Source organism: Salminus brasiliensis, chromosome 3 (genome assembly GCF_030463535.1).
Source record: "Salminus brasiliensis chromosome 3, fSalBra1.hap2, whole genome shotgun sequence".
Classification (NCBI taxonomy): Eukaryota; Metazoa; Chordata; class Actinopteri; order Characiformes; family Bryconidae; genus Salminus; species Salminus brasiliensis.
Window position 1 is genome coordinate 36,774,234 of NC_132880.1, and position 72,089 is coordinate 36,846,322.

Consider the following 72,089-nt stretch of genomic DNA (forward strand, 5'->3'; position numbering starts at 1 on the left):
GATGGATAGATAGGCAGGCTGATTGATGATTGATAGATCAATAGACAGATGAATAGGCCGATGGATGGTCTGATGGATTATAGATAGATAGATACACTGATGGATAGATGTATGGTAGCAAGCAGGTAGCAAGACGAATAGATATATAAATAGAGATGAAGAAACTGTGGATGTATGGGCCAATGAATGGACAGGCAGGGAGGCAGATGGATGGGTGGCCTGACGGATGGATGGAAAGACAGAAGCTTGAGTAGGTAGAATAACACATGAAAAGAAGAATGGAGAGATAGATGGACAGACAGCGGGTCAGATGGATAGAAAGATGGATGATGGAGGTGAAAATCTGCAACATTGCTGAGAATTATAAATCATTACATTCAGAAGGATTCATGTGTAGATTCCCAGCATATTGAACTTTGACACACACACACACACACACACACAGAGGGAGAGAAACACAGAAGCTGTTTTTGACAACCAGTAAGATCATTCTGGACGACCAGGGAAATACACTGGCCCTTCTCTGGTGGTGTTTACAAGCTGAAGGCATTATTCCTACTCTCTGCCTCCAGCTATATTTCCACGGAGAAGCTAATCACTGTAGTGCTTGAATAGAGGTGAAGTGTTAAAAGTATCTGAGTGAGATGATGTGTACCACAACTGCCCTCACCAACATTACTGGCTTGTTTGGTGTATAAACACACCTGCTCTTATAAAGCATGCTCAGTGTGTGGGTGTGGGTCTGGGTGTGGGTGTGGTGGGAGTAAGGTACAGTGCAGCTGTTGGTAATCTAACTACAGGTGCTGCCAAAATAATACTTCTGTCACACGTCCCTGGTTAGTGTGTGTCGCTCTGGGTTGTAACTGATAAAAGAGGCTTATCCTGCGCTGTTAAACGACATAATTGTGCACACTTAACACTCCAACTGCTCCAAAAACACTGAGCTGCTGTCCTGAAACAGAAACAGATTAGCAGGCAAATGAGCCTCTAACCGTCCTTTGTGCTGGACCAACCTCCTTTGGATTCCCATTAACCCAGTGTAAGTACTTCCCTCTCGTGCTTCCTCCCTCTGTGGGGGTGCCAACGGCTCACGTTCACGTCGGCTTGTGTGTTTACTTTGCCCTGCACCTGTCAACGGACCCACGCTCCTCAGCCTACCTGGAAACTTCCCAAAAGTGTGCCTGGCAGAACACAGTCAAACATGAGCCACCAGTAACTCAGGAGCTTCATTCCCTTTAGTGGTGGGCAGCTGCAGCTCGTCGTCACTCTCCCTCTCCCTTCTGTATTACTTTCATCTTAGCTGGACCGGTCTGGACTTGTCCACCCAGGCTTGTTATGGAGTAATTGATCCTAAAGAACACAGCCCGGAGAGCCGAACTGTCCTCACTGTGTTCAAGTAAAAGATCTGGTTAGAGATGTGCCGTTCAAAGCAAGCTGCAGAAACGCTCTGTTTAGAAGGTTATGCTGAAGGTATAAAGTGCACAATATGGCCAAACGTTTGCAGACGTCATCATCTCCAGAGTTGCTTTTGAAATCAAGGAGAATCAATAATAGGGAATTTGTTTCCCCTTGGCTGCAGTAACAGCTTCTACTCTTCTGCAAAGGCCTTACTCTAGATTTAGGATCATCGCTATGGGTGTTTGATGGCATTTGGCCATGAAAGCCTTGGTGAGTTCCGGTACTGCTAATGAATGGTTAGTTATAAATGAGAATATACTAAATTTCATCTCATTACTGTATTGGCTGGAGCTCCAGCACTCTAGAGAAGTCAGTTTCACTGCTCCACAGCCCAATGTGTGTGGGTGCACTGTAAAAAGTAGCTGGATTACGTATTTTATTAGCATCTGGATACTTTTGTGTATGTTCAAGCCTTGACTACAAAGCCCAGTACAGGGCAGCCAATCAGAATCAACTTCATTTACATGCAAAACCCTTTTTTTAAAATTATTTTTTATTTATTTTTTGTGCATTTTTATTTATTATTTTTGGAATGGGAGGGATTGGGCAGTTGTGATGATGAATGGACTAATAGACGTTTCACATTGGCGTCCATTGAAAGTCTTTTGTGAAGTTGCCGTTTTGGAGGTACAGTGTTTTTGCATTACAGCAAGAACCAAAACAAGAGAAATGCACCACATTAAATATCACTAATAAAACTACTATAAAACAAACGTCTAAGTTATGTAGAGGAATTGAAGAGTGGGCCCATCTTCAGACCTTTGCAGTTTAATGGTATTGCAGTTTATTGGTAACGCTAATTGGTGGTGTACATTTTTTTTATTAGCTGTTAACAATATTAGCATTTTGAACTGAACTCTTTTAAGGAGGTAAAGCACAAGAACGTGCTCTGACTGTATGACTGTAAGTAATGCAGAGTCAGAAACACTGTTAATGTGTAGGGGAACAGTGTTGCAGCTACACACTGTCTCTCTCATGTATCAGCCTGTGGGTCAAGAGCCTGAAAGACTTTATTTATGTCCCGTCCACCATGACAGACATGACGCGCATGACCTGCCCACCAGAACTGTCCAAAGCAGAACTTCCTCCTTAACCAGTACTGATTGCACTTTTAGGAATTCAGCCTCCAAGGAGGTGGTGTTAGTTCAGAAAACCGCCTCATTTTTGGGTCCTTTTTTATGCTCCCATGATGGTATTCCAGTAATAGACACACACATTCCATATCTCATCTCCAGTGTCCTCCTGCCCTAGTTTACTGGAGCAGAGTACTTGCCCCTCAAACCCTCAGTATAAGCTGCTCTCTGATGTGGAGGACATGATGTTCCAACTTCTGCTTGATTCAATACACTTGATTTTAAAGTGATTTTAATGAATGTTTAACAAACACCATGAAAGCTGAATAGACCTTCATAAACCACTTAATGTTTGGCCTGCTTGTGCATTCTGCTGGTTTCTTAGCACTCTGCTGCCCCCTTGTGGATTCATCCATTCATTAAAGACACCTATTCCACCAGATGTTTTTTTTTTTTTTTTTTCTTTTCTTTTTTTTTTTTTGGTCTGTGCTGCAGACAAAGGAATGGAATGCCATTTATAATAGGTCACATTTCTCCTACTTCTTTATCCTCTTATTCAATGTGATATGGAATAAAGGATTGCAAGGGTTTGATAACTGTTTATAATGAGGAATCATGCTATAATTAAATTTAGCAGTTTGCTCAAACAGATGAGAAACACATAGGGAGGGATAGTGCTTGCAGAACTGAAAATGAATAAAAACCACCGTATTTACACACTCTTGTCTGAAGTTGTACAGCATGCCATCTATAGATTTATACAGAATATGTCTGTGAACATACCCCTGTATAAAAAATATACTGTAAGATCAAATTAAGGTAGACTAAGGGCTATAGACATCGAAAGTACAACACTGCATTTTGCTGTTTTAATCTTTTCTTCTTCTTTTTTTAAATAATTTATTTTTTTAAATACCCACTCATTGTATGATGTGATCTCTTTTCTTTTAAACTTTTTAAAAATGTACTAAAAGAAACATCCTCTAGCTGAATTTAAGCACATTTGTTTTTCGCAGGCCTCTTAGACGCCTGGAGGAAAGTCTTATTCACGTATTTACACCGAGACATTCTGAGTTTTCTGCTCAGACAAAGGAATGGAATGCCATTTATAATAGGTCACATTTCTCCTACTTCTTTATCCTTTTATTCAATGTGATATGGAATAAAGGATTGCAAGGGTTTGATAACTGTTTATAATGAGGAATCATGCTGTAATTAAATTTAGCAGTTTGCTCAAACAGATGAGAAACACATAGGGAGGGATAGTGCTTGCAGAACTGACACTGTGAAAAGCCATCGCCTCTAGTGGTGCATCTGGTTAACCATGGAAGACTGTGTAGTTACTTCTAAATTTACCCTGATTTAATATTTATGTTTTCATCCACTTCTTTCTGGTCAGCCTCGCAGTGGGTCCAGAGCCTACCCAGAATCATTGGGCCCAATGCAGGAATACCTTCTGCAGGCGACAGGGTGCCAGTCCATCACAGGGTACCCCACACCCCACATCCGTTCACTCACACCTAGAGGCAAGTAATCACAGCCAATTCACAGACCATGGGTGTTTTTGGAAGGTGGGACGAAACCCTGAGAAAATCCAGCTGGGCACAAAGAAAAAGCTCTTCACAGACAGAGACTGGAGCGAGGATCCAGGCCCCTGGAGCTGTGCAATACCTGCAGTGTCGGCACGCCACCCTGATTAAGTATTATAATGTAAAAGAGAACATCTTGTAAATGTACAGGATCTTTACTGTTGTTTAAACACAATATTTGCTGCAATCTAAATAGATCCCCCCAGTCAGTCAGTGTGTAATGCTGCATATGGAGTTCTGATTGACTCCTTTAGCTTCAATTAGCCACACAGATTCGAACAAATAGATATTCAATGTGCATTAGTTCCACTCAAAATGCTGTAGGACATTAGTGTCCATTCCATGGACCACATCATGCTGACACTGCGTTTCCTGTCCCAGTCCAGATTTGTATTACAGTTGACCTTTTGTGACCTGAGTAGTAATTTAGTCACTCTTAAATATAACGGTGCTACAAATGGTTCTTTGAGTGATAGATTCAGAACCATAAGAACCATTAAAATCTGTTCTTCACAAATCCTGTTACAAACATGGTTCTTCATGGAATAAGAGGTGGGGCTGCTTTGGCATATGTAAGGGCCAGTAATATGTGTACTATCACTTTAAGAGACCCTCAGTAGCAACGGAGAGCGTTATGCTGAACTAGAGGCAGGATTACTGGACCCAGATCATTTTACTCTGGCATTTCTTTTATTTCTTTGCTTCTTAAGTTCATGGATGAACTCTCAGAAAAGCTATAAGAGCAAGTTTAGCATGGTCGTTGCCAACGTGTGTGCACATCTCCATCTGTTCCACATGCTCATGTTTTTACCTGCTAAAGCTCTCTGCTGTCTGAAGCCTAAAGAGGAGACGACTCCACGCTTTACACATGGAAGAGTGTAATGTGGGAATTCAGACATAATCTCTGGGTGCTTCCCAATTGTGTACTACAAGTCAATACTAACATACCAGTGACTGTTGAAAACACAGACACTGTGGTACCACTGTCTTCTGTTCTCTAGAACCGTCCGCCATATTGTTACACTTACAACCCAGGTTTGTGTAGTAGGGCCCAGAGCCAGAGCCAGAGCCAGACTCCCCTACTCATTTGGTGGTCCAGCATGATGCAGACCCTGCCAACTGTTTTCTATGGTCATTGGGTCCGGCAGACGGTTTCTTCCAGTCAAGGCTGTCAATCACTTCAGTCCTAAGTGTGACCCCGCCTTCTAAGGATATATCAGAATGAGGTTTTAAGAATGGACTAATGGACTTCTGGAGGAAAACAAAAATGTATCCGTTTTAGCAAAGGGAAACCTACCTGTTGGAATTAAGACAGTAAAGGAGAAAAATGTGCTGAATCTTTTTTTATTATTCTTAAAATATATGGGGAGGGGCGGAGCTACACATCATACTGCAGCCAGTCAGTAGAAGTGCTAGACCTGTGGTTCTTTGAGAGAAATTGTGCTGTCCATGCTTTTCTACAGTCATTGCGGTGTTGTGATCCTAACAGTGTGGGTTTGGCAGCTCAGTACACAAAATATAAATGTATTGATCCTTTTTGTACAAACAGGAAGTGGCCACATTCAATGTTCTCTGTCTGCTGTACGTTGCAACATTGTCTGCCATTTTTCCAAACATGAGTAGCAGTAGCTCCTCCTGCTCCGTTTCACATTGTATTGTGTGCTAATGGTGTTCATTAAAAACACTCAAAAACTAGTATGCGTTGTGGATATTTGAGTATACTCCACTTTTATCTGTATGACATACTTCCCACTCAAAAACTTGCAATTGCGCGGCCAGAAAAAGTGAAGTGAAGATCACGAACAAAACTGAACGTAATAAATGACAAGTTTATTGTTGCACAAAATGTACAAAATAACAAGCAAATGGACAGTCCCCCCCTCCCCCATCCAAGCTGCCCTTTCTCTTTACCCACCAATATGAAGTTGGAGATCTTGAACCTATGACTACAGCAAGTCCAATAGTCCGAGCCAAATGCATGGTTTCTTACAGACAACACACACCCAATTCAGATTCACTGAACAATTGAAAATGAATAAAAACACCGTATTTACACACTCTTGTCTGAAGTTGTACAGCATGCCATCTATAGATTTATACAGAATATGTCTGTGAACATACCCCTGTATAAAAAATATACTGTAAGATCAAATTAAGGTAGACTAAGGGCTATAGACATCGAAAGTACAACACTGCATTTTGCTGTTTTAATCTTTTCTTCTTTTTTTAAATAATTTATTTTTTTAAATACCCACTCATTGTATGATGTGATCTCTTTTCTTTTAAGCTTTTTAAAAATGTACTAAAAGAAACATCCTCTAGCTGAATTTAAGCACATTTGTTTTTCGCAGGCCTCTTAGACGCCTGGAGGAAAGTCTTATTCACGTATTTACACCGAGACATTCTGAGTTTTCTGCTCTACGCCTTTTGTATATATGTGTGTGTTTGTATTTTTGTGTGTGTGTGTGTGTGTGTGTGTGTATTCAGTAAGTGTAAATAAACAGTATGATCTCCAGTGTTTCGGGAGACTCGACCTGCCTGTCAGTTGATTGTGTGTTGTAAAAAGGCAATGCCGTGGTCACGTTTGGCAATCATGTGTAATCAGTCCTTCGCTGTGTGTTGTTACTGCGGGCTGCTAAGAAGTTGGCGTTAAGTGGCTCATTGGGTCATGGGCCTAAGAACCACACCCCTTAGTCCACTGTACTCGCCCTGTACAGGACTCGGTTTGACTCCTAGCAGGCCACAAATGAAAAGCAGTGGTACGGAAGCAGCTATGGCGCTGAGCAAAATGTGAGTGGCTTTTGAAGGACGGTTTCATGGCTTACTCAGAGTTCCAAGAATGCCCTTTTCTCACATAATTCACTAGAGCTGGAAATCCAAAAACCCTAACACACGATCTCTTATGTACAGGCTTCCTTTTTGTCATTCATCCTGTATTGGCACAAACAGCTTATTTGAGACAGATCACCTGCCTTTGCAGTTGGTACCTCAGTTGAGTATTGCTGTACAGCACTAGTGAATAAGTCTAACAAAATGCTTAACTTCTTTACAAAACTATCCTGTGCTTTTTTTTTTTTAAGTTTATTTATATACAGCAACGTAAATCAATCTCACTTTATAATCACTGGTGGGTTTCTGTCGGGAAATGCAGAAATAGCATGGCATGATTGATGTTTTTGAGTCACAAACGGATCCCAGGAAGAAATAGAGTGTTAAATTGCACCAGGAGAACTGCAATGGAAGAAGCATGTCAACGATGAAGAGTCGAATGTGTTTAAAAATCCAATGGAGTCTCAATACGTGGAAACGGAGCTGAACTGTACACATCATTTAAGCCATTTCAAAGTCTTATATAATGAAGAAGGGAGTTGGCATCGTTTTCTGTGTGCAAAAATAATCTCCAGAAGTATACGAACCCATTCCTGTTGATTTTATGGCGGTTTTAATATATGTCTGCTTTCTTTTAAGCTCGAAGTGTTCTCGTCTGGTAGGCCATGGTTGTGTTCCAGGTTGTACTTTTATATATATCTATATTCTTTTTTTTCTAAATCATGTTTTTACAAAATCAGAGACATGATGAACAATTGACAATATATATTTATATATCTATATACTTTCTCATATTCCTTTCTCTCTTTTTAGGTTATTGAAATTGAGATAATTTTGCATTTCATTCTTGTAAACAAACAGGTTTCTGAGGTTGGTTCACCCAAGACTGCCAGCCATCATCTTTCCTTCTCTGTCAGTCGCATCCACTTTTCCCTCTCTTCTGTCCTCGCTTGCTTTCCTTCCTCCCTCCGAGCATCGCCGCTTCTCATTGAAGCAGAGCGCGGATTTGTTTAGAGGTGCTGTCGTCATTTAGATGTCTTGTTGTATACCTGCCAGTGAGAAGCAGCACAGCACACTGTTAGGTTACGGTCTCTAGAGTTTCTCAGAGTGGTGCAATAAAGAACAATCATCCAGTGAGGATGAGAGAGGTCAATGGAGAGGGAATTGTCAGACTAGTTTGCACTTATCTTCTGTGTGCAACGGTCCCTTCATGGCCACAATTTACCCATCTTCTAACGGCTACCTCAGCTTGACAGTGCATCATGTCGCAAAGCTAAACTTCTCAAACTGGTTTCTATAGCTGCTCTGTACACTGTGTACATAATTCTGGATGAATAGACCAATAGAAATGCTCTGTATGACTTGGTATAAGCTCTAATTTAACATCGACTTTCATTCAAAGACAATTGTGCCTTCTCCTGTAAAGTCACCATTTTGGAGATACATGTTTTAGTTCATACACACTCCTTACACTTCTACTCACCTCAGTGCATTCAGCAGTCCCTCCACACTATTTGAAGGTTGCTCTTTCAACACCTTGATGCAGCCCTTCATCTGCACAACACACACACACACACACAGCTTTAGAGAAAGGTCAACCCTTTCTGATCCTCACCCCTGCTGTGGCAGTGAACACACCCACAGACACCTTAATAAGCAATTCTGTTGCATAGTTCAGACACACAGTGCAGTGTAGTGTAGCGTGATGCTCCACATTGCTAAAGGGGATTTAGGTGAATGGTACGGTGGTATTTTGGGGATGACTGGACATTGGAAACAGAAGCATAAGCTCTGTGAATGACTCGAAATTAAGGCTGTGTTCACATTACATGGCTGAAGTGGCACAATTGCTTTGTTTTTGGTATATGACATAAACCGTATTGTATGGAATAAAATATAGAGGATTCAAATCCTCTATAAATTAGATCATTTTAAAGCTTTCATTTGAGATTAATTCACTATTGACAATTTACTAGTATAATTAACTTTCACATTTGGTGTCTATCATAAATATGTACAAAATATAATCTTTGCAGGACATGAGGTTAACAATTTTGAAAATGTATGCATGTGGGCCTTTCAGTGAGGTGTGTTCACACTGATGACAAATCACTTATAAACACAAATTAGCAATTGTCAGACAGAAATTAATCAAAATGTCTTTGACAGGATTGAGAACTTTAAGTGTCTTACATCAATCTTGGAGGTTTTAGCGAAGGCACCCACGGGGTGAACGTGGTCATAGAGGATGATGACGCCCACCATCACACGCATGCAGAACAGCATAGTGTCTGTGTTGGTGAAACGGCACCGGTACTCCCTGCACAAATGAAACAGCACCAGATCAGCTCAGACTTCGACACCATTTATAAAGCAGATACTCTTTGGAATGACGACACAACACAAAACAAGACCTGGGCCGACAACTTTGGGCAAGCAAGAAAAACTCACGGAGTCTCCAACATGACCCGGCACACACAGGCCATAGTGCTCAGGCAATCTGTGGTGTCCTCGATGGGCAAAGTCTTATTCTACAATAACAACAACAACGAAACAGGGTTAATGCAATACCAGTGACAGCCCCTAGAGGGCAGCCAAATGTAGGATTTATTTTAAATATATGTTTTTATACATACACATATACACACACACACACACACACACATATATATACACACAAAAGGATTTTTTTACTTGCCTCTGACACAAACTTAGTCGTGGCATTACTTAAGGTTTTCAGCATAGGTGTGGCTTCCGCATAAAAGAGTGACATCCGATTGGCCATCTCATTATTGACTTCATTCTCTGCCTCCAACTGCAGTAGGTACAGATATCGGTTAGTTTGCAGGTTCTAAAGCACTACACACGGTCGATTTACATAAGCATGTCCAGCTCGGCAGAAACATCCACTCCAGCTTTTTTTACCACCTAATTTTTGCAACTTTACTGTGTGCAACCCTGCTGAATCAGGTTAGATGTATACTCTGTTTACCCTGTCGAAAAATAAGAAGACAAGGTTGAAATAACCCAAATAATAACTTAATTTAAGCTACAAGACTTCCATCTGCTTTAGCACACAGCTAATAAAAACCGATTTGTTTCTATTGATTTAAAGGCTCTTCACACTCACACATCTTTATTAAAACAGGGTTCTTTATGGAACCAAAAGTGGTTCCTCTATGGCATCGCTGGTTACATTGCCGCCCTACTGAATACAAGACCAGCCATTAATATGCTGACAAATGTAGGACACGCCCCCTTCATTCTTTCCAGTTAAAGGAGTCTGGAACTGGGGCTGGTTGACCCAAAGTAAGTTACCTGCTGATTGTTCAGCCGATTCCTGCTTATGGTCCTCCTGTAGTAACTGAAGTCATTCTGGATGGCGGGATTTGTCATCTAGGAGAGACAGTACAACTCATTCAATACAACGCAAGTCATGTTTAAAACATCTACTAAGAAGACAGAGCAAGAGAAAAATCCTTTTCCTAATAGCAGGTTATGCTTTAACCTCACCTTGAGCTCATCAAAACTGAGGGTAAAGTGCAGGATCTCTGCAAACTGCTTAGCCAGAGCCTGCTCTCTCTCCAGATGCTGCATGGGGGCATATGGAGGGCTCGTCAGTGCCTCCAACAGGCTGCGCAAGGCATTCTCTGCAAAAATGGACATTGCACAGAACTGTCTCACTCAAAGGTTGAGGTAAACTTGCTGGTAGCTTCTTTTAAAACCAGGTTCAAAGTCCTTTGAGTGCCATCATCTGCAGGAGGTTTTTAATAGTACAGTAAATTGTGAAATTCCAGATATTTATGCATGTTTATTTTACATGCTAAATCGTTTGGTTAATGCCGCCTTAATGTTCTGACAAAATGCAATCTCTGTAATGCAACTGTAAGGTAACAAATGACGCAAAGGCTGTTAATGGTTTCTTTTGCTGTGCCGTCTGTAATGAAGGGTCTCGAGCCCAGCCGTTGAAGCTGAGCTGTCTATTAATGTCATTAGTATGCTTTAGCATGTCTCCAGAGGAGCTATCCCTTCAGCTCATGAAATATGCAGCAGCGCTTCCATAAATAACAAGCTGATATGTTTTATCTAGAGGCCTGCTGCTGAGAAACTCGACTCTCCAGAGCCTTTAGCCAGGGACCGGATATGCGGCGATAAAGGGAAGGATACCAGGATGTGTTGAGAAGGGCGTGGGTGTGTGTATTTTTTTTTTTTTTCTTCTGCAGTCATCATTTAACTGACTTGGTGTGTGTTAAGTTTCTCCTGAGTCAGGTGCTCGCCCGTGGCCCGTCGGGAAAGGCTGTAGTGCGGCATTACTGGCTGTAACTGCATACTGCCTCCAAGTCAGCACAGCCACGGGAGAAGTGTCAGGCTAGCAGTTATCACCCCCCTGGATCTGCTGCATACTCAGCGCGCGTGGAGGGCGCAAGCTCTGCCTAGTCTACGCTTTGCCCGCTGCAGTAACCATGGCGACGCCGCTGCGAGGTCAGTCGCAGAGGAGGGGGAAGCAGCTGCCTGCTCTCTTTCATCTGCACCGCTGCAGCCATGTTGCCTCAAGCCCTAGGCACGCACACCTCACTTATTCTTTCACCCAATCCAAAGAAGGTAACTGTAAATGTTTCAAAAAAGAAAAAAAAGCTGACCACCCACTCACCTAACCTGAGTGAAAATTCATAGAAGCGCTTCAGCTTGGCCACTAGGGGGCACACAGCGTTCCAGGCTTTCTCCTGTAGCTGGAGGTCATTGGGGTTCTGAATAGCCTGGAGAAAAGAAAGAAAAAAAACAACATGTACAATTTAGGACTAGCGGTTGATACCAGTGGTGCTGAAGCTAGGTGTAGGTAAACAGGCTGCAATACCCCATCAGCATTTGTTGGCTCTCCTTCTCTAATTGAGCTTCCACTGCCTGCTTCCTTTGATCTGAGGGATCTGAGAAAACTTCCGCAGCTGAGTAAACCCCCAAGTACCTGCTCGTGCTACACCCAAGCATTCCAAGCATATGCCACTGGGCCTATAAAACCAGCCCATTAGTGAGTATTTATTCATAAAGTAGAACTGAACTGTAGATTTTTCCAACCATGTTAGCAAGAGGCATTTATACCTCAGGGACGTGTCCTCACCTCTCTTATCTCTTGCCCCGCTCCGTTGTAGGACTGTAACTCTGCTAAGATCCCGTGAGCCTCCTCCAGCACGGCGCTGACCTGGTTCCACACAGCCGTCTCCGCCTCCGTGGGCTGGGCATCTGGAGGAGCAGAGTGCAGGGTGGAACAGGGTCGGAGTGTCAGAATTTATGGAAGACCAAAGGAACAATGAATTAAAGTCAAAGACATTAAAGACAACCAACGTCCTTTCCGGTTAAGGTTCCTCTGGCCATCTGGATTATTTATCACCTCTGTCAGGCACAGGCTCGCATTCGTTCCTTTCTCACTGGTAGCCAATAGGCCAATAGCTTTAACTGGCTTTGTAGTTACATTAGCATTGATTCATGTCGATGGCAGTAAACCAAATAACACACCCAGTTTCTGGCGCCGATCAGAAACGGAGGGCTACTTTTAAAGGCCGATCTGAGCAAAGAGGGAGTTAGAGGCTCCTTGCTGTGAGCTAATTTTGATGTTAATATTGGATTATCATCTTGGGCTTTGGCACCCAATGAGAAAGAGAGTGAGAGCTTTGTCCAAAGGCATTGAGAGATGGGTTTTAGAAATCCGCACAGATTAGTTTGGTAATGACCACGGTGTTATTCTGAGTCTGGAATACATGAGGAGGATTTAGGTTTTGTTGGAGAGTATTGGAGGATTTGTTGTAGTTGAAATAGCTCTTGGGGGTGAATCTGAGGAGATGAGTGGATGAGCAGATACACTTGGGGAGTCTGGGTTGGGCGTGACTAATAAGACCTTGTTTGGGCACATTGTAGAACTACTGTTCATTGTATCTGCAGAGCGTGGTCTTCTTTCTGAGTCCAGAAGGGGCTTAACACAGAATTTCTAGGTTTTGGCTAACGTTGGGTCTCAGGCCTGTAGATGACGTTATTGCTGTGGAGTTACTGGACAAAGAACTTTGGAAGCAACTTTTTTGGATTCCTTGTAACCCAGCTGACTACCAGTGTAGATAGGCATTGTTATCTGGTTAAAAATAGGTCCTGACGTTGGGTGACCCAAATTCATGGTCAGGACAGTGTCAATGCGTTTAAATCTAACGTCAATTTGTTGGAGCTTGATGTCAACCCATTGTTGTATTTTGATTGATGTGACTTTGATTTCCAACCAAAATTCAATGTCTGCACAACATTGATTTTGACATCAACCTGATTTTCATTTTTAACTAAAATGTAATGCATGTCTGACATTAGAGTCCAAGGTCTTTGTGACATTAAAATTAATGCCAAGTGTTGGCTATTGCCAACCCTTCCTGTTCTCGGGTGGGTTCGTTTTTAGCCACCTCAAAACAGAGCAAGCATCCAAATAAGGAGCCTCTTTTCTGTTTTTTTTTTTTTTTTGTCACAATATACACTATATGGGCAAAAGTATTGGGACACCTGCTCATTTATTGTTTCTTCTGAAATCAAATCCTGCTTTTGTAGGAGTAACCATCTCTCCAGGGAAGGCGTTCTACTAGTATTCCAGAGCAATTATTATATGGAGTTGTGTGTGTGTGTGCGCGTGTGTGTGGAAAGTGGTAATATACTCATGAGCTACAGAGAAAATTAATGTGCGGCTCTGCTCTCATTGGACTGTCATAGTGTATGTTCTGTAATACAGCCTGGCATAATTACTTATTAGACTGACCGGCTCTCTTATTCTCTCTCCCTTTTTTCTCCATCTGTGCCTGTTTGGATGGATACACTTGCACATGTTTGTAGCCAACAGCCATGGTGCTATCAGCTGAGCAAACATGCAGCAGTGCTTACCCCAGGCCTATACACACACACACAAAGTGAATTGGAGAATTGTTGCCAATGGGATCCTCAGTCATTCCACCTCAGGCTGTTTCTGTGAAAGTTCTAAAGTGTTCAGGTAGCATCGCCGTCTTTTGCTCCACTCTGTTTCTGTAGTTTACTGCCGTCACAAGATCAGCATAAAATGTTTTTAGGATGGAAACTGGTAAAACTGAAGCAAAGCTTTCGTATTATGCACTGATCTATATTATTCATTAAATGTAGCACATTGTATATATTATTATGTATATATTATTTAAGATCTAAAGAATAAGGATCCATTAGATGAGGGCCAACTCTCAGTTTTGTGTGCATGAATCGTTCTAAAAACCTTGAGAAAGGAAATGAGAGCCATGACAGAGGTGACCATTAAAGACCAGACCAGTTAAGAGCAGTGAAGGCTGCTGTCCGTTTACTTCAAACTGCCTTTGGATTTACTTTTACTCACAGCTTTTTTTTTATTTTATTTTTTTTTTTAACTCCGCTTTTCACAATTGAAAGGCACTGGTGAACACTGAGGCTCTAACGTTCAATAAACTCTAAAAAGCTGTGAAGAAAGCGTAAGGTGACCTCTTTACAATTTCATTAACCATTGCTGTCACAATGAACGGACCAATAGAAATTCTCCAAAAATAACTTCAAATAAGATGTTTTTACATTTACTTCCATTAAAAGTTTTTTTTTTTTTTTTTCTCCTTCATCTGCAAAATTGCTATTTTGGAGATGCAATGTTTTTGCATGACAGGCACGATATTCACTGTTCAGCCATAACAGTAATGCTATCTCCTTGTTTCTACATTCACTGTCCATTTTATCAGCTCAATTTACTAGAAAGGAGCACCTTTTGTAGTTCTATAAGTACAGACTGTAGTCTATCTGTTGCTCTGCATACTCTGCATGTAAGCCTCCTTTCACCCTGTTTTTTCTTTTTCTAAATGGTCAGGACCCCACAGGACCACCACAGGGCAGGTTTTATTTGGTGGGTCATTCTCAGCACTGCAGTAACACTGACATGGTGGTCTTTTATCAGAGGTTACAGGACGCTGCCCACAGGATGCTGCTGGCCAGATATTTCTGTCTGGTAGACTATTCTCAGTCCAGCAGTGATGCGGAGTTGTTTAAAAACTCCAGCAGCACTGGTGTGTCTAATCCACTTGTACCAGCGTAACACACACTAACACACCACCACCAAGTCAGTGTCACTGCAGTGCTGAGAATGACCGCAACCAGTACCTGCTCTGTGAAAGGAGGTCAACAAAGTATGCAGAGAAACAGGTGGACTACAGTCTGTAATTATAGAACTACAGAGTGCTCCTGTATGGTAAGAGGAGCTGATAAAATGGACAGCGAGTGTTGTAGGTGATGTTAAGGTTACGATCATGTTGATGCTGATCAGTGTATGTAATAAACATCTACCCCTAAATGGTAATCCCCCATCCACCTAACTAAATGGTAATTGATCTTTGCAACTCTGCCCACTAATGTGCAATTTTGTAGCAAATGTTGCAAGACTGGACAAGCTTTATAGAATGCTGGCAGAAGTCCTACTGAACCTAATGAGAAACTGTAGCTCCCTGTAGCTCAAAATGACAACTGAATGGGTTGAAACTACAACGTTTGTTTAGGTTTCTCATAGAAGATGAACTAACCTGAGCTTACAGGTTAAACAGTGGACTAGCTGGACTTGTTGAAAACAGCTTTGAACACAGCCCAACAATCAGTATTAATTCTACTGATTTATCAAAGCAGTCCACCGATCAGTCTTCCCACAACATACAGCGCATCCTTAAAACAGGAACAAGGAATTTTCAGCCTGAATTTAAATGGTGTAAAAGTTACAGGACTCGCTCTGGGTGACTCATTACAGGTAGCCAGAGCTTAATGGCGAAAGGGGTTGTAACACAGGCTGTATTTTAATATTTTGACAAAGTACAGTTGTTTAAGTTGTGTGCTAAAATTTCTCATCAGGTATCATCATGCTTGTCCAACCTTGCAACCAGTGGTCGAATTTCACTTTACTTACTTTTTAAGCTTATTATTTCTCATTATGTATCTCCTTATAACATCATTAGAATTTGTATTTGTTTATACAGGACAACAAGACATTTCTGACAATGTTCCCATTACTTTACTCCAAAAGGGATGGGTAGGATTGGCCATACCTCCCAAAATCAAGCCCTGGGTTACGAAGTTATGACTGAACCATGAAAATACAGATGCGATAGATGTTTATTAGAATTTAAAGGTCCGTTTGTAGCATAATCAGTGCTAATAGTTGAGCAGAACGCATTAGCTTGTGCAGTCGTACATTACTTCATTACAGCTAATGAATTGAGTCTTGTCCAGACAGCGTTAATGACTGAGTGGACAGCAGCCTGTCTGAGCTCACTGGTTCCCCATGCAGGTTTTAGGTGGTGTAGCACCAGAGAGGAGGTGTTAGAGTTGGAGCTGGCAGAGGAATGTAGGTATTGGAAAACGAGTGGTTACTTGGGAAGGAGAGAAACGTTAAGGAGTTAAGGAGGCTTAAAAACAAAAACAGAGAACCGAGCGAAATGGAGATCCTTGCTCTCCATTCTCACTTCCTCAGTTCATACACAAGCTCATATTCAGCATGCTCTCTCCTCACAGTCGCTCGCTCACACCCGCACGCACACGCTACACACCCTTGTGGTAAGAACAGATGGCATTAGCATTTGCAGAAGGCACACAGACGAAAGGTGAGGAGAAATAAAGTTAGATGGAGGTTATTGTGCATGTGTTTAGCTCTCAGTCTAACAGCCTAAATAAGCATGGCATTCTGGAGATACTGTTTAACGCTTAGACGCTGGAAAATAACGAACAAGCAAACAGTTGCCACAGTTGAGGACACTGCAAGGATCTTGAATGCCAGCGATTTATGCACAAATAGAGGAATAGAGGCGGGAGGGAAAAGGAAATGAAACTTGAGATGACAGTGAATGGGAAGGAACAGTGATTAAGAAAAAAAAACGAAATCAAACAGAAAGCATCAAAACTCAAAAATAAGAAGCTGATGATCTCACGTTCAAAGTCAAGGAAAACTATTGGGCCATGCTCAAGTTCGGCGCAAGCCAGCACTTTCAGGAGATTCCCCATGAGCCCCCTGGAAGAGAGAGAAGGGAGAGGTGTGTGGGTGATGGAGGGGACAGGGAGATATGTGCGTGAGTGTGTGTGGTGTGGATGTGTGCGTGTGTGCCTGTGTGCGTGTGCAGAATGTGTGTGGAATCAGGGGGACGTACAGGGTGTAGGGTGTGGATGGAATGGTCTAGATAGTGTTGGTGAGAGCAGGAGAGCAGGGGCTTTTGGGGTGATGTCATGGTCAAACATTGACATCATGGTCACTCTTCTTCTTCTTCTTCTTCTTCTCCTCCTTCATCTCCTTCTTCTTGTGTCTTTCTGCTCCCTTCTGGTTCTAAATGAGCTTTTCTCCAAAAACACGTTTCTCCAAAACCACCCACAGAACCATCTCCAATCCATCACACTGCCAGTCACCATCCTCGTATCTGTGCTTTCCACACCGTCTCCAACCTCAGCACATCCACCCTGATCTCTTACACACACACACACAAATACACACACAGTGACGCACCACAAACACACCACACAGCAGCAGACACTTACTTTCGAAGTCCAGAAAAAAATGTGGACAGTTCTCTAAATCCTTGCCAAGGACCTTAATGAGGTTCCCCATGGCCGGCAAACCTGGGCAAGGGAGACAACAGATGCATACAGTACAAAATGCAACATAACCCAGGTGGTTAATCTGTCTGTATCTGGACATAAGCAGAGGAGACAAAAGACAGGCATAGTACATCCCAGGTGGTTCTGTAGATTCTCAAAAAGAATGGTGCCACTATTTGGAGCGATGCTACACATTAATGTTGACTAGGAAAACTTTGGATGGGTGGTTTTTGCAGCATCACTGTTCCGAAAAACCTTTTTAACTGTACATCCAAGCAAAGAATATTTAGTTTTTTGTGCATTGGTGCAGCTTTGAGCGGCTTTTGTCATGGAAAAATTCAATTCAAAAAGCTAAATCTGAACTAGAATGGAAGTTAAGTTTTAAACACTTAGTCTTTCAGTTTGTTTAGTCATATCTTGATTTTAGTGCCTAGTCCCATCAGATTCCAAAACAGCAGATCTAATTAAGAATAACAGATGAAGTTCATCTAGCACCCATCTAATATGCACTGATGTCTTTAGCTAAACAGTTGCAATTGAACTTATTCAACCCCCAGTTGGGCTTATAAGCAAAAATCTAAACAATTTAAGTATCTCAACACAACTAATATAAGTAGTACTTCAACACAAAATCACCAGCTGCAAACATGATGCATGGCAGCCTTCCCGGGGAATCTTCATTCATCTTCATACGCAATGGCCTAGAGGCCGAAGATCACTGATGATCTTGGGTTTGTGTGCTGCAACCGCCTTCTTTAAATCCCCCTTCAAATTTTCTAAAACCAAACCTTGGTGGACTTTAAGGTATGTTTGGGATAATTATTCTGTTGGAAGGTCCAATGATGCCCAAGCGTCAGGTTCCTTACAGAAGCGTAAGCCACAGTGGAAGCCACTGCACCTGAGGAATGGGCTACGATTGTGTAGGATCGCTGCCAGAAGCTGGGGCCTGGATATGCTTCAGGTTTACAGCTGGTCATAACAGCAAAAGGGTGATCTACTAAGTACTGAAGACGCTTGTCATGAAGGGGTTGAATAATTCAGACACTGCAGAAAGTATTTAAAGTGGCATTCTGTGTTGAATGTGGAGAAACCACTTGTTATGTAAATTGTGTTGAGCTATTTAAATACTTATACAGTACAACAAAATTCTTCTCCTCGCATAATAATCAAGTTATGGAGACCTGCTGTTTAAACACTATGAGAAAACCTTTTGTTAAAACATGTGCATCTTTGTGCTGCATTTAGTTCTGTTTTAGCTGTTACGCTGTTTCTTGGGAAATTTGAGCTTCAAATTTGAGGTGTTACTAACTGCTGCTGGTAAATTTCCCTGTAAAAAGCCACGATAGTGCATATATTCAGCTGATGAAAGCGGTATACTTAGAAGGCTGATTTTGATATGTTTGGATTGAGCGTTAAGTCAAACATTTCAAGCGAAGATGAACTGGTCTCTCTTGAGAGGAGCTTCAGAGTACATTCATGCAAATTTCAACACTGAGTATTTTAAAGCAGCTTTGACTTTGGCTTGACCAGTCACAGAGTACAAAACAGTTACAGATTGAGGAGAGATGCAGCTCTGCTTTGTCATCTTGCCCTTGCTTTTGACCGTGGTTTAGAGTTATTGCTACATTTGATACCACTTTTATATTGAGTTTCTACCAGTTTTCCCCCATTGTTTATTGGTTGCTGTATCTAAGCAAACAATACTTCTGCTTCTTTAGTTAGACTCTGGGGCTCCGTTTCAGAGATTTGTGGTGCATCCTGACACCTGTACAGGTGCTGAGCATTGGTCATTAATATGCATAAACTCATTAACATGTGAATTTTGATTGGTCATTATTGAGGTTATGCCAAAATACTGCAGTGTTTAAGAGAGAGCAGCACACTGAGAACCGTCACCATAAATTTATGCACAGAACTCCATTATTGTGCCATACATTTTGTACAGTGTAGTGCCATAACCACTGCATTTCACTGTCCACCTTGGAGGGCACTTCAAAATAAGGATGGAGCACAAGATTATGATTAAAATGGAATGAAAATGAAATACTTGCTTACTGAAACTTCAGAATTTATGTACAGCTGAATTCACAGCCTGCAAAAAGGCCATTTTCCCAGAAATTTCCCTGAGTTTTACTGATTTTCTTTCAGTAGATTATTAAAATTAAATGTGCTTCATATGGTTCTTTGAATGATGCCATAGAAGAACCACTTTTGGTTTCATCATTTTTTTAAAGCATGGTTCCTCTATGGCATCACACAAAGAACCATTTGTAATGTGAGGAAAATGAATAGGTAATAATCTGGACCTGGACCTATAACCGACTAACAGTATTTATTTTGTCCTTTTCTAGCATTTAGGTACAGGTTTAGTGTCCCAAGAAACTCAAAGACCAATGTCATGCATGGTACATATCACATGTGGCACTACTCAGCCAATCAGATCTGTGCATTATGATGAGTGCTGTAAAGAGATGAGAAACAACGTCTGGAAAAGAAATCTCAATTTGCTAAAATTCAAGCTTTTAATGAAGAATAGGCTTACACCAGCAGCTTGAAACCAGTCTCCCATGTTCAAGGCTGTGACGATTATTAAAAGATGATTTATTTATAATCAGTTCAGTTCAGTGTAAAAAAATGACTAAATATTGTAAAATTATATAGAATTGTAATTGTACTCATATATTTAATTGCTAATTACATAAAGTGTTAATATAGCTACTAGGCTACCTTAATTTACAGGATATGGCACGGAATCATAATGCTGTAATCTTTAGGCTGTACAATTTTCTTCCATCATAGTAACAATTAAAATGCAATTAAAGAAATACTTTTGTCACTGACTGCAGTGTTTGTTACTATGCATTAGTTTCTATGTAAATTTGAAATTAATTGCTTTTTTTGTTGGTTTAGGCAGGAAAATCATGGTACATTTAGCCACCAAAACACATTTTACTTTTCACCTTGTGTAAGAAAGCAGGCCTTTCAGCACATGGAAACCTCAGGGGACTCGAGATGATGGCAGATATCAGCCAGTGTTCCCAGTTGACTTTGTTAATGTAATCAAAACCTATTACGCTCTTTCTCAAGAGACAGGGAGTGTACATATTAGCATTAGCATAATGCATGTACAGTAATAGTGTTTATAGGCTTCAGTAGCGCAGGGGATTTAACGCTTTATCCTCCTGCTGCAGAGTAACCAAAGGAAAGACATCAATGCTGAAAATAAGCATTAAACATCTATGTAAAACAGACAGTAGTCTTTTATCAAATGTGATCTGAAATGGTTGTTAGCCTCATGCTAGCATCAAATGGTGTTGCAGTGTGTGTGGTTAAGCTCTAGTTCTCACACACACACACACACTCACATATAAATGAACAGTGCAGAGATGGCTCGCCCCAGCCTGTTTATCACAGCCTGTCTCCTGGCAACTACCAGTAGAGCTCTGTTTCCATGGCTGGGCCGCTCAGCTATCCCTCCCTCATCCCTCCTCCCTCCATCTCTGGATGGCTTGGACTTTCATCAGCTATAAGCCTCTTCGTCTTTCCGTACACTTATTAGAGCTGGTCAGAGTGCACCTGCTAAGAGCTGCGGTCCACCTTCCTGCTGCCAAATGACTTCCATGCCTATTAAATTACAGACCTGGTGTTTTGGACGGCAAAGCAATTGTTTTGCTTCCTGTATAAAAAAAGCAGCATGTCCTTCACCACAGCAGAAGAAGCAGATGTTAAAACTGCTGTCAGTGTCCCTACACTTTTACAAACAGAAGTGCCAAAATAAATTGGAATTTGAATTCTCTTTTTTGGGGGGGGGGGACTACAAGAACCACTTTTAGTCCCCTAAAGAACCCTTCAGTGGATGGTTCTGTGGAAGACAGTTAAAAGAATGAAGAAGCTAAGGCTTCTTCAGGCCCCTTTAAGGACAGATCAGTGGCTAGTCCTTTGAAAGACAGTTAAGGTCCCCTAAAGAAAATGTTAATAGTGCATTAAAGGCAGTTAAATAACTGAAGAACCTTCCTAAGCTAAGGCCTCTTCAGGCTCTCAGGTCCCTTGAAGAACCTTGAAAAGCTTTCAGTGGATGGATCTTTGAAAAAACAACAGTTGAAGAGAATGAAAAAGCTAAAGTTTCTTTAGGGCCCCCCCCCCCAAGAACCTTTTAGTGGACGGTTCATTGCAAGACAGTTGAAAGCCTGACGTAAGGTAGAAGTTCTATAGCAATATTTTTTAGTCCTTGATCCATCCATTCAAGCCAGGAGCCTACATTTACAGTATAGCTCTAACTGTGTGCAACCCCCCCCCCCCATGCCCCCACATACACACATTCCCCTGTTTCTTAACAGATATCAGTGCACATATCAATATGCGTTATGCATGTACAGTATTAGTCTTTAGTAGCACATGGGACAATGCCATCTGTGGTCATTTGCTTTTACCTACCAGCCAAATATTCTGATTTCCTTCTCCCACCTTTCTTTGTTGTCCTTCCTCTCCCCTCTCTAGTTTATGGCAGTGATGAGCCTCTTCCTCCTCTGGAGGTATTCCTCAGTTCAGCAGTGCTAATGCAGTCTGCAGCATTCAGGCTTGCACTGCGCAGTTCTACACACACTGCAAGCCTCTCCGCACCCAACATCTCACTGTTCTTTTCGCACTTCTCGTTTTCTGACTGCTATTTAGAGCCACATTGTGTGAGTGCGTGTGTGTGTGTGTGCGTGTGTGCATGTGCAAGTGTGCATGAGTTAATGTGTGCATGAGAATGTGCTTTTGTTTTTCATAAAATTTTAGGTTATAACTGTACTGACAGGGCTGTCAAAAAGGTTATTTTCAAACAGAGGTTATTATTAATGTTCTCTAATAATGGTGGAGAACACTGATGGGCTTTAGTGCAAACTAGTCATACAGATGTTGTTATTGTCATCTTGATTTTTTTTTCTTTGAACAGAATTTGAATGTTCACATTGGGTTAAAATGTCATGAGGAATGGCCCAATAGAAATGCTGACTTCTCTTTTATATAAGAGAATAAATTCTCTTTTACATTGAGCTCATGTTTTTCATTGGAAGTCACTTTGATTTTTTCCTTCTCCTGTAAAATTGGCCTTTTAGAGCTGCAAAGTTTTTAAGCAAAAGCAATTTAAAATATATAAAATATAACCTATTTGCACACACATACACTTTATGGACAAAAGTAATGGGACACCTGCTCAATCGTTGTCTCTTTCAAAACATCTACTGTATTGTGCTGTAAGGATTTGTTTGCATTAAGCGACAAGAGCAGTAGTGAGGTCAGGAGGTCTGATGAACACCACCCCACCCCATCCCTAATTCCTTAACTCATCCCAAAAGTATTGGATGGAGCACCATCATTCCAGAGAACACATTTTCACTCCTCCACAGATCAGTGCTGGGGAGGCTTTATACCCCTCCAACCCACACCTGGCATTAGGCATGGTGCCAACAGGTTTAGGTTTATCTGCTTCAGAGAGTCCTATTCTATTGGCAATTGGCCTGTTTGAGCTATTCAGTACATTTCAGTTGTAGTTTCACAACAAATAAATATAAATATAAGAAATAAATATAAATGATGTCTAAAATGTGCAGAATGTGTTTATCTGTAGATTTTGCTAACTTATTTTCAACAATAAAATAAGACACGGACATAAAAATGACATAAAAGTCTAGCGTTTACATGACTGTATAAAGTGGGGTCCAAATGTCTAAGATAGTACTGAAGATTTGTTTTTATCTGGAAAGCCACCAAATGTTTGTTTTTAAATAATTTTTAACATTTAAAACATAAAATTAGGGGAAAATGCAAGGGTTAAATGCAAGCAAATGTACGACACTGACCAAGTTAAAGCTCTTAGGACAGAAAGGTCAGATGCAGAAGAAGGTAGTTTGCAGAAACTTGAGCAAGGGGACACACTCCATTCACAGCAAAATATCAAACTTCCTACTGAGGTTGCTGTGCCAATAATAACAGTTGTAATGTAATGCAAAATAGCAGTAAATGCAAATTATCAGCTTTTTTATTAGCCGTTTCTGGCTGTTAGATCCTAAATCATATAGGATGTATGCAGGTGCCCACATCCTGTAATAATGTATCCGTGTAGGTGTGTGTTTGTTTCTGCCTGTGACATCTCTGTGGTCCTGTGTGAGAGGAAGGGGGTATACGTTTTAAACTAGGCTGGGTTAACTGTGTGAACTCTAACTGCAGCTTCCTGTGGATTAAAAAAAAGGCTTCCGAGCTGAATTTGGTGTTACATGGCCATCGATTCTGCTTCCGCAAAGAAAAACCCTGCTGAAAAGCCCCTGACTTTTTGTTCCTTTTTTGTCTTTAGTGGCTGCTGTTTTTTTTTTCTTGTCCTTCATAGATTTCTTTTATGTCCTCAGGTGCAAACAAAAAGCTAGGACAGAAAAATCGTTAATTGCGATCATGTAGCACAAAGTAATGCAGTCTGAGGTCTGCGTGGTGAGGTGAAGTGCAAAGCTAAAAGAAGGCTGTTGATCGTAATGAGGAAGTCAGGCTGGCAGGCACGGCTTTGCCTCGCCACTGAGGGTTTGGAGACTTACTGCCTTCCTACTGTCTGGGTCTGAAACTAGAGCAAAGGCCTGCCTTTGCACAACCCCTTCACTCTCAGCTAGGCTGGCTGGGGTTTGCACACTGGTGCGTTGCATAACTTTAAATATTTTGTGAATAAATAGCAAGGAATATGCTCTGTATTGGGCTGTGTTACTGCAGTGTTGTGTCTTGTGCAACTGTATAGCATTTTTCCATAGAAAGTCACATTGCTGCCATGTTAACACCTTGGAACTTTTACAGAATGTGGAAGAATGGGTAAATAGAAATGGTCCAAAAATGCCTTTACTTAATGGCCAAGAATGTGAAGCACACCTCTACAATCTCTTATTCAGAGAGACTTGTAGTCGAATAATTTAATGTCTTTTATTTTTAAAATACAAAACCGCACAAACCCTTTAATTCAGCACGTAACAATTAGCTGCTGTGAGGATAGAGAATAGAGTGTATTCACTGTTATATTTATTTGTAATGAGCCATGAGTTTATTAGTCACTACCTGTGTTAGAGGTGTTGAAATCAATGGCTGCAGCTGACCAATATTACTGAAGTTTTACTTTACTCAGATCTCTAAATGACAATACCTTATCTTCTTAATTTCGTATGTAAAGTATGTCATGCAAACAGTTCAGTGCGTTATACAGATTTACAGTGTTTACATAACATCTTCCCCTTTACGTATAAGAATTTTCTCCATTTTGGAAAAGCACTTCCAGCATTAGCTTAGGCAGCACAGCGTTTTTTGTTACCCACAGTAACACAGAGCACTGACCAGCTTTGTCCATGTTGCGTGATGGAGATAGGGGTGGACTAATGGGGCCCTGAAGAGTGTCTCATACAGACTGACGAGGTTAGTGTAAACACAGAAAAGGTTTCCTCCCCTAACACACATGTGCTGATGCCTTTGTTAAAATATCTCAAATCTGACCTCTTTTTTTTATTACTGTTCTAGTTTTGAATTGGTAATAAAATTGACTAATGCCTAAACACCTTTCTTTTTCTTCTCTATTTTACTATTTATGACATACAAGCAATAATAAGCTAAACTGGTCAGTAAATCTACTTGATCATACAACGCCCTACCTGAATATAAACTGTTCTATTTATCTGAGCAAAACTGTTTCTTTCTATTTTGTTCTAAAGGCCTCCAGTCATTTTGTCCCCTCACTTCTTGTGCCATATGGCAGCATTACAGAAGGGTGCAGAGGCCACAGCTGGGCCGTTTGGAGCTCATACCTTTGCTTGCACTTTTCCTCAAAGAGCACTTCACTGCATCCACTGGGGGCCCGTCTGCTCCTCTGCCACTATCACAGCATCAGCATCCACCACCTGAGAAAGAAAAAGAATCAGGTGTTAAGCTTGTGCTTTTCAGAGGTGATTGGAAAAAGACAGTGAGTGCACAAAAAAGAAAGCTCAGTTTAGTGGCAGCTCTCTCTGTGACTGTGTCTGCCGTAGTAAAGACCGTTGTTGACCAGTTTGAAAAGTTTGTCTTGTGTTAGACTGGAGCAGGTTAGACACACTTACACACAAACACACACAGATGTAGAGGTTTATTGTAAGCAGAGTATCTTTAAGGTGGTATTCAGTGGATTTTAAGGGTTCTGTAGTGAAGGGTTTTTAAGGGTTCTTTGGGAAAGACAGTGGTTTTAAATAGAACCATCACTACGCAAAAAGCCCATCCTCCTCCTCCTCCCAATCTAATGTTCTAGAAACTTCATCCCTACCTTGTTTGTGTGTTTACTGTGGCATTTTCACAACACACTACCACCCAGTGACCTCTCTTTAGATCTAGTCATCAGAGAGGCCTCAAAGCAGAAGCCACCTGAACTCCAGCCCAGCACTCTGAGCTCGGAGTCCTGCCCACCTCTTGTATTCCTGTAATGTAAAATGCTGATGGCATGATGTTACGAGACAAAGTGCCCTTGTTGACACTACAGAGAACTCTTATTTAGACTATACTTCTCAAAATCATTTCATTTTTAATACAAGAACGTTTGATTATGAACGGACCAGTAGAAACACCCCAATTTTACTGCTTTAGTGTATATTCATATATTCACGTCCTCATAAATATAAAAAATGAAAGTGAAAAAACGTTTTATCATTGGGCACTTTAGAGGAAAGTTACACTATGCTATATATAGTGAGACGCAGTGTTGAATAAGTGGTAACAAGTGAAAGCTTTTAGTTCTTATTTGTGAAGTGCCAGTCATTGCATTTGCTGTAAAATTGAAAGGCCACTTGGTGACTTCTCAATTAACCAAATTATACTGGACTGGAGCCCAGCATGACTTTGAATAATAGAGAAACAGAGTCGGTGGGAAGTAGTTTAGAGGTTTTAAGTTTGCTGGCTCTTTCTATAAGGATAACACTTAAAACTTTGTGGACAGTATGCCATTGTAATTATTGACACTGTTCATCTTGCTTTTGCATCATGCAGAATCACACAAAAGCATAGGGCCTCCAATGAGTTTCCTATGAGCCCTGTAGACTGTCTGCAGTTCCTGTTGATTATCATCTATAATTCCAGCAGGGAATTAATTATACAATGAAGGAACAGAAAAAAACTCCAGACTCGTTCCAAGCAGATTCTTTCCATTTATGGCATTAGATTGACGCTCCTACCCAGAGTACAGAGTATAGAGACTTCACCTTACTATAGGGAACTTAAGGAACTGGGAGCTGAATGATCGGGATGGTAAATTAGACTGAATTATAAGAAATCAATCACACTATAAAACAATCATTTTGAAAAAAAAAGGTCAGATTGTAATTCAGTAATAACTAGCAGCACAAATATCTTATATCATATTGACTGATACTTAGTATTAAGTGACTCTGATTGGCTTGGGGAGGGGACTAAATAACTGGATTGGGACATTTCTACTGATATTCTGATATAATATGATGGGCTTACCCAGTTTGTAGCATTGCATTAGATCACAGTGTGCAGTAAATATGGCGGAAGTTTCAAACTGCTCCATATATGGAAGCAATACTGCAAAACATCCTGTTTTGGAAGAACTGTGTTTATGATGTTACTAAAACCAACACATTTACAGCTGTCCGTCTCTTCAGCTGTTTAGCTCCACCCATTCACACTGAATTAATGAGGCTGATCGTTTCAGCCTGGGCTGCTTTTTTGAATGAGGCACAATACAGGGCGACCAATCAGAGCAGAGGGCATTTTAAAGGCGCAGTAAAACAAACAGCCTGTTTAATATAGGGATAAAGAGAGAGAAAGGCTATTAAAAAATTAATTACTGTTCAATATCTGGTTTGGTACATAAAACCACTCTAAGATTACAGGGATAACAAAATCAAGAAAAATATAAGATGGTGGCCAAATTGGTATCATCTTTATGGTACACAATGCCAAGTCTGTTTATTGTTTCTTGCAAATATCTGCACATATGTACACTTCTATTTATGTTGTCCCAGTAATAGAAAAACTGTATTACTCTATTTCTATTTTTTGTTTTGATTTACATCGGCTGTCCTTCATATTTGGAATGGAAATGATCCAACAGATTTGGTCTGATCTATTAGTGTTGATATGACAGTGATGCAATTCTGACTTTGTGTCATCAGGGAAATGAATGAATCATAATGTCTTTTCTAAGACTTCAGACATTCATAGAATCATTAACTTGTGAGAGACTTTTATTGTCCAGCAGTGTTTTAAAACACACAACTCCCCCAACTACAAGACAAAGAGGCGATTAACCCCTAGTAGGGCACTGGGGTGTATTTCATGGAGAGGTCACAGGTCGATTCATCTCATGAGTGCATGTGCCACCAGAGTCTATAAATCAGCTGTCACATTCAATAAAAACACACACACACACACACACACACACACACACACACACACACACACACACACACACACACACACACACACACACACACACACACACACCCTCTAAATAAGCAGGAGCAGCAGCCAGTGAGCTCTATACATAATACAGCAGTGTCCAGCCCATAAATCTAATACGTAAATCTAATACAAATACGTGCACCTTTATCCTTTATCCTAAGGCTAGGCTTGCTGCTGTGGCTTCTGACCTGCCTGTTGGCCTGATGATCTGCACTGCTTGGGCCCACAGCATTCACACCACAGCTCTACATGAGCTGTAGCACTGACATGATCCATTGTAACTACAGCAGGAGTGACAGAACCAGAGCAATGTGTTTTGAGGCGACAGGGGTGGGAGGGAGTGGGGTGCTCCTATTAATGTTTCTCCATACACATACCCGTCACAGGCGTTTTTCAGATGCCAGGGCATAGGGAGTTCAAGTCAGATGCATTGAAGTGTATTGACGGCTCGTATCGTTAACAGATTTCAAGGGTCAAACAGGGACATCAGAGGTCACAAGGGATGTTTTTGCGGATGTGTGTAGGGCACAGATCAAATGCTGTGGGACTTGCCTAACCCTTTAATGCCAGAGCCATTTCTGCCTATTGATATTCTATGCATTTTTTTAATAACATGGTTTCTTAATGCAGTTGTCAAGTATTTTGGTGTGTAAAGAAAATATTTATACAGGAAATATATATTTTTATATGTTGTTTGTCCTGTACCTATTGTTTGTCCTACACACCTATTAATAAAAGTTCTGGCCTTTCTTTCAGTCCCATTTCCACAGGTACATTAAAATTAAGCACCTAGCCATGCAGCCTTTACACACAGTAGTGAAAGAATGGGTCGTTCTTAAGAGCTCACTGAATTCTAGTGTAAGCTATTTACACTAGCTATTTCACCATCAACTATTAAGTGGTATTTTTGACCAATGGAATGGAATGTTACATATAGAGGCCCACAGTGCAGAAAAGTCACCAACGCTCTGCTGACTCAATATCTACAGAGAAAAAGCTCCTGCAGATGTCGCAATACATTTGTCTGTATAGCGTATGGTTTAGTTGTGCCAATAATGCGTCCCTTAAGAATTATTCCTATAAAAGTCCTTACTAGAACCTTTACATTATGAGTTTCTTGGGCATCTACACTTGCCAACTACTTGAGTGCAGGTCTCTGATCTGCCAATGGTACATTAGGTAAGATTAGGTTCATAGAACCAAAAATGATTTCATTAAATTTCATGGTAGAGATGTGAACAGATTGATGATCATGACACAGCAAGGCCGACAACTCCTCAGTGAACTATCGTCTCTGATATTGATACTCCAACCACACTCTTCATGTGGTCGTTCCAATAATGTTGAATCAAAGAGGGAATGCACTATTTCTGACTATACTGACCGACTCTCTAAAACATGCTGCTCTGGGCATTTATTCTTGCTGCCAGAGCTGCTATCTCCTTGTCTTTGATTTAAACACCATAATGTCATGGTCAGAACAGTCCAGCCTGGATAGAGACTTGGATAGAGGTTATATAAACCTCATGATGACGATGTTTATGTCTTAACTAAAAGAAGTCCAGGGTCTGTGGATGACTATTTGTGGAAAGGTGCTCATCACAGTGGCAGCAGTGAGGCTAGGGCTAATTCTCTAAAGCACACTTTAGTGCTGAGCAATATATAATTGCCTTCCAGTCTAGGCTTGTTCAGTGTACTATTACTGCAGCACAAGTCTCTATTTCAGTCGCCGTGAGTTCCGCAGTGTCTGGATTAGCTACAAGCTCAGTATAAAATTCAGTGCAGCGAGTCTGGTGGCCTGCACCAGCAAGGCCAACAACCAATCAAAAGAAAAAAAAGCATGACCAAAGTAAAGCCCCTGCATTATGTGGTTGGTCTGTGGTTACTTGATTATTTGACTGGTTTGAATTTAAATGAGATCCTCCCACCACTTACTTATAGAGTCTCATAATGGAATATATGACCTATAAAGGTCTGATCTATCTATCTTTCTTTCGGCGTCTCTTTGTCTCTCTTTCTTTCTGTGTGTCTGTTTGCTCTGTAACAGCAGTTATTCATATAAACTGTTATATATCACTGTTGTGCAGTTGTCAGTATCTCTCATTGACTGGATCAGAATGAAATCAACTGACCTGACTGAACTTGTTGATCATCACACTGATAGAATATGTGATATTATTGATCAACTGGGTCATTTATTAACCCTTTAATCTCTTGGATTATTAATCTCAGGATTATCAATCAGCATATTTGAATTATTTTAAAGAGATTATGAAAACTGTGCTTGTAGTCATAAACTTACAAACTAACATTTTATTGATATAGTGCTTTTTACGACAAATGTCACAAAGCAGCTTTACAAAGATCAAGGTCCAGGCCTCTTTTGAGCAAGCTAGTGGCAACAGTGGCGAGGAAAAACTCCCTCGGGTCGATAGGAAGAAAGCTTGAGAGGAACAAAGACCCAAAAGAGCAACCCATCCTCCTCAGGTCGACGCTGGGTAATATTAAAAAGCAAAATAGGAATAAAGACAACAATAAAACTAAACTGAATTAAGAAAAATGGTTTATATATACACACATGATGCTGGTCCTGTAGATCCCAGCTTGTCCACAAATGCCTGTTCTTTAGTAGCTCAAGTGACTCAAAGCATAAATCGCACTTCCTGACTATAAGGGGAGCCCAGGAGCAACAACTGCCAATTCTTGCATAATGCTGCTTTAAAGTTCTTTGTGCAGAGTTTGTGGAGTTTCTTTAAATCTAAAGGTTCTCATTTGCAAAGTAACTGAATGTTCCCAAACCTTCAGGGACTTCAGGGACACCAGGACAGTCCAGAACACATGGGGATAGAGCAAAAACGTGGACATGTGGGCATTGTGCAAGGAACCCTGTTTTTAATAGTGTAGAGTTTAAGAACCGGATTGATGTATTAACTAGTTGTAATATTGATTAATTAAAGTACTATTAATATAATGTATCAAACTCAAAAGAAACATCTGATCTTCATCTTGACCTTCATCAATTTTATGTGCAGTCTGACATGCATCCATCAATCCACTTGCCTTCATCAGTTGCATTCCCTTCCAAATTAAAGTAAAGCGTTGATGCAAAGTGTTACCTTAGAACAACATATCAAAGAGAGAATTACAATAATTAAAACGCCCAGAAAATTAGCAAATAGCACAACAGCAAATGCATAAAGCCCACTCTCCTCTTTCTGCAGGACAGGACAATGCTGGTTATTCTTTCTCCTCTATCCATCCTTCTCACTGTCTGCCGTGAGAAGAGCACATCTGCACTGTTGTTATAGTACGGTTGATGGCTCTGTGGACAGAACGTTAGCTTAGCTTAGCATAGAGGGCAGCTGGAAGGAGACTGATACTGACAAAGAGCTTGTCTGTGGAGCTGATGGGAGGTGGCAATGTCAGGGCTAGGCTGATCCAGGCTTTTCAGTCTGACTGGTAATGTGATGCTACAGCTAACGGCGCTGAGACGGCCAGTAATCGACCAGTGCTGTCCTCAGCACCACAGTGCTGTGAGGCATGGCTAAGCGAGAGCTAGTGGTAACGCTGGGGAAGGCTCCTCCTTTACCACCCTTCCCCCCCTTCGCTCACTGTATTCACCACAGGCTGGATGAGAACGGCTGAGAGCAAAGAATGGTGCTGGATAAAAGGGCAGATTGCAAATTAGCATTGTGTGCTGCGGCTCAAGGACTAACAATGGCAGGAGGAGACAGAGACATGGTTCTTTGGCCTTGAGGTTCCTGCCTTGAGCTCATTCATTGAGCTGCAAAAATTGATGATTTTTTAAAATATCATTTCAAATATACAACTTAAAAAAAGCTGACCGGCTTACAGGCTTTTCAGACAAAGAAGGACATCTTATGACAAAAGTATTGGGACACATGCTTGTTTATTCCAAAATCAAGGGTATTAAAAAAAGAGGTTGTCCCGCATTTGTTGGAGTCTTTACTGTCCAGAAAAGGCTTTCTATGGTGGATCACTGCAGTGAGGATAGAGCACCATTATTTCCGAGAACACAGTTCCACTGCTCCACAGCTCAATGCTGGAGGGCTTTATACCCCTCTAGCCCATGCCTGGAATTAGGCATGGTGCCAATAGGTTCTAGAGAGCCCTATTCTTTTGCCAATACTTCTCCACAGGGACTAGCCAACCGCGTGTGCGCATCTGCACATCAGTGTTAGCAGTGGGTCCAACTTAAAGTGGCTGAACGCATTCATTAGAAGAGGTGTCCACAAACATTTGGACACATGTTGCGTATATAGTTTGCAATGAACATTGATTGTGAAATGATTTTTCATAAAGAGATCCTTTGTTTTAGATAAATGGGTTACTGTAACAGTTTCAAGGCCTTCCATGGTTTTCTCTCTGCATGCATTAGTGCATGAGCTACTGAAGGAGTGTGAAGCTATGTGACTGTCGTTAATGGAGCCCCAGGGCTGCTAAAATTCCACATTCATAAAGAACAGACTGCCTCTGAGATCTTCTAGTGAGGAGACCTTTTGTCTATGCAAATGTGAGGAGACTGTCATTAAGCAGAAAGAATGAGCAGAATGCATGCAGTCTGTATGCTCTCATACATTTCCACACACACACACACACACTTACATCTGTATTGTTGTGGTATCCCTCTGTCATGCTCTCCCTCCTTGCGCTCTCTATAAACTAGGGTTCCTAAACGTTAACTACATGGGAGGTCCTTCACTAGGTTACATCTCAATTACAAATGGTTCTTTAAAAAGAACTAAAAGTGGTTCTTTTGTGACCTTGCTCCAAAGAACTCCTCTGTGCCATCTCCTGCTATCTGCTCTCTGCCATTTTCAGAAGAGTAAACAAAAGGTGTTCTCTGCTATCTCCTGACTGAGGCACTTTGGCGGCTCTGGATGGAGCCCTATTCGCTCAGAAGGGTGTGTGTTTGTGTGTGTGTGGTGCATCTCCTCATCTCCCTCAGTCTCTTGCTCCCCCTCTGAGGAACACACCTGCTCAAGGTCAATAGATAGAACATGAAGCTATAAATAGCAGCAGAGGTTGCATATCATTGACAAAAGCTTGCACCCTAACGCCATTGATTAAGGTACTGGTTTAGCTGGAGAAACCTTATCAAAAGGTGAGTGCTGAGTTTGTAAAACAGGAGGAGAGATTTGATAAGGATTGTGTTTGTGATAGTGTGTGTGTACATGTGTGTGTGCATGTCTAGCAGTTGTGAACTGTGACCAAGGCCGTCAGTTCGGGCCATTTATTATGCACACATTTAACATTAACGTATATTTACCTTGAATGAACAGTAGAACTGTGACTTTTTCACTAACGAGTTTAGAAACAGAGCTACCACCACTGCCATCCTGGTTAGACTCCCACTCATATTTACATGTAGTGACATATTTAGGACTTCAAGAAGACCCAGAGAGACTTTTGTTTTCTCTTCATGAAATAGGTTGCACCCACTCTGGTCACTTCCTAATTATGTTGGTGCTTAATCTGACACACAGGGCCTTCAGTTCTGCTCAGGAGATCCCAACAAATGAGAGAATGTGTATCTACTAGCTGTATCTACTAGTTGTCTCAACCCAAATACCACTGGCAGGAAAATCCTGATCCTGGACAATGTTCTGTTAGGTGGTTAAAAAATGAAACGTAAGACACTTTACAAAGCTAAGCTAATGGCAATGCAGTTATGCTTTCTAATGCTACATTTCACACAGCAGGTCAAAATCCAATATTTTCATGATATGTGACAAAGATGTGAACGGCCAAAAAAAACAAAAACAAACAACACTGAATCATTTTCAATTCCGATTTGGGCCACTTTCATACATGGTATTGAAATCCGATACATATGTGAAATGCGGCTCTGTCTGAACAGCCAGATCAGAATTTGCGTGACTTTTACATTGATTCAACTGGACGGTCACTGAGAAGAAGGGAAAATGGACAACAATGGTGAGGGAGGTTTCTTTTTTTTTTTTTTTTTTTTTTTATAGAGGTGGGATAGCAAGGCACCAGACCTCAAATAATTGTGTTGAGGTCTCTGTGTTGCAACACAATTAAAAGACACATATTAGAACCGCTCTGCATTGGAAGAAATTTCAAAAGAAATGGCCAAACGCGACCTCAGGATTACGTGGCCGCAGTGTCAAAAGAAACAATGTTAAAATAAATCAAGGACGCAATGGCTGAAGAACAGCGAGCTTGAATGTATTCTCTGTGCTAAGCCCAGCTGCCAGCCACCGGGACTCCTTGATAGCTCTAGTGATGTTGGTGAAGATGAAACCAAAACCTCATGAGACTGTGCATCAGTTTAGGAGCATGAACAGTTCAATGTTGGATATAGATCACATTTGAAAGATGTGTGAGCAGACAAAAAAAAAAAAAAAAAAACAACAAAACAAAACGAAACACAAAACACAAAAAACAGAAAATCAGATTTGGGCCATTTCCCCTGCTGTGTGAACATAGCCTAAGACTTCTAGAAGGCCATTCAAAGGTTCTTTAGTAAAGCCAATTTAGAGGTGTGACAACAAGAAGTGCTTGGATGCTTAAAAGGTCATTTATCTGGTTAAAGGGTTATTTGGGTTGGTGGTGAACCTCTTGTAGATATATACAGAACCCTTTCTCTAGAATCTTTCACTATAGTTACGAGTAAACAAACTAAAATAGTAAAATAGTATATAGAACCCTTCTGCTTAGAGTGTAAACGCTTCCTGGCGTACAAACACAATTCCATTGAATAAAAATGAACAATAAATTAGACTTGTATTTTTTTATTCTCAGTAATGATCAGACCTTTACTGAAGGCCTAGAAGCTCACGAGTCTTCCCCACTGTGCCTATGTATGTGTCTGTATGAGAATGAGCGTGCTTGGATTTGCACAGGTGGGGATTTGTGCGTGAAATAAATGTGTGCATGTGTGTGAGTGACAGCCAGAAAAACTTTGATATCTGTAACTTTTATTATTAATATGTTGTGCTGACCCACTTTAAAAGTGTGTATGTGTGTGTGTATGTATGTTAATCTCACTGTGTCTGTCTGAGTTTGTTTATCTATCAGAGTGTGCCCGAGTGAGAGTGTGTGCCAGAAGCTTGCTCCTTAATCCACTGCACGCTCATCAGATAGTGAGGTGGCATGACTGCCAGGCTGCCCTCCCATGCGCCCCCTGTGCCCCCCGCTCTGCTGCCCTGGGCCACACAGATAGAGGGATGATGAAAGATGAGAGGAGATGAGAAGCTTTCTCTCTGGGCGTGCGGCCTGCAGTCCTGCTGGGGCAGAACCCTCACGTTCTCTCCAGCACAAACCCTCTCAGCCAAACACAGCACTGCAGATTAGTTTCATCTAATCCTTCAGCGATGTAAGAGATAATAAGTATTTTAATATGAGGAGCTAGCCAGACTCCACAGCTGAGCATTCAAAAGAGCAATGCAAATTGGCTCATGATTCTGCTTTTAGACTGGAGTCTGACCTCAATACCGTCCAAAAAAAAAAAAAAAATAATAATAATAAAAATACCCCCCCCCCTTAAATGGCCCTTTCCAATAATCTTTAATTTAATGGGACTAAATCTAACCCTGTGCTGCATTTTCCCTCTTCTTAAGCCATATTTGGATGGGATTAGTTTTGCATGGAGAGGTGGAGTGATGTAATTTTACTAAAGTACATCTGTTAAATGTATGTCTGATTTACACAAGATAAGAAATGTCTGCATAAACAACTGAAATCAGAGTAGCTACTCAATACATAATATTTTTTATAACCCACTGTATAGTAATAATTACTTTTTAGTTATGTAGGCTATAGGTTACGCTCCACAATGACTTGCCTAAAGCTGCCAGAAGTACCATGCCGCTGAGGAGTCATTTGATTGGTTATCTGAATTTGACTGAGGTTTACCACAGACTTGAACGACTTGAGCTGTCTGTGCCATGCACGACGAAACTACATGCCTCCCTGAGCGCCTCCGTACTTAAGAAAAGCCATGGAAATCTCCTTTTGCACAGGGCTCAGCGGTTAGAGCTTCGCACGATTGATGACAGGATTGTGGGTTTGATACCTGGGTTAGGCAAGCTGCCACTGTTTGGTCCTTGAGCAAGGCCCTTCACCCTCTCTGCTGCCCAGGCCAGGCAGCAATAGCTGCCCACCGCTCCGGGCATGTGTGCTCACTGTCAGCGGAAGCCAAATTCCATCTGTGTCCGTCACAAAATGATATATATGGTTGTCTTGTCCTGTCTTTGATTATGTCAATTCGCACATGATTAATATTACCTACGGTTATTTTTTACAGCTCATTTTACATAAGGGAAAATGTGTCAGAATCTTTACTGACGCAGGAGCGTGCAGCCTGTGCATCCGTATACACCACTAGCCCACCTACTACCAGTAGGTTAATGTTTATCTGCTCTACAAAGTCATATTCTACTGGCAATACTTCTGTACAGGAGTAGAAAAGCTGTGTCAGCAATCGATGCAAATTAGTAGCTGAATACATTTATTAGAAGGGTGTAAAAAGTGTGCAGACTCAAACCTGTCAACACAGAACTGAAATTGTAAATGTACAAATGTAAATGTAATACGTTATGCAACTGCACAATTATCTGCATAATTACATAATTGCAATTAAACAGTATAGAAAAATGACATTAATAACTCTATCCTTCTGACCCACTTACTGACTGAAGTGCCCCATGCTCAATTACACTTTCCAAAACTCTTTAATTAATTCTACTGCATGGCCTTTCTCCTCCTCATGCTGCTGATTTTGATATGAAGCTGCTGCAGTTTGTGGTAGAGGTCATGCTGCGTGTGCTTACTTCTGCATAGATAAATATAGGTAGGATGCTGCTTGATCCGTTACTCGTTCTTTCAGCCTTTAACCCTTAAAATGTAGACTGTAAAAAATTAGTCTGTATATTTTAAGTGGAAACCCTGCAGTCGTCTTTAATTCCAGACAATCGCTTTAACCCCTTAAATGGCCAATGGCCTGCTGGCGGGCCCCATTTGCAGTTTGCACAGATATCCCTGTAGTTACTGAATAATACATACTGGTGTGTAATAAGCCTTAGAGTGTAAAGAGGTTAAAGAATGATGCAGCCTGAGAGATATAAGTCCGGTGTCTTGTCATTGTGGAGTTTAAAATAATTAGCTGTTATTTGCAGAGCATACTGTATAGAGTATTGAGCAGCTTATCCTTGAATATTGTAGTGATGGGGGCGGAGCTAGCCAGGATCCATTTTTTGGTATTCTAACCACGATGGTATTTTGTGTTCAGTACTTCATCCTGTAGTGTTGTATTACTCATTAAAACACACACACACACAGAGACACGCGTGCACACACACAGTGTTACTGCCAGCTTTGCATTCTTAAAGGTGCCCTTGAACAGAAAACTGTATTTATCTTGGCATAAATGAAAAATGGTTCGTTACATGGATGTGACATACTCTTCAGTGTGGTTATCTGGGATAAGCAAAACAGAGCTGTAAAACAGGCCAATTCCAAAACCCCAAAACTGCTGTGTAATGGTCTTGACTCAAGATATTTACTGCCACAAAATGTACATGCACCCAGTCCACTAGCAAAGCCTTTCAACACCTAGTGTTAAAACACGGTACACATCACAGAGGCCAATTCTGGACAATATGGCATTGTTGTTACTTGTAATTAGTACCAATACCACCAGATAATCTTTGCCACGATTGAGTATCAGTAACATTGGACAGCTTGCAGATCGAAAAACACATTGCTATGCAAACCAGGCCTTGTTACTGCAGCTTTGCCCGCGCCAGTGTCTGCATAAAAGGATCCGCCGTGCGATGCCCATCATTAAAGGAATATATTCTTTTATCTCCCTAACCAATCTATTTAGATATCAGCAAACAATTCACTGCTCAGACTACTGAATAAATGCGTTCTATGGCACCTTTAGAGCAATGAGATGCTTGTAACTGCTGTAATGTCTTGTGTATAAGGTGTGTCCAGTTTAACACTGTTGTAACTATTAGCATGATCATTGTTGCCTTTAAATGGCTAAATTTAGTTGAAATTCAATAAAATGCAGTCACTTAAACTTCCTCCAGTCTCTTAAGAATTATATTATGTAATTAATTTCAGTGCAGTGTGTTACCATACTGTAAAACCATAATTCTATGAATAAAAGATTTGAAACATTGAAACATTTTTTAAAAATGTTCTATGTATATTTGGATTACACGACTATGCTGAACTACAGCAGTGTTTTTACAGTGTAGTTTTGCATTTGATTTTTCATTTGATTAACACTCAACCGCACTGACAGGTTTGTTTTTCCACTTCTGACATTTTACTAGTTTCAATGTCAAAAAAGGCAAAATTGCCAATTTCTCCACTTGCTTCAATGAGCTACTAGTAAGAAATTATTAATGCACAGTTGCACCACAGTTTCACATGATCACAGGCAGTAACTGTGGCCTCTGAAGGCTGCAGTTGAGGTGATGTATGTACTAGTGTTCAATGCTAACAGTGTGATTTTAGAAGGTCGATAATGAGCAAAGTGCGTTTGTCAAGCAATCATTAAAAACATACTGTATCTCAAAAAGCTCAGTATCATTAGTCATGGTGCTCTTGAACTGCACAGGGCGAGAGTAATGAGGGATATGTCACCTCACCTGTGTGAGCGGTGCACGCCCACAGTGTGCTGGAGTACAGATTTAGACAGGTCCTCACGGTGTCCTCTCTCTCGGCCATGGCCATTTTAATGTCTTTCCTGCACTAGATCCCCTCACCTGTTCTCTTCTAAAACTTTCTCTCAATGTCTGCAGCCAGTCCAACTGTGGCTGTACATCACTGTGCTAAAACACAGACATCTGCCAAAGACAGACAGCTCAAGGCCTGTGGAGTGGCTGAGATGAGGCCATGACTGCTTAATGTTTCAGTCATATGATGTAAGGAGGATACATTTATTCAGAAAAATGTGTCAAGGCTGTAATCTCTGGAATAGTGCTGAATGAAATACGGCTGCAATTAGTGAGGAGTTCCTGACAACATCAATTACAGAGAGAATCCACACAGTGTGTAGTTTACTTAAAATGCCTACTTATTTGGTAGACCCGCTCACTTCTCCCAAACCAAGCATGTCTCAGACTGCCTTCATTGAGCTTACAGCGCAGACGCAGAGCTGAGGAGGTGTGTAAAATACAGAGGCCAATATTACTGAATGGCTACAGTCATTGGGCCAAGGCCAACATTCTGTGTGGTGAGGTTTTAGATTTATAGAAAAGTGTAGACAAGGTAACAATTTATAATAATTATTATTTAGAAGGATATGGAAAATAAATAACATGGAAATAAATAACAAAAAAGGACATTGGCCAAAATCAATAAAGGGACTTAATTTGTAGGTGATGATTACTGGAGTTAAGAGGGGATAAAATGAGCACTATAGAATATTTTCTCCTCAGTGGACAACGTTCCAACAAGTTAGTTTGTCAAGGAAATATACACTTAATGTCCAAATGTTTGTGGACACCCCTTCTAATAAATGCATTCAGATACTTGCACCAGCAATGCACTCATTGTTGACACAGATGCACTGCAAATGCACACACACACAGCTTGTCTAGTCCCTGTAGAGATGTACCACCAATAGAATCAGACTCTCTGGAGCAGATAAACATGAACGTATTGGCACTATGCCTAATGCCAGGTGTGGGCTAAAGGGGTATAAAGCCCCCCCAGTACTGAGCTGTGGTGTAGTGTAACTGTCTTCTCTGGAGTGATGAATCTTCACCCAATGCATTTGGGATGAGCTAGTGAGTTGGGTGACTTTCCAATATCCTGGCCCCACTAACATTGTTGCAGCTGAATTCTACTGTCCCTGGACAAACAATGAATGAGCAGGTGTCCCAATACTTTTGTCCACATTGTGTATTTTCACTAATTAGCTTATTTAACCATAGCAAAAAAGCCCTGATGTTTCTGCATTCTCATGGCCCTGATAATGCTTGAGTTGAAGCTCTCGTGTTTTGTAATAGCAAAGTATAAAATAAAAAATGTTTTACTGAATTGTAAGCCAGTCTATTTTCTAATTGTCCCATGGTGGTCTGTGGATTGTAAGATGAGAGAAAACAATGCGTGACAGGAGAAGGAGATGAAGTAGAAGAAGGAGAAGCCATTAAAAACATTATGTTTCAATTACTAGATTCATTAAACAGTCAACATTTAATATCTAATTACAAGAATACATAGGAACAGTAGTACAGTATCTTTAACCTTTATTGTAGCACTGCAGTACGATTCAAGCTCAGAGATTTTAGGACCGTTTTCAAAACCTTTCACTTTGATTTCTCTTCTGGCAACAAAATGGAATTTGAAACCCTTACCATTAGGTGAATAGACGAGCCTGCCGTAAAAGCAGTGCTGCTGTGCACACCCACCACAAAAGGCCTGAAATGATTCAGCCATGTATCAGTTTAATAATCACTGAAACTGCCAGTGTGCTGCTTCCTTGCCTTTGTATGGCTTAAGTTTCCACATTAATTGGCCATTTGTGTTAATGTAATTAACTTTAGTGTGGTGTGTAAAATACTTCTGCTACATTTATTCAATAATTTCAGGTAATGAAATATTAATGCTAAGTAAGATATGGAAAACTGCCAGAACCAAAAAAAACTTACAGTATCATTCTGTTTTAAACTTGTCCTAGTTTAAGAGAATTCTATATATAACTGCATTCTCAGATTCCTTTCCAATTTTATGATATAAGTTGGAAAGGAATCTGAGAATGCAGATATATATAGAATATACAGAATATATATAAATAAATTATACATATAAATTAAAAAAGCTTAATGGTCATTAGAGTTAAGAACCACTTTCGATACCCAAAAATATTCATTTCCTCATTCCCAATTTTGCTCTTTTTGGACAGATCTATTATCTGCTACCTTTAGACTCTAGGTCAAACACAGCCTTATAAAGTATTTATTGTTGTGTTGTGTTTAAACCCTGACCACTAAATGGCTGTATTAGAAGTCTTCAGATCTGTGTTTTTTTACACTGTAAAACATTAGAAAGTTGCAATATATTAAATCGTAACCTCTGTATCATGATATGTATCGTATTGCAGGGTTCTTGCCAAAACACAGCCTTTCTAACTTCACCTACATGGTTGTCACCCTTCTTACATGTGAACTAAAATTCACAAATTTATACTCTATTTATGACAAACAAATGATACAACTTTCCAGTTTATTCACAACCAATTCCAACCACTAGCTAGGTTTCCTCGTCACACACAGGGCTACTAAGCAAGAGATTTGAAGGCTAGCATATGCTTCCCTATCTTTTGAACCTAACCAGTGCACAGCACATCATGAGGGGCACAGGAACAAAATGACGATGAGTTTCACTTCTGTCAGCCAAGAACAGAAAGCTGAGGCTGCATTGGGCATAAGCTCACCAGTTGAAGACTGGGAATATGTAAGCAAATTAATTGGCACACTTTGGGTGCATTTTAAGTTTTTACAGTTTAAGTTCTTACAGTTTAAGTTTAGTTGCTGACCATGTGCATCTCTTCATGGTGCATAATGCACCATGTCACAGAGCAGAAATCATCTCCAACTGGTTTCATGAACATGACCGTGAGTTCAGTGTTCCTCCATGGCCTTCCCAGTCACTGGATCTGAATCCAGCACAACATCTTTGGGATGTGGTAGAATGAGAGATTCACAGTAAGAAGGTTCTCCTGCAAGATCTACAGGAACTGGGTGACAATCATTTCGTGACCAGAATCTCAAATTTCTATTGAGTGTTTTTATCCATGCCATGAAGAACTGAGGCTGTTTTCAGAGCAAAATGAATATTAGTATAGTATAACATGCAATGATCAGCCAAAACATTAGCACCACAGACAGGAGAAGTAAAACAATTTGATTTGGCTTCTGATAAGGGATGCCAAGTGAACAGTCAGCGGTGCTGAAGGTGATGTGTTGGAAGAAGGAAAAATGGGTATAAGGATAAGGATCTGAGCCACTTTGACAAGGGCCAAATTGTGATGGCTAGACATCTGAGTCAGAGCATCTCCAAAACATCCGGCCTTGGTCCTTTGGGGTGTTCACAGTAGGTAGTAGTTGGTACCTACCAAAAGTGCTCCAAAAAAGGACAATCGGTGAACCGGCTCAAAAAAGAGAAAAGAATTGAATGTAGAGTCAAGACCGAGTCAAACTGTGAAGATGAGGAACATCATGTCCTGTATGTAGAGGTTATTCTGCAGTCTGGAACAACAAGCTAGCAGTAGCATCACATTTTGGTTATATTCTACACATTTCTAGGTTCTGTACACTGACTGTAGTTCAAATCAGCTTTTTGCTCACTAGGCCACCCAGTAACAGAATATCGTCACACCAGTTAAGGAACAGTGAAAGTAAGTATAAAATACTCTTCCCTTTAGCTGACATTCATGCAACCCTCACTGCAGAAAGCATAGTCCAGCCTTAAATGCCAATTCTCTAATGTCAGCTCATAGACACCCGTGTCTGGGGGAGAGGGACAATTATGCTCCCTTGGTCCTCCAGACACGGATGTCTTTGGATTGAACTTGTGATCTCTTGACGATAGAACCAACGCTCAGATGGTTGTGCCACTTTGGAGTTTTTGAGGAAGTTCTCAAAACTGCAGTGGTGAATGACAGCATGTGGGTTTTCCACAATATGTCTTCATGCGTAAGCTACTTGGATTATGTGACAAAGTTCCTTTTTACAAAATCTAAGTGTATTTTGTCACTTCACAGGACATTGGTGCTATTTTTTAAACCACAGAATAGTACAATAGTTCAATGTTTTTGAAAACTGAGATTCTGCACTTTCCTTTGCATTTCCGTTCACAGTTTGTTGCCTTACCACAGTCCCAGCCCTCAAGCATCCTGCATAGAGTTCCTTCAATACCCCAGTGGAGGATATCCACATTCATACACGCTTGTACACACCCTCACACACAGCCATCCTGCAGTTAAAGCTCATTTCAAGGTTACTACATACGGCTCCGCATCCCCCACTGCATTCTCCCTCTCCTCTACTGTACACATTCTCTACCTGCCAAGCGAGGCTCGGGCTCATGGTCAGACTTTTTAAGTCACTGCCCACTCTGCACACACTCAGACATGGCAAACTGTACAAAAGTATCCAGACACACCTTTTAATTAGTAACTTGAGCCATGTTAAGTTGCATTGTGGCTAAGACACACATTCAGAAGTAAGCACTGCCAACAGAATGGGATGCTCTGGAACAGCCACACAAGAGCCAGAGCCTAAGATAATGCTCAATCCCAGGCTTCGTCCAGAGGGGCGTAAAGCCCCCAGCACTGGGCTGTGAAGCGGTGTAACTGCTGATGGAGCTCCATCCAGTACCTATGGAATGAGTTGGAGTGGCGTTTGAGATCCAGAACTAATCAGCCAGCATCAGTTCCTGACCTCACTAATGTTCTTGTGGCTGAATGCAATCAAATCCTTACTGCAATCACACAGTGAGAAAGTCTAGAAATACTGACTGCATTCTATTTTTTATTTTGACATACTGAAGGAACCACCAGCAGAAAGTGGCATACAGAAGGTGGATGTCTACCATTATTAAGTCAGCAATCACTGCTCAGCAAAAAGACCTCATACAAAAAAAGCCCAGCCCACATAGTCCTGTTCTTCTGAGTCATCAGTAAAACTCATATCAGATGTCTGACTCATGTCAGATCTTCCCTTAGTCTGGTTTGGCTCCGCAACCTCCTGCTCCAAAGGCAGATACAATACGAAGAAACAGACTTCAAAAGCTGTCCACCATCCAATCACAAGACAGGACAGGCTTTTAAAGAAACCAAAAATCTCCCCTCACAATAGGGTTGGACAGTATAGTGGTTTATTAATTATGATGGTATCTGAAAATGACGAGGGTATTTTTAATTTACGATGTGTCTGTTCTGAGCCTATCCAGCACAAAAAAGCTCATTCCCCCCATGTGAATTTAAGCAAGCCACAGGTTGGGCTCACTGTGGGAGCTTGTTTATTGGTGAGGTCATGCTCTGAAAACTGGTGGGGAAAAACTGGGCCCACCATAGTTTCGAGCTGGAGAGTTGCAACGTGCAGAGTTAGAAGAAAAGGCAAAGCAAGCAAACCTGGATGAACTACTGGATGTCTACTCAATGTGCCTAAAAACAGTCGGAAACACTCAAAAACACAAAGACCATACACTATTATGTATAGACTTGGTATTTTCATAAATGAGGCTTTATCCTCTAAACAGGTGTGATTTGAGCCTCCGTTAGATTGAACATGGGCTGTGCTGTGGTGTCAAGCCTGCTAGCTTACTTATGTAAGCCTATCTGGCCGACTAGGTGTCCAATTTTTGCCTCAACTTCACTCTCTCTGACACGTTTTTTTCGTCAATATTCGTGTCAGTTGGTCAATAGCTGCACTGAACTGTCTGATATTCTGTGTATCTGTAGCCGAGCTAGCTAAGCAAAGACTAGCTTAGTGGGTGTGCTACAGAACAAAAAAAAAAATCCTTTCAATTCAGCTTTCTTTCCTTCCAAAATAAAACCCTTGATCTAAGTCATTTTCAGCTAAATGTTTATAAGTAGGCTTTCAGTCAGCCAGACTCGCAAGTGTTCTGTAGTGAACAGACTGATTTTCAAATAACGCAGGATGAGACTATATAAAAGCCAAGTAAATATAGAACCTCTTATTTAAATATTGATCACATTTCTCACACATACTAGCAAATAACAAGGGTTTTGAATGTGATCACAGAGAGGAGGACAGACACTGCAACATGCATGTCACACCTACAGAACTACAGACACATGCATTACTCTCTCGTTCCACCCAGTCATGTTTTCAGAGCACAGAGCTCTAATGTCGGTCACTGCTGGTACACAGAGCAACAGAGCTACTGTACAGCTTATGGCCATTCAAAACAGTGTAGGAGATTCGCAGTGAAAGACGTTGCACTTCATGAACCTGCTCTGTGACATGCATTCTTATGTCTCCAGCAGCAATGTGACGCTCACAAAGAGACTGCTGGAAGAGCGCTAGACAGACAGACGGTAGGAAGAGAACTCGGAGGCGAGAGGCAGACAGATAGTGAGAGAGAGAGAGAAAGAGAGAGAGAGAGAGAGAGAGAGAGAGAGAGAGAGAGAGAGAGAGAAAAGGAAGGAGAAGCAGAGGCAGACATGTTTCCATGGACGGAGGGGAGAGATTTGGGGCGAAAAGCATGCATCAGCTGCCGCAGCCAATCAGAACATTCCTATAAAATGTTCAAAGGGAGTGTCCTAGCAACAGACGAGTAAATATCTTTTCAGGCTCTGCTGGTTCTGTATATAAGAAACACATATTTACGCAAACCTTTTTACAGAGAACCTTTGCCAGATGTGGAGGGAGGGAAAAGGAGGGATTTTATAATACAGGGATTAATAGTAGAATATTATATATATATATATATATATATATATATATATATATATATATATACATACACACACACACACACACACACATACATATATATCTGCGATTTCACTCGAAAAACCTCCAAAATGGCAACTTTACAGAACAAGGAAAATTATCTTAACTTTCAATGTAAGTCAATTATTTTGGAGCATTTCATGGAGTTCATTCATCATGAAATTGTGACATACATATGTGTATAATATATAAACACTACCAGTAATTAATTATGTTTTCACCCCTACAAATCCATTCATGGAAGACTTGGTTTCTTGGTTTTGACACTTGCAACCAAAAACCCATCACCTCTCCCCCTCCTCTCTCCCCTCAGAACACACAAGGCTCAGACATGTCGTGTGCATACGTGAGAGCTCTAGTTGTTTTGCCACTTCATTCACACATCCATCCCTCCTCTCTCTTCAGGTGTGAATTCCCTCCCTTTCCCCCACTGTCTCTCCATCCTTATGAAAGCAGTCCAGCAAAAGGGTGGAAAAAAGGAGTGGTTCGTGCCTCCATTCACCCTTTCATTCATTTTTCTCTCCTTCTCCTCCTCTCTGCCTGCCTCTCTTGCTCCCCATTTGTTCCCACCCCTCCTGCAAGAGGGGCTATTGTTTTTAGCTAGGTGTGAGAATACACACACGCCAACTAATCAGCCCTGCATGCCCCAGCTAAACTAGCCCCCCAGGCTCTCACACTGCACGCCTGGAGGACGGACACAGGTTCGTGAGGATGTGAAAGCATATACCTGAAATTCAGTGCACGTGTTGTTATGGAAACTGCTGCTATATAGGAAAGGGACGTGTTACCTCGCCTATGGTTCACACAGCGAGTGTCTTAGCTATGCTATACACTGAAGCAGAAACAGAGCCAGCACGTCCACCATTAAAATGGGGCTAATTTAGTGAGAAGTGCTTGTGTGCATGTGTGTGTGTGTGTGTGTGTGCAGAAAGCGATGCTGATGCATTATACAGCATGCTGAAAGTGTGCAAGCGCGCGCGTGCTCGTGCGTGTGTATGTGTGTGTGTGCAAGCGCACATAGCTGTGTGTTAATGTAACTGTTTGCGATGCTACAATGCACTGCAGTGAAAGGACGAGGACGAGGACGAGCCCCAGTTCTTTGGGCTATGAAAAGTGGCACAGTCCTTTCTCTCCCTCGTCCCTCCCTCTTTCCCTCCTTTCTGCATACTAGCCCACTCTAGCCCACTCAGGCTGCAGAAGGATGCCGGTATAGCATAGCAACACCGGCGCCGGTCGCTGCCATGTGCCATGTGTTAAACCTACGGTCGAGCTCAAGCTCAAACCACACTGAAGCCCGAACCCGACGACTAACCCCCCTCCCCCGACAGACAGACAGACAGACAGAAGCAGGAAAGACGAGCAGAGAAATGGAGAAGAGAGAGGATTGGTGGTCGTGCTTACCGGCGAGATGTGTGACAGTGAGGCTGTGGTGCTCCTGCTCTGTCTTCAGTCACAAAAGAGGAGGTTGGGGGGAGAGGGGGGGGAAAAAACGAGCAAACGGAGGGGCAAAAGAAACAGAGCAGACCCCCTCTGGAGAGCACAAGAGTAAGAAAGCGAGGGGTGAAAAAACAAGCGCTCCTTTCACTCCTTCCACTTCCGCAGTAAAGCCTCACGACTGTGGGCTTCCCTGAGCACACCACTACTAGCTAGCGCCTGCCTCAGCCTCTGCGTGCGTGCGTGCGCGCGTGCGCTCCTGCGTGCGTGTGCCTGTGTGCGTGAGCGCGTATCCTCCTTCTCCTGACCAGCCGTGCTCTCACGCTTCTGCTCAGCTAAAGAATGCTCTCTCTATCAGATTCAGCCTCTCTCTCTCTCTCTCTCTCTCTCTCTCTCTCTCTCTCTCTCTCTCTGTCTCTCTCTCTCTCTCTCTCTCTCTCTCTCTCTCTCTCTCTCTCTCTTCTCTCTCTCTCTCTCTCTCTCTCTCTCTCTCTCTCTCTCTCTCGTCTCTCTCTCTCTCTCTCTCTCTCTCTCTCTCTCTCTCTCTCTCTGTCTCTCTCTCTCTGTCTCTCTCTCTCCCTCTCTCTCTCTGCTCAGCAGCTGCTCCGCTCTGAGAAATAGAACGCTCTGTTCTGTCCTCCCTCTCTCTCTCTCTCTCTCTCTCTCTCTCTCTCTCTCTCTCTCTTTTACAAAGACCACCACCAGCCTATCCCCTTCACACCCCCTCCCCCCTGCCAACAACTGACATCTCCAAAAGCCTGCTGGCAGGAGTGTGGGAGAGTGTATGTATTTGTTTATGTGTGTGTGTGTGTGTGTGTGTGTGTGTGTGTTTATGGTGTCTGAGGGGGGTGTTAGTTAACCCTTTCCCCTTACAGTGCCCCCAACCCAGCAGGTGTGCGTGAGGCTGCTCCCAGAAAGGACAGGGCTGGTGGCCAGTCGCTATAGCGATGGGTCTGGGTAAACGGTCCGTGTCTAACTGGCCTGGAGTGTGTGAACTCAATGTCCATTGTTTGTCCTCGCTGGGCTGCTCCTCCCGCGTGGCCGACGACAAGCCTGCATCACATTCTCCCTCTCTCTTTGCACACACACACACACACACACACACACACACACACACACACACGCACATCATTCTCCCCAGTGTGTGTGTGTGTGTGTGTGTGGGGGGGGGGGGGGGGGGGGTCTTGGGGATCATGCCAGTGCTTCTCTGAACTTGATATTTTGGAGAATGTACAGTTATACGCTGTGGGATATATGGTGCATTCAGGGCATATTTTGTGATGCTCTTTCTCATGTACATAGGCTACATCTGGCTCTGAGAGCTGGAATATTACTGTATTTCATGGGTTGGTGTTATTGAATAGTGAATAGTGTTATTCTGTTGGACAATATTCTTCCAGCATGTCGTTGATCCTGTGGTAAATAAGTCTTACAATAACATGATCTTAGATGCTACCACAAATCTACACCAGTTTTAGGACCATGTCCAGTTGACAACAACTGTACGTTATCCTGCCATTAAAGCAGTTTTAAAGAAGCTAGCTATTAAAGAAGTTCCTACATCACTGCATATACCCATATAGAGCATACCCCTGCATATAGAGCAACATTGATGGCACATAAATTGCTTGTAGACCAGTTTGGCATGAAACATCCAGGCAGAGAAAGTCATATTTGCAGATTAAAGAGGTGGCAGATGTTTAGTACATTTGGCCCTATTTGACCACATTTCTAGACACCTGTTCATCCACCATTTCCTCCACAATCAAGGGAAGAAACAGCCTCTGGTTGTTTGGGAAAGCTTTGCATTATGTGTTGGATGCTCAATCACTCCAGAGAACATGATTCCACTCTTCCACAGTCCAATGCCAGGGGGCTTTACATCCCTTTAGCTCTTGCTTGGCATTAGCGCATGCTGTTCTTAGGATTGAGCACTCAGAGTGTTTTCATTCTATTGGGAATGGTTTTCTATGGAGATTACATGGCAATGTGCATGTGCGCATGTGTTGGCTGAAAACACAAATCAGTAGAGGCGTCTGCATGCTTTTAGATATGTAGCGTTTTTTGATCGGTTTCAGGTGTGCCTTCATATGGCTGGTGCATCAGTTGGTGCATCAGCTATTTGGCATATCTGCATTCAGCTTGTATGTGACTCATGCCCCACCATTATCATCTGCGGAGCACGCCTCCAGAACATGGGCACTGCGCCTCTTGCAGTGCTAACATCTATCGTACTCATCCTGACTGCATGTTTTTAAACTTGAGCTGTCCTTGGATATTGAACATGACAAATGTACATGATCATTGATTTTCAATTCAGTCATGTAATTCGTTACTGTCAATAGCGATGCCTGGCTGCGGCACAATGACTGAAAGTGGATAATCACTTTAAAGCAACATTATGTAGCATTTTTACCTTAAATGATCAGCTTCAAAATCAATTTGACGCTCCACTGAATTGTAATAGGGAGAATGGCATCAAGCAGAAACAGCAGAAACTACACTAAGTAACTTTGATGAGGTGGCCAGGAGAATCCTCACAAGAACTGAGTAACGCTGCATATGTCATATTTGTGTAAAATCCTTTAATATTGCTTTACATTTACATTTACATTTACATTTAAGGCTTTTAGCAGACGCTTTTATCCAGAGCGACTTACAAAGTGCTTTGCTATTTACCCAAGAAAAGCCTTCGCTAGTTAGAATAGACTAATAATTCAAAAGATGCCTCTAAGCTTTAGACATTGCTAAACACAAGACAATAAGGCGACCATAGAACTATTCTTCCAAGTATTCTCTGAAGAGGTGGGTCTTCAGTTTGCGTTTGAAGACAGCGAGTGACTCGGCCGTTCGGACACCCAGGGTCAGCTCGTTCCACCACTTTGGTGCCAGGACAGAAAAGAGCCTGGACGCTTGTCTTCCGCGGATTTTGAGGGTCCACATGCTTTTTTTTGAGGGTCCACATGCTTTTTTCACTTTCAAGGATGGTTCTGAATTTCCCTGCTTGTCCAGAAATGAATGTTAGAGGCGACTTAAATCACATACTACACTTTCTGACTGTAGAGGGAGCCCAGGAGCAAGACATACAAATGCTACTCAGTAGAGTCTAAGACCCTTCCATACTTTCCACACATTACGTCCACACATGCCATAATGCATGTTGTCAAATTTGTCAGCGTAGCAAGTATAACAGCCAAAACAGACCTAAATACAGTCCAAAGATGAAGGATGTTTTTTAACAATAACAAACTAGCAACAAACCATTGACTATAGAAAACAATGACTATAGGAATCAAGCCAACACTGTCCGCCTTGTTGTCAAATTTGCATCAAATATGTCTCTGATTGCCTTAAATTAAGCTTACAGCACATAAGAAAAGCACATTTTCCCAGTTTGTCCGGCAAGTAGAATGTCTGAACAGTAAAAGTGCAGCTCATGTAAGTTCCACCTCAACTCAGCTACTCCATTTAATGAACAAAAAGGATGTGATGCAGGTCCTGCAGACCTGCAGTCTGTTCCAGCCAAGGCTGTCAATCACTTAATTCCTAAGTTAAACCCCCCATTTTAACGATGTAACAGAATAAGGGTTTAAAAACTGATTTCTGGGGGGAAAGAATGAGCCAGTATTAACACGGGGAAAACTACCTGTTGGAATTAGACACTGAAGATGGAAAGTGGACTGGTTTGTCATTGAAACATATGGGGATGGGCAGAGCTCCACATCCTACTGCAACCAGCCAGCAGAGGCGTTAGACTGGCGTTTGCTTCATTTTTTAGAGATGCTGTGCTGTCCATGTTTTCCACAGTCGTAGTCACACACAGACTCTATATTGCAACATCGCAAAAAAGAAAAAAAAGCTACAATAGGGTTGCCATGGCGACGCCACTGTCTCCAAAGCAGCCACACACAATCTGAGTGCAGCACATTCTGAAATATTGTAATGAATGAGTAAAGTCTGCTGTAAGTCAGCAACAAGCATAAGCAAGTTAACATTGTGATGTCAGCATCTTCAAAAAGCTGTGTTTTTACCATCCACACATAAACACTGCAAATGTCCTCAACAATCTCCACCCTAGAAAGCTAAATCTACTGTGTTCAGTCACCTCAAATACCATTTTTATGTGGACAGGAGGCCAAAACCCAAAACAAAAGCATATATCCAGATACATGTGGGACCCGGACACACTATTTGGCACCTGTCCTGAAATGTGAAAGATACTTCCTGTCGCCATATCATTTCATGATGTTAAGCACATTAACACACTTAAAGTCAACCCAGCGTCCAGCATTATCATGTGATCAAGCAGATCTGATTCACTGTGGCAGGAAAGAGCTCCTTCCAACTACCCAGTACATTTCCCCACTAACTACAGACATCACACACCAGCAAGCAGACTCCAGATCTGCACTGGAGGCAATGCTTTTGCCCTGCTATTAACTTGGTCACAGTGTAATCAAACAGGCGACCTTTTCTACTCAACTGTGGGAGAAGTCTTTTCCTTAATGGCTGCCCACAGGAGGTAGCTGATGAAATAGTTGAATTGCCATTGTGAAAGAGTGAGTCTTGAACTCTGAATGCTTTCCAAACATCACTAATGTCTTTATAGTGATAGCACAGAGTGAATCACCTAGAGTGGGGAAGTTGCAAATTGATATGTTAAAGGCAACACCAGAAACAAACCAAAAAAATGCCCAAAAAGGGAATTCCCACACACTGCAGAGAGTAGAGGTGTGCATGATGCATGCGTTCATACCTCCTCAGGCTCAGTGAGAGGGTTTTGTGGTGGGGCAAAGTAGAAGAATGAGACAAACGGGTCTAATTATAACAGTGAACCTTCCTGTTTGCCTCTCTTTATCGCAGTAAGAGGATCTGATGTGTGGTTTCGCTTTTGGCCTTTTGTCAGTATCAATCCCACATTGTTAATAATTAATGAGGTTTAGTTTACAGTACTTTTTGTAAATGTTTACTTACACTGCGTATTTTTTTATTTATAGGCAGGCCGTCATTTCAGCCATTATATTTAGGTGTATGGCATTTAGCAGAGTGACTTACAGAAGTGCTTGATCATTCACTCAGAATATCCAAAGCTAGTGTCGATAGATACCAAATTCAGGATACTTTTGAGTCATGACCCTGACAGGAATGAGTACTCAATAAACCTAACCTAACAGTTTGTAGGCCAAACACAGTCCCTAGAACCTAAGTGTAGAGATTACTAAACTAAGCAGAACCTGTGTGCAAATGCAATCAAAGCAAATCAACTGATGTTTGAAGATACCAAGTGATTTTGCTGTTTGGTGCCAGGACAGAAAATAATGTGGATGTTTGTCTTCCGTGCATCTTGAGAGATGGTGGGTCAAACCGAGCTGTACTTAAAACACGAAGGGCACAGAATGGGTTCATTGCCATCAAGTGGAGAGGGGCAGGTCCACTTTTGACTTTGTAGGCTAGCATCAGGGTTTAAATGCAATGCAGACTGCTACAGGAGACCATGTGAAGGGCTGGCTGTGGGCTTAATGTGATGTTGCTGTTGTCTTTACAGGGGGATTGAGGTGTGTTGCTTTGGACACATGCCATCTCCTTTGGGAACTCACTGGTCACTCCATCTACAGAAGCTTGAGGCCTTGGTGTAGTCATGGATGATCAGTTATCGTTCTCAGGTCATGTTGCAATCTAACTCGGTCATGCAGGTTTCTCCTTTACAACATCTGGAGAATTCAGCCCTTCCTCTCTAGAGAGGCCGCCCAGGTGCTTGTTCAGTCACTTGTCACTTCAAGACTTGATTACTACAACTCTCTTCTGGCTGATCTCCCTCTGCGCACCATCAGCTCCCTGCAACTTATCCAGAATGCAGTGGCATGGGTCGTCTGTAACGTTTCTAAATTCAGCCATGTCACTCCACCGCTGCGTTCTCTTCACTGGCTTCCTGTAGCTGCTTCCCGCATCAGATTCAAAACCCTGACGCTGGCCTGCAAGGCCAAGAATGGACCAGCCCCTCCGCCCCTCCGGAAATTGTCAAAGCCAGTCAGTACCAGGAGCCCTTCGAGCTTCAGAGATGGCTTGGCTTGACTTGCCATCCCTCAAGGTCCACGGAGGACAAGCGTCCAGGCTTTTTTCTGTCCTGGCTCCGAAGTGTTGGAACAAACTTCCCCTGTGTCCGAACGGCAGAGTTGCTCGATGTCTTCATATGCAGACTGAAGACCCACCTATTCCGGAAATACTTGGACGAAGTGTAGTGTCAAGTATTATAGACTCAATGCTGACTTGTGTCCAGCAGTACGCTTAGAGGTATCTTTGGATCCTAGTCTATACAAACTAGCTAAACTAGCTAACAGCGAAGCAGTTTTGTAGGTCACTCTGGATAAGAATGTCTGCTAAATACCTAAAATTAGTGCAATGTTAAATGGAATGGTCATTTGTGGAGTTTCAGCAAACCCTCTATATAATACTGGAAATGGGTTCTTGGAACCATTTTGGTTCTATATGGAACATTCTCTAAATAACAACTTAATAAAAAAGCTAAAATATTTAACTAGGCAAAGAATCAAATCAATCATCAGTTGTCATGGTTATGTATGAAACCTATCTTGTTTGCTGAAGAACCCTTAAAAATAATGTAATGGCATCTGATGTTAATGCAGTTTGTATCTAATTTTACCATACAAAACTTTACTATTTTCTACCTGCTAAAATATCAATGTAAATACAGTCTCAGGGAAACAATGTGACACAACATTTTAGTGAGACTACACGTACCAGCATGCACTGCTCAAGTATGTTTTGATTGATGGCCACTATTGTGAAAGATCAGTGGGGAACCTGCTGTGTCTTTTGCTGATGTCATTAGCAGAACAGCTTGTTGCCAGGTGACTAGGGGTGCTGTTGCACCTTGTGACATCAGTCAAAAAGTAAAAGCAAGGCCTACAATTTCCTGACTGCTTGAGACCTCTCTTTATTATGTTGCCTGCTATGTTGCTCTGTGCTACATTCTAACCACACTGGGCAGATAACACTGTTTGTGACTGATAGGAAATGAAAGATGGGATGTCAATGATAGACAGCATGTTTGTACCATGAACAAATGAACCATGCCATAATACATTTTCAGTGAAGGCTTTTGTGTATTAACAGCCATGACCATGAACTAAAACTCTAAAAAAATATGTCTGATGTTGCAATCCCAGAAACCTGTTCATTATCAGAGACCAGTTCAGTATCTAATACATTCATTTACAGAGTCCATTATTAGAGACACCCAGTAATGGATACTTGTCTATAATTAGAGACTTGTCCAATATCAAACACATCCGTTATCAGAGACTTGTGAATTATCAGAGACTTGTCTATTATCAGATTCACCCAGTAAAAGAGACTTGTCCATTGTAAGAGACTTTAATTATTATAGATTTGTTTGTTATCAGAGACTTGTCCATTGCAAAAGACATCCATTATCAGACATCCATTATTATTGACTTGTCCATTGTCAGAGACATCCGTTATCAACAACGTGTCAATTAACAGAGACATGTCAATTATTAGAGATTTAGATCCATGATCAGAGACATCCACTGTTAGATACTTGTCCATTATCAGAGACATCCATTATCAACAACTTGTCCATGGTCAGATATCCATTAAAAGAGACTAGTACATTAAGAGACGTGACAGTTATCAGATGCTTGTCCATTATCAGAAACTTCCAGTTACAAAGACATGCATTATTATTATTATTATTATTATTATTATTATTATTATTATTATTATTAAAAAAGTTGTTAAACTCCATTGGTGCCTATTTCATCACTACTTTAAGACTTTATTAGATCTGCACAGGCTATTACAGTCTAACCATTTCTTGTTGCATCATGTAGCATTATTTTCAGGCTTCCTCCAAAAATGTTTTTCAAGCAACACTCATGTGCCCACCCCCACCACACGCCACGTCACCCCCTAGACTCTACACCCTTGGTTGATCATGGAAATATTAGCCCAGTGACCTAAATACTGCAGTGGCTCATGATACTGTAAAAGCCCATCTATCTCAGAGTGATCTTTTCAGCGTTTGGCCGCCTTGAAAAAGAAAGATGCCATGAATTTCTGTCACCACCAAAACGCCCCAGGTTTTAACGCTAAAACGGCAGAACTGGACCAGCACTCGTGTAGATGCACATGATAAACTGGGAGATGGTTTGGCTGTGTGGGTGTGTGAGAAGGTGTGAGCATGTGCATGTGTGTGAGTAAATCTAGGAAAAGAGACGCACACACACAAAGCACATGGTTACCATCTGACTTTTTTTTTTTTTATCAAGTTCTTTTTTTTTGTTTAATGCCCAATCAGGATACTGTGCAGAAAAAAGACTGTATAGATGGCTGTAAAAATCTGGAAAAACTGCTGTTAAGACAGGAAACAGAACCAGTATTTATAAACATATACAGTCAGTTGTAATGAGCTGACAAACATCTTTTTAGAAACATTTATGATGGAAGTCATTATAGTCTTTAAAGGAGCCCTAGAATGTCAAAAATGTTCTGGTAAGACACGAGAAAGCCAAACCCAGGGGAAGGGAGTGGGGGCAAGGCTAAAAGCTAACACATCTGCAATCTCTTCAGACTGCTAACATCACCTTGCACTAAAAGGACACAATGAGAGGATTGCAACACTAGCCGGCAAGGCTCTGGAATTATTACATCGTTTTTATTACAGCTCTAAAACTATCCTATAATATGCAGCTTCTGTGAGCCGCCACAGTGCTTTAAAACTGACAATAAGAGTAAGAGGGTTTATCATTTTTTAATATAATATAAGAGAAAAATGAGCGTGTTTCATTCTGAGTCAAAATAACAGGGTGGTAAATAGGCTTGTAGGCTCATGTCTGAGTATTTATCACCCTAAATAAAGTTACATACATATTGTTTATACACCAAAAAACTATTTAAAATATATGCATATAATAAATGCATTCTTACCCTGCGTTCACACTGACAAACGACAAGTTGCTTACATCGCCCCAAGTGAGGCTCCTTTCCATGTTTAACCGTTTGTTTGTTGAGAATAGAAACAAAATACCGGTAGGAACAAAAACTAGGGACCTTGGATTCCAGTGTCTACAATTGCTGAAGCCAATCATTTAGAATGACGCTTCACCACCTCATAAAGTTAGGAAAATCTCAAATCGATGAAGCTTGTTGCCGTGTCGCTTGTCACTAAAACGCAGCCACAAATCACGTACTCCCACAGCAAATAACTGGTCGCTTGTCGCTCTGTTTCGGGTTAGTGTGAACGCACTGTTAGACACCTTTAAGCATCACAAGACATTAACTGTCATATTTTCTGCACTCAGATGCACCAATTCATGAAACAAATCAACCAAATCTTTTAGAAATACCTACTGAGACAAGCTATCTTTTTTCCTGTGTCTCTGCATCTTGCGTTTTGGTATCAGTAGTGGCACAGAAAAATGGCCAAATCCAGATTCCATTTTTTTAAATATTTATAAGGCATTTATTTCCACAAAGTTTAAAGCTGCATGCTCCATAATTCATGTTCTGCCCATTCTGTTTTTTGGGTCAATTGTCCTGTCTCGCGTGACAATGGCATGCTGACTCCAGATGGAAATGGGTCCTCAGGAGAGGTCCACAGGTGTTTCATCACATTCAGAAATGTGTGAAATGGGGGAGGCCACAAAGGAGTACCATGTGATGCATGTGGGCACTCCTTTGTTTAGTGCAAAAATGTGTGGAGATGAGAACTCCCACCCACTCACTGTAGCTCAGTGCACACACTATGAGCATAATGCTTTTTACGCATGATGTCTGTAATTAGACAACGCAATAGGCCATGAGAGGCAGCGTGTTATAGTTTTACCCCTGGGAATTGATAGGCATTCTAAACAGCCCTAGGTGACTTTTGCCTTTTTTTTTTTAATGATGGCACGATACGGTATGTTTTAGTGTCCTAGAAGTCATTAGTTTATTATTCTTCATAATAATAATAATAATAACAGTGAACATTTATTCTGCCAAAGAAATATACAGCCTTTCACTAATAGTAGGTTATGGTTGCCAAGCAACAAAACGGCCAAAGATTATTCCATGAACAGCACAGTGTTTTTTAGAAACTTGCCGTATTACTACAGAATTTAACTGTGGTCTGGGTGAGTATTATAGTCTGCAATCAGACTTCAGAACTGTAAACTATCTGTATCATCACCAGCCTTCTGCTGCTCTGGCCCGATTACATGTTCTGCTGATGGATGCTTCTATGCATTTGGCGTGGGCTTCAGTAAACCCCATGAACCCATTCTCTTGCTCATGGTGTCTTACTCTTCAGCTATTTGGAGTGTGATGGTATTTGGTGTATGTATGCTTACGTAGAGAAATAAAGTGTGTGGAACCGCTAGAGGAAAGGACTAAAGGAAAGCCTTTATATGGCTCATCTGAATGAGAGTGATGCACACAGTGTAGGACTGACTGTGTGCGCCTCTGAAAATAACCCAGGGTAACATTCTGTAATGTGTCATCATCCCACAGAGATACACACAGACCTACTAATCACCTGCTTCTCTCTCTCTCTCCTTCTTCCTCTCTCTGCCTCTCTCTCTCTACCTCTCTCATTCTCCCCTCCCCCTCCTCCCACGCTCTTGCTGAGTGCCCCCCCCAGCAACCTATTTTTGGCCTTTTATTCAGGGGCTCAAAGAAGCCATGTTACTCACCATCGCCATCACTTGCCTCCTTCAACACCCCCCCCCCACTGTCTCATCCAGCCATTCTGCACACCCCTGCAATGTGCACACAGATAGTACCGTCCAACTGCACTCTCGCTCGCCTCCGCGCAGTGCTCTCACTCTCTCCTTATAAGGGCAAAATGCTTTGAGAAAGACAGGGAAAGGGGGCTGTACCAGCTCGTGCAGGCAGGTAGGGGGACAGTGGCTGTCGAGTACACACACACACATACACAGAGACTCAGAGAGAGAGAGAGTGAGAGAGAGTGAAAGGGAGTGGGAGAGAGATGGTCCTGAAAGGACAGCGCCCAGACTTTCCCATCATGAGGAGAGAGTGTGGCTTATGCTGTAAAGCCCAAAAAAAGAGAAGAGTGTTTAGCCTCTATTTCAGGTGAACACATTCCTTGTCTCTCTCTCTCTCTCTCTCTGGCTTTCTCTTTCTGTGTATTTGACAGAGCCACACGCATATACAGATTTTAGTAATAAAATGTAATAAGGTGAGCAAGCTTCAGACTGAAAAAGTGCATCACAAATACAGAATGGTTGTGCAGTGTAAGCAGCTCCCGCCTTCAGACAGTTGCTAGGCTGTTGCTATGTGGTCACAAGGGTGAAACACCTTTTGGTGGTTGATATGGTATCACTTCCTGGTTGCTATAGTGTAGCTGTGTGATTGCTTGGTTAGGTATTCCAGGTGATTGCTATGAAGTTGTTTAGTGGTTGCTATGGTGTTGCTAAGTGGTTTTACAGTAATTAGAGAAAGATTATTCACTGATCCATCTTTCCATTGTCTATACGTATATCTCTCAATCTATCCACCCACCTATATAGCCATCCATCCATGAATGTTGCTAGGTGGTTGCTATAAGACCTCAAGTGGTTGTTATGGTGTTGCTAAGTTTCTGTCATTAGCAAAGGAAAACTTCATCCAAACAAATACTGCTAGGTGGTTACTGTGGTGTTACTACGTGGTTGATATGCTGTGGCATTATTAGGCAGTTGCCATAGTATCCCAAGTGGTTGGTAAGGCCATGGTTTCTATGGTATTGCTAGGTGCTTTTGCTGTTATTAGAGAGTGAGAAAGATATCTATAGTATCCATCTATCAACCTACCCTACACACTGTCTGTCCATTTATTTATCCATTTATCCATTTATATATGCATCCATCCATCCATTAATGTAACTATCTAAAATGTTGATGTGGATGACACTTATACACTTCTCACATTTAATTAACATTTTGACATTATATTAACATACTCACATTTTACTATTAATAATGAAAAGTGCAATGAATTCAGTGAAAGACCGCCCTAAAGCTAGTCCGCTTGCCATTGTCAGGTCAGGTCAGCATGGATGTGAAGTGACCTTTGCTCCAGCCACAGAGAGTGCTGACTTCAGGAAAATAATGTGTGAACAGTGCCTGAGGCCTGTTCTTACCGACCTACACACACATACACACACACACAAACAGGTTTAGCAAATGTAAAATACCAGTATAAACTACATGGCCAAAGGTTTTTGGACACCTGCTCATTAAATGTTGCAAAATCAATAGCGCTTAAAAGGAATTTACTGCAGTACCTGCCTTGAACTTTCCACTACACTTTAATATATAATTATATATTTGATTGCAAAACATTAGTGAGACCAGGTTCTGATATTGGATTATTAGTTCTGCATCACCAATGCCACTCTAACTCATCCCAACAGTGTTGTATTTAGCTCCATCACTCCAGAGAATGCAGTTCCAGTGCGACTGCTTCAGAGTGTCCTGTCCTATCCTCATTCCGGTCACGATCTGTGGGAGTTTGGTGTGTTTTCTGTTTGTTTATTGTGTTTTTTTTCTGAGTGCTCTGGCTTTAAAAGCTAATGGTAGGTGGATTGCCTATGCTCAGTTGCCCCAGGGGTATCCAGGGGTTATTCCTGCCTTGCATCCTGTTATTGATCCTGACCTATTGGCACCATGTCTAATGTCATGTGTGGGCTAGCATTGAGCATTGAGCCGTGGAGCAGTGGAACTGTGTTCTTGGAATGATGGGGCTCCATTAGTTGGGGAGATGGGAATGAGGTGGGATGGTGATCATCACATATCCTGTTCTCACTAATGCTCTTTCTACTGGATGCAATCAAACCTAGTAGAAAGCCTTCCCTGAACAGTAGAGACAGTTACTCCAACAAAAGCAGGATATTCTCTTTTTTTTTGGATTTCAGAAAAAAACAAATAAACAGATGTCCCAATAATTTTGTCCATATAGTGTATCAACAAATTTTTCATTTGCAATATATTTATAGTAATACATTTCATCTGTTTATGTGTATAATTGCTGTAAATATGTGTGTATGAGTGTGTGGATAGTTATAGTGGAGGTGAATCAGAGACACTGTGCCACGCTCTGGCAGCTCAGATTGACCATCTCAAATCAGATGTCAGTGTGAACCACAGGTTTGGCTTCCAGGAGAGTGTAATACACAGAACATTATTAGACAGGATAATGAGAGCATACACCACACAGTGTGATACCTGCCTGCTGTAATAATTACTTCTCAAATGCTGCAATCACAAATCAATAGAGACATGAGTATCCTCATTATCACTCACTGTAGCATTTTTGTGTGTGTTCACTGCAGTCAGGTAGAGTTAAGAACTGGTTTTATTAACAGAACATGAACCTACTGGCACCATGAGTAATGCTGGGTGTGGACTAGAGGGATATAAAGAACCCAGCATTGAGCTGTGTCCTCTGGAATGATGTACTTTTGGGATGAGTTGGGGAGTTGGGGATGAGGTGGGGTGGCTATTATCCAACATCATGACTTCACAAATGCTCCTGTTCCTATATGCAATCAAATCCTCACAGCAACACTCCTCCAAAATCTAGTAGAGGCATTCTCTTTATTGTAGAGACAAAAACAGGATATTCTCTTCTTTAATATCCTTAATTTCAGAAGAAACAATGAATGAACAAAAAACCTTTTGTCTGGTATGTGTAGTATGTGTATATATATATATATATATATATATATATATATATATATATATATATATATAGAGAGAGAGAGAGAGAGGGAGAGAGAGAGAGAGAGCATGTATAAGTTTACTATTACTAGATGTTTACAGTGATTTTAGTGTTTTTCTACATTATTTTTGCACTTTTTAAGGTGCTGTGGTATTCAGTTAATATGAAAATTAATAATTAATATGTTATATTTATTTAAATAACATTCAGGACAGATGCCACTTGCATTTGAATAAAGTTTTACGAAAAAGAAAGAAAAGAAGAGAAATTATACTGCTTTTGTGTCACATACACAAATGTTGATTCTACAATAAAGAGACTTTCCTTATTTCCTAAGTAGAGTTGCTGAGTGTGTGTGTGTGTGTGTGTGTGTGTGTGTGTGTGTGTGTGTGTAAGTAGTATATCTGAGCTGGAACACCTTGAATGTGTAGATTAAGTGATGCACATATGCATATTTGTATGTTTATCTCCAGACAACAGACCCATAAGCTTCTTTTCCAAAAGAAACAACAACAAAAATCTCTTTAGTGTTCTGACATGCCAGAAGTAGGATGATGATCATGAAATCTGGCATTTACCATATGCATTTAATTAACACACACGCTTCTGTCAGTTCTAGTCTAGCTCTGGTGTACACACACACTGCTAGAACGGGGCTTTGGTGCCAACATCATGTAAATACTCCAGTTCATTAATTACATTCAGTAGATTGGTTACAGATTTCTGGTCAGTATGAAGTAGAAGTGTGGAAGACACTGAAAACAGCCAAGCTGCATTTTGTTCTCCATCGAAGCTCTTTCATTAATTACAAATGTGAAACTTTGCACTCGTTTTTAGTGACACACACGAACAGTGGAATAGTCAAATATTAGAAATTCATCTGTAATGAAAAAGGAATTGAACTAATTTATAATAGGATCATGATACAAGATTAAACCCAGTGTAATAGTCTTGGCTTTTGAAATAAAATAAAAAAAACACGTCCATATGCGTCGTAATTTTCTAAAATCGTTGATGATATGCATGTATATAAAGCACTACTGAAAGTGTGATACACTCTGTGTAGACACTCACACTGGCAGCTGCCACATTACACTACATTTACATTTAAGGCATTTAGCAGACGCTCTTATCCAGAGCAACATACAAAGTGTTTTGCTATTTACCCAAGAAAAACCTCAGCTAGTTTGAATAGACTAATAATTCAAAGATACCTTTAAGTTTAGACTATACTAAACACAAGTCAGTAAGGAGACCACTCTGCTATTCACAGTTTTCACCTCAGAATAAAATCTTTGAAAAAACATGCTGATGCTCCACTGACCTAGCAAATTAGCAAAAGTTGCAAATCTTTAACTTTCACTCTGGGCTCGCAAGAAACTGCACTCTGTAACGTTGGGGAAGAGGGCAGGATAACACTCGTGAGACCTGTGTAACTCATAAAGTCATATTTGTATACAATCCTGTAATATTACTCTACCGCCTCAGTCTACATATTTCTTTCACTTCAGATACTTGATATGTATCAGCTTGTAAAATGCATGTAAACGGTGGGTTCATTAGTGGTAGGTGAAATTGTGAAATTCTATTTCCCAACTAGGGGGAGCCCTGGAGCAAGGAATGTAGATTTTTGTATATTGTTGCTTTACAGAACAAAACACTGGTGTTCTGTTCTTTTGATTTTGATTACATCATCGGGGAAAGCACAGTGAAAAGCAAGAATAATATTATATAATAACCAAGAATATAGTGCGTCTCATAAGCCCCACCCACCAATTGTGGGAATGTGCTCAGCTAGCTCAAAGACCGGAAATACATTATGGACTGGAAGGAAAATGCATTATGAGATCTGACTCTTGCTTACTGTGTATATAACAGTGTGAGTAACACTTTGTATGTTTTTTGTCATGTTCAGCATTTGGCTAAAGCGTGTGATTTGTCCAAGTGAAGCCATTTTATGCTGATAAATTACCCTTTTGATGTTCCAAACCATGTAATGCACCTCCATTACTCCCATTCTCATGGAGAGGTGGGTGGCTGACGCTCCCACTGGTCAATGTGTAAACAAAAAGCATCAGACTGGCTGCTTTTCTCCCTGCCCATATCTCACTAAGTCCCGCCTCCATAATGCCTTAATTGATAATGAAATAGAGCAGATTTTTACAATTACTTCATAGAAGTGGGCGGTGAACATCCAAATGTTAAAGCGGCAACTGGTCGCCACAGAAACAGAAAAGCCTCTGATTGGTTGTATTCGACCCTGCCCACATCTCACTAAGCCATGCCTCCCCATGCTCGTTATTTGTCTCCTAGTGCATTTATCAAATGTGCTGTGAGGGCGGGAGACCCGAAGATATTCAGGGTGGATGTATGCTTTAACTACTATGAATTATTCAGTAACTACCATCAAATTATGACAGAAATGCAAACCTACACCATGATCCATGTGATTTATAGAGTTTAATTAAATGTCAACTGTTTAATTATAGTTATTAGTGTATTTTAGTAAGTCACTCAGGGATATTGTCAGGCTATACAGAGTGAAGACACTCACACACACTCACACACACACACACACACACACACACTCACACACACACAGACTGTGTTCATGGGCTTTTAAAGGATGAAAGCTGCTTGGTTTTGTTGAGTAGAAGTTTCACCAAAACAGTGCTCAGTGCAAGTTAACCATTTTTGCTTCCATTTCCCTCTCTTACTTTCTCTCTAAGTGTGTGTGTGTGAGAGTTTGCGTATGTGTTTGTGTGTTAGCGCCTCTAAGGCCGAGCTGTTGACTCAGCTGGAGATCTATTGTTTCATGCTTATACTCTTCCGCACACTGGAGCGGAAAAGCAGGGGTGGTATGTCAATTGGTGCAGTGGGCTTGGAGTGTGTGCAGCTATCTTGCTTGCTGTTATGCATAATGGTCACTGAGCTGCTGAAAATTGTCCAGGTAACTTACTGTGTTAGAGATTACTGCACCCCGTTTAGTGTCTGACGTTTATGTGTGTGTGCGTGTGTGTGTGTGATATGATTTGTGGTTTCTCATCATAGGGGCTCGCAGGCCTACTCATGCAAATATGCTTTACCACAGAGCTGATGGAAGAGACAGAGGGACAAGAGGAGAGTGACACAAATGGAAAAATGTGGGTGGCAATCAGTGCTCTATCTTTATCAGCGCTATGATAAAGATGCAAGTGGTTATGTGTGTGTGTGTGAAGTGAGGGTTATCAGTGGGGAATCAGTGGCAGCTTGATATCTTCACTAAAACATCTGCTTCACTGATCTCGGCCAGAGAGTTTCCTCTTGAAATATAACCAGAACTCCCTGGAGGCTTTTGTCAGACCCTGCTGAATTACTCAACTGTGTTTTGGCCACGTATTATAGGCAGAGAGTGAGAGACAGCTAGAAAGAGATAGAGAGAGTGCTTGCAAACCTCAGTATCGTTATGCAAGGATCTGCATTTACATCTGACTCTGAACTGACAAGTTTAAGCCAATGAAGGGGGCTCCTGAGTGACACAGCCATCTCACTGCTAGCCATCTTGTAGATTCGATCCCAGGTGATTCCACAGTCATCCGTGGCCAGAGGTCTTGGAAAGCTTAATTGGCATCACTCTCTCTGGGTGGGTGGGATGATCCTCCCTCTTTCTCCATCATTCAGTATGATGTTAGGCAGCTTGGATCTCTTATCTAACAGGCTAGATCCTCCCAGTGTGTTGAGCTGTGTAATGATGTTGCATTAGCAGCAGATCGAAAAAGCCAGCTGTTGCTGGGTTAATATGACTTGGAGGAAGCACACGCTAACCTTCACCCACCTTTCAGTGGTAGCAGCATGTGATAGGGGTCCTAAGTACCGGGTGGGAAAGCTTTCTTTTGCTGTCAAACAAGATTGTATACTCAACAACTTTTAATTAAATTCAGAGGACACGCATTTGTCGAAGCATTTGTGCTCATCTATCTGGCAAATTGTGTTTATCATCCAATGAATAATGCGCTCTAAAGGAGAACACACTTTATTTGTAACAAACGGGCACATAGGCTTTCATCAGGCTTGCGTTATTATATCTTCCAGAAGAAGAGAAAGTTAAAAAGCCAACAAATAGGAAGCTTACACATTTTCAAAATCAAAGAAATTCAAAATCCAAGATAACATTTAAGATCAATATAACTTCAAAGAGTCAAAAGACAAAGAAGAAATTACCACAGAAATAAACCAAAGAACAAACAACCCCTTAATTATAAAGTCCTCATTCATCTCTTCAGGGAACACACTTTTAAGATTAATTAACCCAAAAATCCCACTTTTTCCCCTAATGTGGTCAAGGTCAGCTCTCTATCTAAAGATTGAATATGCTCAATACCCAAAAAACAAAATTAAAACATTGTGTGACCAGCTTCTTTAAAGTGCCTTGTGACTGGGTTAGTTATATATATATATATATACACACACACACACACACTTTTCTGACAGAGCTAGTTAGTTAGATATATTCACACATACACACACACACACACACACACACACACACACACTTCTTTGTTAAAAATAAGTATACCTTTCAGATGTTCAATGTTCAAATGAAGTCAAGCTGTAACTAGTTGTAATGTCTTTTGTAAAAATTGATTCCTCTGAACAACATGACAGTGTTTCAAAATTACATCTCAACTGTCGGTAGTTGATTTTTTTATTGGATCTAGATACATTTTTTGTTATCCTGTACCTTTTTCCTGCATCTACAAGCCAATCATTCTTATATCACTTTTAAAACTAAGTCATCATTTGATTTGTATTTACTTGTCTTTCTAAGGAAAACCCTTCTTAAGAGACACATACTGAAAACTATGAGAATGTAAATTCTGTAGGTTTGCTATGTAGAGATGAAGTAGGACATGTTCCCTTCTTTTTTATCTTAATGTCATAAAATAGTATTTACAAAATGTACATCTTGATAAAAAGGTCAACTAAACCATTCCAGAGCAATCTTTTGCTTTACAGATTTTCTATAAAACAATATCTGGCAAAAAGGATTCTTTTGAGATTCGTAGAACATCTGCTTACCTACAAACAGGCAGGCAAAGCTTATAAGTTCCACTGCACTTCCAGAAAGCTGGAGATATGGAGTATTTATGAAAGAGAAAAAAAAATCTGTTGATGGCTTCAGTGTTACTGTGGTGTTACAAGGCCTGGTTTATGATCAGTAATAGTATAAAATGATTCAATATTCAAGGTGCAAATAATATCTTTGTCCAATAGTTAGACTGTAAACCTAGCCCACCTTAACAACTGTTGCTGTAAAAAAAGAATTAAGTTAAAATTAGTTCATTTCTAATATCCTTTCTGACGAGTATTACACTACAGTGTTAATGAATGATACTCTTGCATGTGATGGTGGAGTGAAGATGAAGTAAGTGGGCTTTTATTAGCTTTTTCTCACCCTAATGTTTTAAAGGAGCTGTGAGTGAGGGTGTGTGTGTTAGCTGGCTGGAGAAGCCTGTCCTGAGGTTAGAAGACAGCAGCTGCTCCCAGGCTGTAAACTCCATATGGACTAATAGTCATTTCTACACACACACACACACACACACACACACTCACAGTGCAGAGTGAAGACACTCTTTCCTTGAAATATATATATATATATATATGGAAGCCAATTCACCACTTTTTAGAGACACTGAGTCATTATTCTGAGATCTCATTTGCATGCTTTCTTAATATTCTAAGATGATCTCATTATTTTGAGTCATTAGGATGATTGGTCAATTATTTTGAAATGATATCTTATTATTTTAAGATACTTTCTCAATATTTTTAGATATCTCATTATTTTAAGATACTTTCTCATTATTTTGAAGGTATCTCAAAATAACGAGAAAGTATCTAAAAATAACGAGATCTCAAAATTGAGAAAGTATCTTAAAATAATGAGATCTCAAAATTGAGAAAGTATCTTAAAATAATGAGATCTCAATATTTTAAAATAATGAGATGTCTCGATTTTTGAGACTTTAAGATACTTTCTCATTATTGTGAGATACTTTCTACTTTTCTACTTTTACTTTTGAGATATCTCATTATTTTCAGATACTTTCTCATTAATTTTTAGATATCTTTGTGTGTTTTCTGAGTATTGTGAAATGATTTATTATTCTTTTGAATTACTTTCTTGATATTTTGAGATGATTTCTCCTTATTTTGAGATACTCTCATTTGCATGCTTCCTCTATGTTTTGAGAGGATTTCTCTTTTGATTAAATACTATGTCAGTAGAATGCTTTCTTAATACTTTGAGAAAAATTCCCTTAATGGTGAGATCCTTTCTCACTATTTTAAAAAGCTGCTTTTGGGATGAAAAATAAATCTGAATTGTTTTGTAGTTTAAGTGGCGGGAAGTGAGCGGCTTCTATACAAGTACATCCTAAATACAGATCCAGGAGAAACTGTATAAAGGCTGTGAAGAAGTCTGTAGAAAGAGTTTAGAGATTAGAGGTTGATATCCAGTGAGGGGAAACAATTATTTAATTAATGAATAATATTTCCATTACATTGCTTGAATAATCTTTTTTTTATTTAGTACTGTTTTGTATAGCATTTCCTCTGAAAGATGCTTATATATAAATCTGTTACTATTACTATTAACATAATGCGATGGGTTTGGCATGTTTAGTGTGAGAGGGGTGTGAACACATGATCTGTTTGTACCTCCTCATGGTAAGTCTGTAATGGTGTGAGCAGGAGAAGCTTGCGTTTGAAAGGTTTGTTTGAAACGTGTCCCATTTGATGTGGTTAAACTTTGACCTGTGTCCATCTGCTGGCTGGACTCTTCTCCAGCTCAAAGAGCTGCGGAGAGGAAGAAAAAAGAACAGGGGAGGGAAGATAAAAGGCAGAGTCCAGACTAATAGCACTGTCTCTCTCCCCCCCCCCCCCCCCCCCTCTCTCTCTCTCTCTGTTTCTGTCATGCTCTAGTTTGAGGTCCTCTTATACATGCATTTCAGAGATCCTTCTGTCACCCAGATAACCCCTACACACACAAAAACACACACACACAAATAAACAGCATCTTGAATGTTCCCTCAGGGCCTCCTGTTGCATGGAGGCCTCACCAACAGTGCAGCACAGACACAACAGCCATAGTAATAAATTCAGCATGCATTAAAAAGCTTCCAGACATATTACTGATATTCAGTGAGGCCCAGTAAAGCCTATATTTCAACCACCTAACTCTGAGATAATAAACACTTGTTTATTTATGTTTAATAAACACTATTTGCTTACATCAGCAGCACTCTGTAGTGTGAGTTGGTTTCATGATAAAAAGGACCAAGAGAAAATGACTTAGAATGAAATACAAAGTTAAATAAATCTATTAAAAGGAATAAAAAGACTCAGAGCAGATCTTCATCTTATCCCCAAAAAATAGATGAAAAGAACCCCATTAAACAAACAATGCAACACATTGTAGTTTGCACATTTAGATATTGATATTTAGATCATTTTAAATATTGGATGTATGTGAACTTCTAGGAATATGAGTTCATCTATTCAAGGAGTAAATGAGGTCAGTTGTTTCAATCAAGAGAATGGCCTTCACGTGTGAGTTTTGCAGGCCCTTCAATGTTTCAAGAACAGTCTTCACTGTCCAGGTTTATGAAAGTCTGGCATGCCTTGAACAAAGGAAACTCCTGAGGACCCCAGAAAACATGTTACAAAAAAAGTTACAAAGGCCTCCATCAATAAAACAAATGATATATAAATGTTGTTACTCTCCCAAAAAGTAGTCATCTAGAAAAAAAATAGCTTTACTGAGTTGAAGCAGTTTTCTAAGGAGGAATGTGCCAAGATAGCTTCTACCCACTGTGCAGATTTATCACCAGTAACTGGATATGTTTGAAGTTATTGCTGCTCAAGGGGATCACACCAGTTACTGAAAGCAAAGGTTCTGAAAGGGAACTTTCTGTACAACTACAGTATGACTGGCACCTGGTGCATTTAACCTATTGTCAGACACTCCTTAGAAATAAGTTTGACTGATATTAAAGGTAATGGTGGAGTTAGAAACGTGACACTATCTGCTGATACAGTAATAACTGAAGTACACTTATAATGCAGTCTATTAACTCCATTTCATTCTGGTATAAGTAAGTGCATGTGATCTCTCAACCCAGACAGAGAAAAAGAGTTATGAAAACGTATGTCTGTCACTGTCACACTCTTTGGTCCCTTATTAGTATTTTCTTCTCCAGATTCCTGACCATTTGACCTTCTCCCTCTACCCTCTACCATACCATGATCAATAGCTCTCCCTGTCTTTGACAATGGTCCTCTGTCCATCAGACCACCTACTGTAATCCCCCTTCTTAAACATCTCGCTCTCACTCGTTTTACCTTCCATTTGGTCTGAAAAAGTCCCCCGTCCCCCCCAGTGTTCCCCAGAGAAGCCTGCGTCAGAATCTCAGATGGAGCAGCTCTGGGGTAAATTAGCCAGCAGGAGAGACAGCCTGAGGGCTGCTGGCCTCCAGTCAACATCTGAACTACTGGACAGCAGGACAGGCAGCACTAACTTCCTCACACCTTCTGTAAGGCCCTCTGGCCTTCTCAGTGTATTGACTGCAAGTAAATATAGAAATATCATTCAGTGGGCTTATCTTGTACAATCCCATGGGTAGATATAATACATAAAGACATTGCACACTAATCAACCATTACCTTAAAACTACTGACAGGCAAAGTGAAGAGCACTGATAACCTGTTATAGAGGCACCTGTCAAAGGGTGGGATATACATATTTGGCAAAGAAAGATCCGGCTAGATCCGGTCCTGTGAGATGTTTCTGGTATGCAGTGGACAGTCACTACTGAAAGTGGTCCAAAAAAGTGGAGAACTGGCACCCAAGACTCATTGATGCAATCCATAGAACCCCACCTAGCAATTTACTGGATTTAAAGGATCTGCTGGTAACGTCTTGGTGTTGAATACCACAGGACACCTTCAGAGGTCTTGTGGAGCTGTTTTAGGACCATGAAGGGGACTCAATATTAGGTAGGTGGTTTTAATGTTATGGCTGATTGGTGTAGATAAATGGAGCGGTAGATCAGTTTAAAACGATGATTTGATTCCACACATAATGTGAAAGGCCTGCCTTCAGTATAACTCTTGAAGTTCTGACCAATGAGAGAGCTGGCTTTTCTATTTCCTGTTGTTACCAAAAGCATATTTTTACACTTCTCAGAAATCATTGGTTATTTTCTGAAGTACTAGTGGGCCCTGAGGACTCAGAAAATCTCAAAGACCAGCAATGTAATCTTTTTGTTTTTTCACTTCTGCTTATGATAAATTACATCACTACATGCCTTGTTTTTTTTTGCCAATTTATACCTACTACCTTGGACAAAAGATGCTAGCAGCGCTGTGAGGGTGAGGGCTAGCACATGCGTCCTCCAAAACACACAAAGCCAACCAACCACTTTTTTTTTAACTGCTGCATCAGTGGACAGCTGAATGAGCTTGGAGGGGAACCCTAACTGCCAATTCTGTTCAGCAGTTAACAGACGCCCGTGCTGGCTAGCATTACACTGAGTGATGGTAGAGTGATGCCATCCTACCCATCCAGAGAGGGCCAGTTGTGCACTCTTGGACTCTAGCACTCTGTGCTGTTCTGTTCTGAATGTATAGTAAACATAATCAGTATGTAAAGGTACCATACAATAAAAGTATCAGCATATGGAAGTGACATACCTTGAACCTCAAACACTGTTGCCTTTTCATTGGAAAGAAAATCCACCTTAACTAAAACAAGGCTGTAAAACAACATCCTGACAATAGTGTGTTGCAATAATCTAGCCTTGAGGTAATAAAAGTATGTTTTAATTTTTCTGCATCATGTAGAGAATGTAGGAAATGTAGAAAATGTAGGAATTTCTTAGCTTGGCAATGTTCTAGTAATTGTAGCTGGATAGATCTGAATCAATTATGACACCAAGATGTTTAGCTGCTGAATTTAACAGTAAATCTGAATTATTATTTATACATTTATTTATTGCAGCTTTTGTGGGTGTTTAGAATGAGGAAGTCATAATAATGTCCAGCATTTCACAATTTTTACACAAAGTTTGTCATCAGGTTTTGCTGATGTACAGGTGTGTATCATCTGTATAAAATGGAAGTTAACACTATGTTTGCTTTAATGTAAATAATAATAGTAGTAGTAGTAATACTACTACTAATAATAATGGTCCTAAAAGAGATCCCTGGGGAATTCCACTTGTATAACTTAAAGATCCATCTTTTACCTTTACAAACTGGTAAAACTGAAAGTAAAGCGAAAGTGAAGCTGTTCTCTGAGTGTGGTATAACCAGCAAGCTGATTGTGTCTTTTTTTTTTGGAAAGTCAGTATTATATCTGTAGCATTACGAGAACTCTCGTATAACCTGCGGCCTCTTCATTTAGAATGTCTCTGCTGATACTTTGAATCCGTTTTCTGAAAGTGAGGAAGCTGAAGCCGAGGAAGCTGAAGCCGGGAAAGCAAGCAGGTGCTGTGATAGGCTAAAAGGCTTTTTAGGTCGTTTTTTTGAACTTTTTAAGTAGTTAGCTGCACACGGAGAGGACACAGAGAGGACAGTAACACTATCCGGTAAGACTAAAAACTGGGCTATAGTATTCTACGCCATGCTATGTGGCTCCTGTAAGCCACACTACTCAATAGCTCATTTTTTCTTTCTACAAGGAAAACAACATATCTTAATATGATGAATATTAATAAAATGACTGTATATATCTGTCATATTCACACCCGGGCAAAAGCCTTGCTCCCAGATATGCATGCTGTCATATTAATGCCAACTAAAGACATCCATATTCCCCAGTTTAATCCCAATCATGAAGATCTATAGTAATGCCCTATCTGCAGTGATCCGAAACTTTACGACTTGTGTGCATGTGTGTGTATATAGTGAGGGTACGTGAAAAATAATTAAATAAAGAGATAGATAGATAGATAGATAGATAGAGAGAGAGAGAGAGAGAGAGAGAGAGAGAGGAACAGGTGATCTCAGAATGATACACTCTGATCCCCAGAGCATGTTCCTTTGGGAATAGACGCTTATTGTAAAATAGAGAAAAATGCAGATGAGCATGAACTGAGACATAGACACTCGTTGGTCTGTTGCCTTTCACCCATACACATACAACAGCACACCCACACTAATCTATTGCCTGCATTACATAGATAGTATTTGAACAGGCAGCTAAGATGCACACTTATATACACAGAGTGCCGTGGACCCTGCAGGAGGCCGTGCTGGCAGCACTCAACTCGTGTGCCATTGTGTGTATGTGTGTGTGTCTGGGTCTTAGCTCCAGCCAGGCTGATGAAGGAGGGGATATTGTGCCCTTT

The 72,089-nt window shown here is 40.9% G+C and overlaps 1 protein-coding gene across 5 annotated transcripts; it reads right to left on the bottom strand.

Annotated features, from left to right (window-relative positions):
* Nucleotides 1-5,929: 5,929 nt before the first annotated feature.
* Nucleotides 5,930-47,358, bottom strand: fam49al (family with sequence similarity 49 member A, like). Of its 5 annotated transcripts, none has more exons than XM_072676039.1 (12): nucleotides 46,924-47,358; nucleotides 25,387-25,479; nucleotides 16,921-17,000; nucleotides 12,066-12,187; nucleotides 11,601-11,706; nucleotides 10,463-10,599; nucleotides 10,268-10,345; nucleotides 9,648-9,764; nucleotides 9,401-9,480; nucleotides 9,143-9,269; nucleotides 8,433-8,503; nucleotides 5,930-7,998 (listed from the first exon to the last, which is right to left on the bottom strand). In XM_072676039.1, the coding sequence occupies exons 3-12, from the start codon at nucleotides 16,991-16,993 to the stop codon at nucleotides 7,935-7,937; spliced, it is 975 nt and encodes a 324-aa protein (XP_072532140.1). In that variant the 5' UTR covers nucleotides 16,994-17,000; nucleotides 25,387-25,479; nucleotides 46,924-47,358; the 3' UTR covers nucleotides 5,930-7,934. The 5 variants fall into 5 exon arrangements, with proteins under 5 accessions (XP_072532140.1, XP_072532143.1, XP_072532142.1 ...); XM_072676042.1 differs by lacking the exon at nucleotides 16,921-17,000 and adding an exon at nucleotides 17,519-17,599 and having other exon boundaries at nucleotides 46,924-47,357; XM_072676041.1 differs by lacking the exons at nucleotides 25,387-25,479; nucleotides 46,924-47,358 and adding an exon at nucleotides 22,013-22,231.
* Between the last annotated feature and the right edge of the window lie 24,731 nt (nucleotides 47,359-72,089).

What these genes read in the sequence shown, in the direction of transcription:
- fam49al (XM_072676039.1), bottom strand. Translation starts at nt 16,993, where the DNA reads ATGGGGAATCTCCTGAAAGTGCTGGCTTGCGCCGAACTTGAGCATGGC. An exon ending in ATCGGCTGAACAATCAGCAG is followed by an intron (nt 9,765 to 10,267) that starts GTAACTTACTTT and finishes TACCTACTGCAG; the next exon opens with TTGGAGGCAGAGAATGAAGT. An exon ending in CGGGTCATGTTGGAGACTCC is followed by an intron (nt 9,270 to 9,400) that starts GTGAGTTTTTCT and finishes TCATTTGTGCAG; the next exon opens with GGAGTACCGGTGCCGTTTCA.